At 41.9% G+C, this 72,089-nt stretch overlaps 1 protein-coding gene across 5 annotated transcripts; it reads right to left on the reverse strand.

The window, feature by feature from the left end:
• Positions 1-570: 570 nt before the first annotated feature.
• runx2b (RUNX family transcription factor 2b) lies at positions 571-43,363 on the reverse strand. Of its 5 annotated transcripts, none has more exons than XM_044169641.1 (8): positions 41,676-43,363; positions 41,340-41,463; positions 23,279-23,541; positions 21,523-21,679; positions 19,370-19,486; positions 9,874-10,041; positions 6,445-6,606; positions 571-3,864 (listed from the first exon to the last, which is right to left on the reverse strand). In XM_044169641.1, the coding sequence occupies exons 2-8, from the start codon at positions 41,395-41,397 to the stop codon at positions 3,386-3,388; spliced, it is 1,404 nt and encodes a 467-aa protein (XP_044025576.1). In that variant the 5' UTR covers positions 41,398-41,463; positions 41,676-43,363; the 3' UTR covers positions 571-3,385. The 5 variants fall into 5 exon arrangements, with proteins under 5 accessions (XP_044025576.1, XP_044025575.1, XP_044025577.1 ...); XM_044169640.1 differs by having other exon boundaries at positions 41,680-43,362; XM_044169642.1 differs by having other exon boundaries at positions 19,382-19,486; positions 41,680-43,353.
• Between the last annotated feature and the right edge of the window lie 28,726 nt (positions 43,364-72,089).

The raw sequence follows: 72,089 nt of genomic DNA on the forward strand, positions 1-72,089 counted from the left end.
AGAATTAAGGGCGTACTCAGTGGTGGCCCTTTATATTTAAATGGAAATTCAGCACACAGGGAAATCTAATCCAAATACCCAGAAAATATGAAGGGATGAGCTTTAGACACATACATAAACCCCTTTAAATTAAAAATCCTCTTCAAAAAAGTTCAATTACCTGGTTAAAAATCTTATAAGCACACTTCTTCTTCTCCCCCATTAAAAAATAAAAAAATCTATGAATATGTAAATATAAATATGTCTCCTTCTTCACTGAAAACTCAGTGCTCAGTGTTTGTGCACTGGAGACTTCACGTTTCCACATCACACTTGTGTAAGTTGCCAATTGAACCATGATTGGCTTCCAAACTAGTTGTGATGCCACAAAATCATGCTCGTACATGCACGTCTTAAATTGTTTTAAACTAAGTAAAGGAACAAAGAAACTTTCCCCCTTCAAGCAGCCTTCTGGTGTCTAACTCTGCACATACATCATTCATTAAGTTTCAAAAAGCAAAACACATTGTTGAATTTTTAAATTAAACAAAAACTGTTATTTCAGTGGAAAGAGGAGATGAAGAGGGAAAATTAAGTTACAAAATTCCTATTTTATTCTTAAAATAAACAAAATGTACAATCACAATGCCAATTTCACTCACTGTTGTCAGGTCTGTTTGTCCCTTTAAAAAAAAAACCTTGATGATCTTTATGAAACGAACCAGCAAAATCTAATAGAGTCTCCATTAGTTTCAATTTCCTGACAAGTGTTCATGAGAGAAGAAGCATAACAATAGAAATAACAAGTAAACTTTACATAAGAGCAGGGTAAGGTATGGTTCCTGGATATCATACATGTTGATCATTAAATAATACAAGGTTTTTGATGACAGTTTGTACGCAACATTTGCCAAAGCAAAGAAAAAGGATGAACCTCATGTTTTCTGAAAAAAAAAACCAAACAAAAAAAAAACCCCCACAACACAAACAAAAGCAGATGAGGACAAAATGGGATGTCAGTGCTGCATTGATGTGTAAACAGTTTTTAAAAGACCATTTCCTGTTCAAAGTTTGGAAAGAAAGAGGCAGATTAAATAAATTCCAACAGATGTGCATAGTTACTATGGAGACATTGAATAAATCTGTAATTGGAAAAAAGCTATAAAATCACAACAATCTAAAAGGTTTTTATTTGCTTTCTTATGTTACACTGTAACAGCAAAAAGACTTTTCGTTTGGGCTGAAGCAGTTGGGGAAATGTAGTGTGACATGTTCAATTCCATTAACTGGGTTCAGACCATCCTCTGCAGAGACTGGAAAAGAGGCACTGCGTGCAAACCTTCAATGAAAAGCTTGAAGTCTGATCCTTGGACAGGGCCATGTTTTTCTCAGCTTTTTCAAATTGGGTTATTATATTACCTACATGCACTGAATATCATATTGTATGAAAGCAAGAAAAATGCTTTTTTCAAACAAATACCAACTGCCTTGTGAGATCAGATTCAACTCCAATGTAAATGGCTTGTTTGGCCAAGTGTTATCCATTCTGTGTGTGTATATGTGTGTGTGTGTGTGTGACTCCAGTGGCGTTATATCTACACCAAGTACCAAAACCACGAGCCCTGCTGGCAGCCAGCCGCAAGTGCTGCTAGAAATAAAACAAGAAATAAGTGCTTTTTGAAACAAACATACACAAGTCTCCCATATTTTTTGGTTACCAGTTTGCTGCCAGCAGCTGCATCCAATCGCCTCGGTTTTTGCACTTTTTCCTTTAATTCCAACACTTTTTTAAAAATCTCACATAATAATTTGAAATTGGAAAATATCAGACCTCCCTCATGTTGGTGCCACAGAATGACTTTAGATCGTGACACTGGTTACTGAGGACCATACAAATCTATTTGGAAAACTATGTCAACAAAAGCAAAAAATGGAAAATAAATACATGTCTGAAGGAATGTCACAGTCTCTTTTGTCTTTAACTGTGATATTTCCTTTTCAATCTCAGAGATTGAAAGAGAAAAATGCAAAGAAACAAACTAAAAAAGTACCCGTGTGTGTCGCGCACTAAGACACACTTTTTCAAAGATATCTTTTGCACATGATATGAAAGCTATAATAGACTTGGCATGTTTTCCCTATAATCTTGACAGAGCATTCAGCCGGACTGGATATGAAAAAAGACATGCAGATTTACCAAATCTGTGGGACTTGAGATCATCCAGGATTATTCCAGTCCTGAGGAGTTCACGTCTCATAAAATAACTGAACCTTAAAGTCTGACCTGCTGCTTTGGAGTGCTCCACTAGGCGGGATACCGTCATAATCATCTTTGGGCTACATGTCAGTTCGTGTATAAATGTACCATTTCTTATTTGGACAAGAAAATACATATGTATCTGTGTGCATGTCAGACTAGACAAACTAAAGAAATCAAGCAGAATTTCCCCATCGGATAATTATTTTCCCCATTGAAGCTCTCTTTCATGGTATGCTGCCAAGAGGCACAATACGAGTTATTGCTCAATAAATACCAAAGGTTTAATTCCAAGCCAAATGTGTGTCAACGCCTAGCGAGGATGTTGGGCTCTTAACGTGTGGAGCAGAAACTAAACTGAAAGTTACACCAGAAGAAACATGTTGCAATACTCTTTGGAAATTACATTTCATATTTGAAAAGATTTAAATCTTTGGGTACTACAAAAAATTAAACCTCTCACTCTCTTAAATTACCTATCAAAAAAAAAAAAAAAATTTTAACTTAGTCATATAGATGCATCAAAAATATTCAGATTACACTTCTTTGACTCAAGTTTCAAATACAATACATAATTTATGGCTTTATAAGTTAAAACTAAGAAAACGCCTCAATCTACATCAACGTTTCACCCAAAATATACAAGTTAAATTAATTGGTTTAAAGCAAATTTACTGTTCATACCACTTAAGGTAACATATGTGTTACTCTCATCACTTGCTACTCAGTGCCTAACTTGCATCTTGATATTGTCGTAGTACAAAAACATGCTCTGCAAAAGCCTTATTGAAATACAAACACTATACAAAAGAGGCAGTCTTTTACAAATATTATTGAAGCATCCCTTAGCTTGTGGATTATAATAAAACTGGAATAATGTCTCATCCACTTGGGCCTAGTAAACCAAAATTGTCTTTCTCATTATTGCTGCAAGAATGACTCCCTTTGTAGTGCCTTGGTCAAAACACATTCCAGGAAGACTAGTCCGTACAAGTCTGGTCTTTTTTTATATCTCAACCTTAATTTCCAAGTAGAAGGTAGAAATAGTTGATGAGAGCTCAAAAATCCCCTTTTCAATTAAAAAAAAAGGTTTTGTGCTTTCAAACCATGACATCAGTTGACTTCCAATCTCTGCCCCCCGGGTTTTCTTCAATATGGCCTCCAGACAGCTTCATCCATGCGGCCTCCGGGGTTGAGAACAGTCGGGGAGTTACTGTGGCTCCCGTCGCCGTCCACTCCTCCCTCCGTCTGGCTGGGCAGGTTGGGGTTCACCAGGGAGGTGCCCGTGGAGGCGCTAGTGCAAGGCGGGATCATCCGGGAGGGCGAACGATCCCCGCCGGGAACCATGGAGAACTGGTACGAGCCGGACGAAGCGCCGTAGTAGAGATAGGGCGTGCTGCTGGTCTGGAAGGGTCCGCTCTGGCTCTGGGTGGAGCCCGGGTAAGGAGGGGGAAGGTAGGTGTGGTAGTGGGCGCTGCCCAGCGACATGGCAGAGGTGACGGGCGGGGTGTAGGTGAAGGTGGCCGGGTAGTGCATCCGAGGGCTGGAGAAACGACTCTCTGTGAGGGAGGAGAGGCCCGGGAACTGACGCTCAAATTGACCAGGGAACGGGCTCAGGTCGGAAGAACCTATAGAGACACACACACATAAAAACATTCATTTCTTTAGGATTCTCTGACATCAACAGTACAGCAGATATTATCATGCAAGCCTAAATATTATACTCTTTTTACCACTTTGTCAGTTTTGATTATGTGAAATGTGGCTTTGGACTCTTAAACTATTTAGCACTTTGTATTGTAGAGTAATTGAATTTAACAAAAAAGTCCCTTGAGAAATGAAACAGTAGTAAACTGAATTGTATGTAATCAAATATTTCGAGCCAGATATGTGTATTAACTAATTTAGAAAAGACTTTGGCTAATGGATTTTGTGGGCACAGTTATGGAATAGCATTTATCTGTAAATATTGTTATAGTCATCGACTTCAGAGCTGTTTTTCACTTCAGCTCTTGAGTTTTGATAAAGTTAACAAACACAGTGAAGTCTCACGCATGCAATATGTTTACGCCTCTGCATATTTATGTTTCTGTGTGTGTGTGTGTGTTGGTGCATGTTCATGTGTATCTGTGTAACTGTTTATGCATGCGAATGTGTGTGTGCAAACTGTGTGGGGGTGTATGTGTGTGAATACTGTATGCACATAAAAAAGCAGTTGGGATGAATCAGGAGCTGCACATGTGGAAACACTTTGAGCAGAAACAGTTTCCATGAGATCCATAATGAGGCAGGGCTGAGCTCTGATGTGGCTCCTCTCCTCGCCTCCCATCGGCTCCAGCGTGTGTGTGTGTGTATGTCCGTGGGCACGCGCACAAGCGAGTGAGCGAGAGAGCTGAGAAGGAGCTGCTCCATCTCACCCTTCGTTCCTCTCTTCGCTTCATCCCTTAAAAAATACCCAAAAACCACTAACTGGCTGTGGCGAGCTTCGCGCTGGGCGCAGAGTTTAAGGAGAATAGGAGGTCCTCGCACTCCCTCCCTCCCGTCTCTCAGTGGTTTAGTCCAGCCATGGCGCTCTTATCATAAATCACCAGGCGTCTTCCGTGTCACCATGTCTGCTGCGAGAGGACGGGAGGGGGGGGGGGGACACGACACGCAGTGTTTATGTGCAGGGAGCAATTGCGAAGCCGGGTTTGTTGCTAGCATCAGATAGCATATGCTACCAATTAAGGCCTTTAGACTTCCTCTTTCCACAAGATCCGTTTGATTCTAATAGAAATAGTAGGTGATTGTCTCCACTGTGGAGGAGCAGTGTGATCTCAGACATGACCGGCGCTGTTCAATGAACTCTTGCTTTTAACATTTGGACCTATTTTGGTGCTCAAAGAGGCCCTGTGATGATGAGCCAGATCGAACCTTATTAGTTTAAATGAAACCAGAGTGGAACATTGTCTAAATATTTGGAAGGGTTTTTACAAACTCTAGAGCATCACTTCCGAATTAGGTGTTTGCAACTGCTTCTTAGCAACTGTAACATTTAAACACATGAGCTGCATTGTGTGAAGGTGTGCGTGGAGGGGGGCGGGACGGTGCAGAGTTTGCACTGGAGCATCCATATCAGCTTCTGCTTGTACTTGTCGGTATGTTCTGTGGCTGGATACTGTTACAGCGCAGCCTGGCGAGGTGTCAACATGATCTCCAGAGATCTGAGAGCCTTAGTCACATCACTTAGGAGGCATTAAATGCTCGAGGTGTGCAAGTGGGTAAAGGCTGGGAGGAGAGGTTAGGGCCTGTGTTTATTCGTGTGAACGTGCTCGCACATGCACGTGTGTCACTTTGAGAACAAAGCCCTGGCGCTTGTGAGATGAAAGCTGAAGGGAAAGACCAAACTAATCAAAGTTGACAAGGCAGCTGGCTGGATTTTAAGCCTTTTCTAATGCAGAGTCACACGGCCTCGTCGCGTAATCACTCAGCCTCGCTCAGGGCACACACACACACACAGGACGGTGTAGTAAGTTAGCACAAGAAAACAGAAGGGTAAAAAAAGTAGGGTAGAAAAAAAACATCATCTGGCAGTGAGTCAAACAGGTGTACGAGGGAGAAACTTGTCTGGCGGCATGTAGGGAGTTTAAAGGAGCTTTCACATTGGGGGAAAAACAGAGACAAATTGGAACACAGATGCTGCCGTTACGGCAAACAGACTGGCTAATGCAATTACCCAGAATGCCTTGTGAGAGTGGTGTATCGCTATAAAGACACTTTATTTGTCAGTCACGAGCCTGTTATTATCCCTGGGCCTGTTATTACCCATACTCCTCTAGGATCAAAGGCTTGGAGCGAGGAAAAAAGGAAACAATCGTTTTTTCCTCCACTGCCATCCACGCCATCCAAACCGCTCTCTGGAGAGACAGTCGGACACTGACAACATACCTCATTCCTCACGTTCATTTGAGAATGAGCTAATAGCTGCTCGCTGTGCTATATTAGTCTCTGGTAAATAGTAGCACACATTTTTTTTTTGTGCAGTCTTTGTTTATGTTTCTGCTTTTGAGTGTGAGCTTGTGTGAATGCCCGTCTGTCTTTCTCTCTCCCCTTCCCTCCTTCTATAGCATAAGAAAATGTATTATCTGGATTATTTATGGAAGTTTAGGTGGTCCTGATGGGACAAGGAGACTGGGTGGTTTCACAGAGTCGCAGAGTAGTGGTTCTACCTGGCAATCGTCTAGGCACGTCACTGATGGCAGGCAGGCCCGTGCCCCGGCTGGAGGAGAGGGGGGTGGTGGAGTGGACTGAGGGGGACGCCATTGGACTCAGGTAGGACGGGTACGTCTGTTCATACGACCAGGGAGGAGAGGACTGGGACTGACGAGGGTCTGATGGGGAGAAATGGAGCGAGGGAAGGAAAGGAGGAAGGAGAAAAATAGCCCAGGAAGACATATAAAGAGAAAAAACAGACAGGAAAAAAAAGATAATTACTAATGGCCCATTGGCTGGTTCAAATGTTACATTTTTTTTGCTAAAATAGGTAGCAAACTGACAATAACATTCACAACAGCTGTAGACATTATTAGTTTCTCTGTGCTCATGTTTAGAGGTAAGTATCAGTTGGGCGCGTTATGCAACATCCGCCATAATGACACATCTAATGTTTACCTTCGAAGAGAAGATCTTCCTGTTTGCCTTATAAAACATTGTGCTTGCAGCTGAGGCACAGAGAGCCTTGCTGGCACACACCCAGGGTGTAAGCACACCAGCAGACATCCAAGAAAATAACCGACGCACACAGTCAATTGTGTGTGTATGTGCTGCATCACTTGTGTAGATGATCGATATTGCATTGTATGTGAGCTATTTTTATGTGTTACGATAAAATTTGTGAACAAATTACAAATTAGCAAGTAAGCGGAGAGATCTAAACAGATTAAAAAAAAAAATGGACAAAAGGTTGAAATAGATAGCTTAAAATAATGAATAAACTGTTCAAATAGTTAGCTAAAGTAATGGATAAATAATTGAACTAGAGAGCAAAACATAATGGATAAATGGTTGAAATAGCTAACAGTAATGATAAATAGGTTAGATGAAATAGCTAAACATAATGGATAAGTGGTTTAGCTAAAAGTTAGCTTAAAGTGCTAATGGATAAACTTTTGACATAGTTAGCTAAAAGTGCTAACGGATAAACGTTTGACATAGCTAGCTAAAAGTAATGAAGGGGTGCTTATGAAGGGGTACTTGAGTTCATCTGACAGGGCTGTGAGGGTGCATTAGACAAAAAAGTTGGGAACCAAATAAAGTTATAAAGTTCTAGCTTCACCTCAAAATATTTACACTCGAGAAGCAGTTTGCTCACATGCAATTACTGTCCAATCCAGTGTATAATACTCTCCACTCGCCACCACACTGCTATGCTGTTTAACCATCCCTCAAATGATCCCCACTACAACACAACAAAAGCCATTCCAGAGAGTAAATAAGAGCTAAATGGTGATCTGTGACGAGCCTCCAGAGGTGTGGGCGATCAGGTAGCAGCCATCCCGAACCGTGAGAGATGGTGTTACCTTCTAGGATGTAGATTGATATACCGATGGAGTAGAGAAAGACAGACGATCTTGGAGGCAATGTAACATACTGAACTGGGCGTTCTGTGGTCCCATCAGGCTGTGTCCATGGCTCTAGTTGGTGATTTGGTATTTCACCTTTCACATTTATCAGAAAAAGTGTGGTGCATGTTGTAGATGTTCCTACTTGTTGAATGAATTCTTTAATAATGCTATATTTGGATTTTCTTGGCAGTTTGGGTATAAAATACAATGTGAAAAACATTAAACATAAAATGTTAAATTTTTCTATATTAACACTTGGACGCAAACATAAAATGTAGGGCTGTGCAATCTGCATGAAATCAATGTTGCAATATTATTGAAGGTTCTTTATGTAACTTTCAGTAAACTCTTGTTAACAATGACCCCATTGGCCGTGAACTGCGGTCAGCATTCTGTTGCTCGTGCTCGCACTCTGCAGGCGCGAGCGAGCGAGCATCATCCTGGGCAAAGTGACATACACAAAGACTGAACGCTGAAATAAACACTGAATGCTGGAAAATAAATTACAATCATATTTAGAATAACATTACTTTCTGTAATGTTTCTATATTTTATTTGGACCATTGGCTCCATGATTAGCTAGCTGTTTGCAAATCACACCATCAGCCAACACCACGAAGCAACCAACACCAGACCCACACTGCGCAGCCAAGTCACATCCAGCCGGCCAACCCCAGCGTATCTTAGGTTACAGTTATCAAGTTGGCTGCCCCTGCCTTGCATCGCTCTTGGCTAGTAGAAAGCAATTGTTATACAGATCAGCCCTGGGAGTCTGGATGAATTAGCTGAATTTATCAACCCAAGACAGTGTTTTGCTACGTTAGCTAGCTAGCAATTCGTCTGCAGTCACAGCCCAGCCACGCTGCCCCGCAATGCCAGCCGACAAAGTAACCTGCAAGCTGAACCAATTTACCAGCCAGATTAGCCCCAGGAGTCTGGATGAATTAGCTGACGTTATCCACCCAAGACAATATTTTGTTACGTTAGCTAGCAAGCTAACATTAGCCAGCTGAAACCACAGTATCACAATAAATTTCATATGCTTTGCAGTAATGTTAGCTTTGACTTTGGACTTCGTATTTGATTCTGTGTTTCGGTGGGTGTCGGTCTTTTGTTAGCGGACTTCATTTCTAAGCCAAATTCAGCAAGCTTTACACACTGTGAGGAAGTGAAGAGAGAAGGCACTCGGGAGCGCGCATAAATGTTACATCTTGGATTTTCCCGGAAAAACCGACCCGAGTCCTTCACATAGAAATCAGTCCAAAGGCTGTTATAGGCAACTGAGAAAGTCAGGGAATACATGTAAAAAACTACATACAGTATTAACATACAGTAATATTAATATAAAATTACAATATGGCAAATGCATAATTACATGTAATATAATCAAACTGATGTTCAAAGCAATGAAGTGTGTTCCACTGTTGTGTATTAAATTAGACAAAACGTTTTACACATGTAACACAAAAATTCTAATGACTCATTTTCTTACTTTTTAATTATAATTTTTTTAATCGTTAATCGTGAGAACTGAATTATGTATAATCATAACACAGTATGATCATATCGTAATAGGATAATAACGAAAGTCGATATATGATATTATTGAATGATTGCCCAGCTTAATTAAATGTCTTGTACCCCTGAAACCAGGCCTAAAAGCCTAAAATGATTTTCTTTCTGGATTAAAAAGATTTAATTGTTCAGTACAGGGAAATATGGTATTGGGTATGACACCTCTGATAGATGAAATACACTTCTAATGCTAACCACCTGCAAAGGTCGTGCAGTTAAACAATTTTGTATTTTAAACTTATTTTAACGCCACAAGACACTTGAAGCACTGTCGACTCCTAACCACGTAATCCCAGAGGAAAAACATTTCTTTTCACAGTGGGGTCAAAGGTCAAGATCAGCTATAGCGCAGAAAGATCCTGCTCTACGACACCTCACAAGGGCAGGATGCTTACTGTAATAGTGCTTAAACCCAGTTTTTTCTGGGTCTACAGTAAAAGTTGAAAATCGGGTGCTCACCTGTTATCTGTGTCTGTCCCTGCGGGTTGAAGGAGTTGGCCGCTGTGTTGAGAGTTGGCCGGGGGCCTTGAGTGGGAACGGCCACCCTCACCCTCATCCTCTCCAGCTCACTAAGGCGGTCTGAGAAGAGACCAGTCTTGGGAGGGTCCTCGAGTTTCTGACGATGCCCTGCAGACACACAAAAACAGTTTCATTGGTGATTGTCATTGATAGGTTCCATGCTGCATTAAAACAGAATTTAATTTGATAACAGTGTATATTACTGCTGTGATGTTTTATGCAAACCACATTTTTTAAGATGAAACTCACTGACAGCACTCAGCTCTTGTTGTTGGTTTGTTGTTGTTATCCTTTATAATGTGCATTTAATGATGCAGTTCTTCTGTGTGCCATGCCTTACTTGGTAAACATAGTTTGTGCTCCTAAACAAAGAGGAGGTACAGAGGCTTTTGGGAATGGGATGCTACATCCTGCTCATTAACAAAGGCAATTATCTCGTATCACCTTGTATGAGAGGAAAAGAGAGAGTTAAGACAGGACGATACTACAAGTGAGAAGTGGCATGTTTTAACCTGAGGCTTCTTCCTCAGGTAAACACAAGCTCTCACGCCATTGTCCCATTATCCCCACAGGAGTCGTAATCTATGCCAAAAATTATACCCGCTCTTTTCCTGCATTGCTCTGCCAATAATTTTACACCCTTTATATCCCTCTCTTTCAGGCTGGTAACTCTAGACTCCTCCAATATACAAATACAGTTCACGTACATTGCAAACACATAGATCATGCACACAAACACAAGACAATGTGTCACTTGCCCTGTCTGAGCCAGCCCATCTCCATCCCAGCAGCCCTATCGGCCCGGTATTAGGAACCACAGCAAAACCTGCCCAGGGGCCCAGGTGTAGACTATAGTTTTGCTAAGGTGGGGTAGAAAGAGAGGCCTGTACACTGTAAAGGCGGTAAAGTAAATATCAAACAGAGGAGAGTAGAAACTCCTGCTGTGCTTGGCAGAGCTCCATTTGGCTCAGACAGAAACAGCGAGCTGCTTCAGAATCCTGCCCAACCTGCCTGCTGCCTGGAACAAAGGCCTGGCACTACACCTATAGCACTGGGTGGGTGTTACAGAGGGAGAGGAGGGGACCTTCAAAATATCATCATGTGTGTTACTGAATCACCATTACAAAGATCAAAGACCACAAAAAAACTGCCTTGCAGGGGGTCCTTGTGGATGTAATAATAGTCCAATATGTGTACTAATGACCCCCCCGGCTGAGGAGCTTTGTTGCATGTCATCCCCACCTTTCTCTCTCTCTGCAGATTTTATATCACTTTCGCCGTCAAAAAAATGCAGAATGACGACAAAATCTTTTAAAAACTGCCTCATCCTCTGTGCAGCATTTTTTCCCACTACTGCAAGGTAGAAAAAAAAAAATATTTCAGTCTCAGAAATACTTTTATAAACCATCTGACTCTTCACAACAAATTAATATATTCTGGAACAACGGTTTGGAGTTCTGCTCTGCAATGACTTGTCAGACAGACCATGATTTTTATTACAATGACGTTACCGGACTGGCATCATACAGTTCAAAATAAACAGTCAATCTCATCACCGGCTTCTTCACATAGTTGCTTTGGAACGCAAATATCGGCTACTTGAAAACCTCAGCTTATTGAAGTTTTTTTGCTTTATAACATAATTCATGGCCATATTTCATTAATAATATTTCTTCATCGTTCCTGTGGATAATTTGTGCCTCTCGCTGGCATTCCTCATCTCTCTGTGCAAGCTGTGCCCAGTCAATCATAGCGTTTCCATTTTCAACAGACCGAATTTCTATTCTAAAAAAGCCTCGGGACACAGTGCGGCCTTTGTGCACAGCCCGTCTCCTAGTGATGGGAATAAATAGCAATGGGAGACCAAGGCAGATGAGGGGAGACAGAGAGGGACAGACGCTGGGGGGAGGAGGCACATGGAGAGGAAGAGACCCTGATGACCAGTAAATTAAGAGCTCTGGATGGGTCTGAACCAGTCAGGAGACATAGGCTCTGTGAAGAGTACAGTGAATGGTGAAATAGTTAGAGAGGGTTCACGATTTTGACATCTTTGAGGAAGAGCGCAAAACACATGCAGATATTTACATGTATATTTATGGAGATGAAGACATTTCTGATCTGCATGACAAGCTAGTTCTCTGTCATTGGTAACTTAAACTTGTTGTCACAATTTCAGCAGCTCTCAGCTTCCACCCTGGACTACCATACTGTCGAGAAACCTATGGATGCAACCCAGTTTAAAGGAAACCAACATATTTTTTCTCCTACAGGAATGCAGCATGTCAACCACCACATTAAGGTCCAATTTACACTGCAAACAGGCAGACCTCAAGTCCATTAGTTTAGCGGGCCTTGACAGTAAATACAGTTTTTCATGAGTTAATTACACCTTTTAGAGGACAACTGTTGCCAAACACAAGACGTCTCAGCTGTTTTATCGGAACCCTAGCAGGGCGGAGGAATGAGCCGGGGGTATTTAAAGGAGCGGGAAAGGCGGATGATTTCACTGCCGTAGGGAAAGTCCCTGAGATTCCCATCATCCCCGTGAAAACAGCGGAGATTTTCGATAGCGCCTGCCACTTCCCTGCCCAGCCAGCGGCCGGAAACATGGACAGATTCAGACCAGATGTGAGCAACTTCCACACACACAGAAACACACATAGAAACACACACATGCTAGAATGGACGTATGCAAACACACGTCTGCACATGCAATCATGCACATTTGCACACATGCATCATGCATACACCCTTGCACGTGCAGTACAGGCTCACACACACACACACACACACACACTAAAAAGATAAATAATGATGAGATAACACTTCTATAGATAGTATCTCTAATCACACAGTTGCACACTGATCCTAGAATAGTATTATTTCAGCCGTCCAAGAGACATACGTCTGGATTCAACTCACCCCTGCTGATCTGATAACAGTTAGTAAGAGCAAGTAGGCAAACAGAATATAAGTCCTCTGTAATTAACAGCAGCATTAGATTGGATCTGAGCCTGAGCACAGAGATCTTTGACAGATGGTTAGCTGTTCCCTCACATGTCCTGGCTGAAAATATTCCTCAAATACCAAAATACAGTGCAAAGTTTTTTTTTAGCTAGGGAATGGTTTGTAGTGGGATTTTTCATGACAAGGGTAACAATGTTCTTTTAAAAACTTAGTTCCAAAGGCTAAAAAGTTTAAAGGAATAGTTTTTGGGAAATATGCTCATTTGCTTTCTTGCTAAGAGTTAGATGAGAAGATTGATACCACTTTCATGTCTGTACGGTAAATATGAAGCTACAGCCAGCAGCCAGCTAGCTTAGCCTAGCATAAAGACTGAAAACAGAGGGAAACAGTTCGTGTGCCGTCTTTCTAAAGGTAATAACATTTGTTACAAACAAGATATAACATGTTAATTAGTGAGCTTTCAGGTGCTTGTAGGTGGATTTGTTACATTTGGACAGAGCCAGGCTAGCTGTTTCCCTGCTTCCACTCTTTATGCTAAGCTAAGCTAACGTCTCCTGGCTACAGCTTCATATTTACTGTACAGACCTGAGAGTGGAGTCAATTCTCATGTCTCAGCAAGAAAAGCAGAACCTCCTCCACCCACCAACACATCAAGTTTGAGCTATCACTACAGACACATCAGTAGGAAATTCTCCTGCCTGCTGCCTGAGTGCCAGAAAATCCTGAATAAATGGGATAATTTATAAATTTGGTGTCACGTCATGCCCTCTAAGTCCTTCAGTCTGGTTTATGATCACTGGGTGAAATTGGATGAATGTATCTTTGGGGCTGATTCAGAAAAACCCCCATGCTCGTGAAGACTGGGTTGAATCAGCCGGTCTGTGTTTGTGTGTGTGTGTGTGTGTGTGTGTGTGTGTGTGTGTGTGTGTGTACGTGTGTGTCAGTCATCTCACAGTGGAACAGCCAGTAAAGTCGATGAATGAATACACTGGGTCCATATTTCACTTTTTTATTTGGAGCCCTTACAGTGGCCATGTTGTTTTTGTGAGCGGTCAGAAACAATGAATTATTTCAGGTGGCAATCTGAAGCTGGCAGAGCGTGGCTCGAGAGGAAAAGCGCTGAGTGGGTGACAGCCAGACGCCCGTCTACCATGGGGGTCTGGGATAAAGGCAGAGGAGGGAGGGAGGAGAGAAAGAGAAGAGGGGAGATAATAAAAACAGAATTGGAAAAATAAGGAGAGAGAAGAGGAAGAAGTGAAAACGAGAGAAAAGAGAGGAGGTGTGGGAGAGGAGGCAGCGAGCGAAGGAGAGAAGGAGACGGAGAGAAAGGGGGAGCCAGGCTGTCGTGGAGCATTGCCAGCCGTCTGTGTGGTCCATGCGTTCCAGCCTGGAGGAAGCAAGCCAGGCAAGGGAAGGGCACACACATTCACACACACACACACACACATACACACACTTACGTACACACATACACAATAATTCCCTAAGGTGAAACATTTATTGAACACAAAAACACATTATATACACACTTGTATGATAGTGTACAAAGTTTAAAGAGCACACACACAGTTTGGCTTGTGTGTGGTTTTCACACAGGCTCCCTCTGCACCTCTCTGCTTGCATGAAAGTGTTTTGATTCAGAACAGGGGAGAACAAATCCCTTGGAGATGTTTTTTGCTGCAGCTCGGGGCCAACCAACTCCGGACCCTCTTTCTTAATCTTTGTCTCTTTTTATGATTCACTTTCTGCCCCCCTCAGACTCTTTATTCTGCGGTCTTCTGCTCTGTCTCTCCCTCCCACTGAATGATTTTGTGTTTTGCGTTGTAAAGGCCTTGGCACCTCTTCAAGGAACTTCATAAGACATTCAACTGACTGACTGCCTCTGGAAAAGCCTGCAGTCTTTTTTTCATCTCTTTTTTCCCCTCCTGCCTCCCTCCCTCTTTTCATTCCTTTTCCTCCTGATGTTTGGGTGAGTTTTATTTATCCGGCTCCCATTATTAAAAACTGCTTCGAGTAAGGCAGCAGCTGATAGGTGTGGGTGTGTATCTCTCTGTGAGGGAGAAAAGAGTATTGAGTCTTCTGAAATCCTCTTTAATTACCTGGGTGCTGTACAAAACTATATTCTATTTTTTGGCCACGTTGCTTGAGGCAGTCACTGACAAAGCACGCTAATCCAGAAACATAAAGGGCCTCATATTCCTGTACATAATTCAAGGAATCACATGAAAGCTGGCTGACATAATCTCAATAGTGTGATACAATGTAATTAGCATCTGTGAGGATCTTGTTGTAAGAAACAAAGCTCAGGCCTTACAGCAAGCACATGTAATGGCATGTGTGTGTGATGACACTGTTCGGAGGCCTTTTGGTGTCGTCATGACAGACATGTTAATGAAGGCATCTCACTTACTCATACTGTTTCCAGCCTAGCAGCACTGAATATGTCTTTTTTAAAGGTTTTAATAGTGTGTAGCCTAGCAACCACTCTCATAAGGTTGTTTAGGTGTGTCTGTTTGTCTGAATGCATGTGAGTGTGTATGGGTGTTAGTGCTTAGTGCTGCATTTGATACGGTGGACCACACATCATCCTTTACTGACTATCTCACTTATGGTGTGCCACAAGGCTCAGTTTTAGGTCCACTATTGTTTTCTGTTTGCATGCTTCCTTTAGGGGACATTATTCGCAAATATAAGTATAATTAAGTTTAATTTTTATGCAGATGACATCTAGCCGTATGTATCAATAACACCTGGCCATAACAGCTATCTTGTCACTCTCATTAACTGCCCTGACGAGATTAAGCGCCAGATGTCCAACAATGTACTGTGGCTAAATGACAATAATAATAACAATAAATTATCTTTGTAATGTGTATGCACATATTCTTGTTCTTTATGCTCTGTGAAGCACTTTATAACTTGTTTTGAAAAGCCGTTTAAAGCGATTATTGTGAATGTATAACATATCTGCAAGTATTGTGTATATGTATGTGTGAGTGTGAGTATGTGTGTTGCAGAAAGAGTTTGGCTTGGCAGACAGGTCTCCTGAACCACTAATATTGTCTGCAGGCCTGTAAGTAACCAAGGCCTCTTCACCAGACATGTTAACACCCTGACCAAAACCGAACCAAAACACGACCCTGTCCCCGAGCTCAGAACCCCCTAGACCCAGCGGCATCAAACACAACACCAGAGAGCAGAGACGGGCCTGACCGCTAACCTCCACCACTTACACAAAACACACACGTCACACACACTCAGTTATGCACAATAACTACTGCAATATGCCACAGCAAGACACACTATGTGTGACGCCACAATGGTTTTTGTCACCTCCTATGTTTCTCTGTCATCAATTTACTATAATGAGAACAGTGGGTTTGGACAGAGAGCCTAGTATATTGTGTTATTACGGCTCGGCTATTATCACTCAGGAAGTTTGTCTCAGCTGGCTGCAGCCACCGTCAGGAGCAGCTGAAAGGAGACAGAACCACCTATAAAAGCATATTAGTTTAAACAACCACTCCCTGTCTATTAGCTCAAAATGACTTTTAATGAGGCCTATTAGCTCTGCTCCAAATCAGCACTGTGGCAACACTAGACTAATGACACCAATAACATGCACTCTCTCTGCAAAACATGTCATGTGGGTGCACCCATGCAGACGCAGGCGCTAGAGGACAGACATGCATTTGCAATCATATCTGCATGAGCAAACAGACATGCTCATGCCTATACGAATGAACACACACAGACACATACATGTGCGTACACTTGCAGAGTTGTTGGTGCAGTGGCAAACCACAGGGTAACCAAGAGCTGTCAAGCGATTAAGCACAATGCGAGCCACAGAAACCGAGTTAGCCTCCCGCTAATAACACAGTGGCCAGAGGGACCTGACTAACCACTTACCATACCCACACGTACACACACACACACACACACACACACTGTAAACCTCTGAGGAAAATCAAACCACAGATCTTTAAACTAGGCCTCACTGATATTCGTCACTCTGACCACGCAATTAATTAGCAAAAGCTCAGTGCCATAGTTCAGAGATATGAGCCCCGTTCATTCACGGGTGGTCCAACTTTATCCCCCCACTGATATTAGATGAGGAACCGCTGGGGAAATGACATCCCTCAGGACTACTCATATGGCTACCATAAGGCTCATCAAATACGCCGACATAAAATGTCTTTCCTGAATGAGACACCCATAACCAGGCAAGCCATTAACAGGGAGCAAAAACTGCCAATAACATCAGGAAAAGTGTAGAAAATAAATAATAGCATAGAGAATGGTTATTAATTTCAGCTTTTCAGACCAATTACCAGCCCATGTTGAAATCTAGTATTATTGTCAGCTTATTTTCCAGAAACAACACTGTTTTTACAGAGAAGGGCCACAGAGTGCCAGTGTATGTCAGACAGCCCACTGTTCTTTCTCCATGTGTCTCTATGTGGACCCCTCCCTGTGTACCACAGGCCTCCTAATTACCCACTCGTTTAACACAAAATAGAGCTGTAATGGCTGGCAAAGCCCCCCCATGTGTCAATGAAGCGTTCACAGATAGAATCACAGTTTTGGAGACAGCCGGTGCTCTCAGCTTGAGTCTCTTCGTGCTGAAAACCTGGAGGAGGGGAGGCGCGGTTGAGAGGGCACATGTGTGTTTTGCCACCCTCCGACCTCAGCTTAATGACCCCTGAGACAGAGACGTGTTCTGGCTGTAGTTTCTGGGTAAATTACACCGGTGCTGCAATTCTGACCACTTAACAGCAAAGCAAAGAAGTTCAGGGGTTACGTATGATGACATACTCTCTATTGCTTAAATTACTGTCCTGAGACTGAAGTTAGAACATGCAGACTTTCACTTTAAAGCTTTGTCTCGGACCACAAATTGGTCTGAGATAAAGGGAAGAATAATGGATGAAAGTGTAGTCTCTTCACTATGCCAGAATCCTCTCACCTGATATCAGGTAGTACTGCCTTTGTTTAGTTTAGTGACTCAATCTCACTTCACATATGTCCAGGCTTCCAAGAAGTCTTTCTTGACACAAATCTAAGACTAACTTTGTTGAGACCAAACTGGGGCTTTTCTAAACAATTTCTGCTCCAGCTCCCATCTGCTCGCCACCAAATAAAAGGACTTGTTTGAAAATCATCTGACGGGGGACAGCAGATGCACAGGAAATGCTTTTGATCAAACAAGATGGCTCGAGAGTGAGGAGGAAAAAGTGGGTGTGATTGTGAGTACACGTGCGTTTGACGACAAGCATGTGCCTTTGCTTCAGGGTGCGTGTTGATGAAGGCTGAATGTTGAGTGTCTGAGGCGTTTTTTGGCACCACTGGCAGGTTTCCTACAATGGAGACTGATGGTGGTACTAATCCTACTGTCTCCCGGCTCCTCTGTGTCTCTGTGCGTCCTGGTGCCATATGTGATGGGGCAGGCGAGTGGGTGGGTTGTTTGTGATGTGATATTGTTCACTGAGACGCCCTGAGATGAGAATATATATATATATATATATATATATATATATATATATTTTTTTTTATGAATAGGGAGGAGGGTTGAGGAAACAGCTGCATGCCAGACCAGTTGGCACTGGGGGCTATAGTAAAGTTTTTTTTCCCTCCTCAGTTGTTTTTATATGGCCCATTAAAATGAGCTGATGCTAGCATTCTGCTACCCAGTGTACCCTCTCAGGAATATTCTGCCTCTCTTTTTATTTCTCTTCTCTTCAAACTGTCACATGGGAGGCTGAGCTGCTTTCCGAGAGGTCAACTTAATTTGAAGCCTGTTGATTGCTAATTAACACAATCAGAACTTTTTCCAGTAAAGCTTTTTTTTGTTGTTAATTAACTTGTTTTATTAGCCCATCACCATTTTAGCTGGGCATTTGCTGCCAATGGCAAACTGCACAGTCAGCCACACCCACAGCTTCGTTAAAGGGGCACTCCACCGATTTTGAAGTTTAGTCTACTGGTGAAGTTCTACTCAGCCTGTGAAAACAGCTTATAGTATAATGTCTTCTGTGGCTCTGGAGGGAGCTTTCTAAAGTTTGAAACGTGATCCTGATGATGTCATCAGGGTTATTTCGGCTTGGGCTTGAGTCTTCGAATTTGAGCCCGTGTTACAAAACTGGAGTGGTGGGGTTTGAATGACGTGGGCATTTAGGAAGCAGGGAGTGTCTGATGAAAGATGCCATTGCGTTGCATTATGGGAAATGTAGGATCCACTGGTTTTGGAGCTTGAGGGAGCTTAGGAACTAAAAGTCTGAATATTTTGCTGTCTGCTGCTTCAATTTTGACCATTCTTTTTAAAATCTGTCTCTTGTGAATCCCCCATATTTTTTAAGTACAATGCTAAATCAATGGTGTACCCCTTTAAAGGCAGATTAAAGGAAGTAGTATGCTGTTTGCTGCGTGTATAAGCATATTCCCATACTGTACTCTATGTGCATGCCTTTGTACTCACTCCTGGGCTCACGCGGTCCGTCCACGGTGACCTTTATGGCTCGGTGGTAAGTGGCCACTTGTGGTGGGTTGGTGAATACTGTGATTGTCAGGGTGAAGCTCTTGCCTGTGGTGACATCAAACAACATCAAATGACATACCATCGGTGGAGACAATGACTTACATTCATCACTAAACCATCCCCAAGTCACAAGTGTGGTTGTGATCACATAATAGCCAATACAAACTGGGAAAATCGACTTTAAGAGGATTAACAACAGACAACATTGGCTGTTTGAGAGGGTCTATTTAGGTTCTTTGGCAGAGCCTAAATGGAAGATTGACTGGTGGAGCCAGTGTCTTGTTATCCAGACTTTCTCCCTGTCTAACGCAGTGTGAGTGGGCGAGAGGCATTTTAATAGTCACTTCCTTTCTCGATAATCCCCAGCAGTTGCTGCCTTGGGGATGAGTGTGTGTGTGTGTGTGTGTGTGCTCCTATGAGCATGCAAAAGGAACGCTATGAATCAGAGTGCAACAGCCAATTCAGCAGCAGCACTAACGTCTGAGGTATGCAGATGCATCACGCAACCATGGCTACGCATCGGAAACAGGAAGTGGGGGGCAGGTTGCTGCAGGGACTCATTGAAGCAGCTGTCCATTCAGTCATAGCCACCTACCTGCATGTCCTCCCCTCTTATGCTCCACACTCTAGCTCACTGTAAACACGCCTTTCAAAGAAGTGATAAGATGTTTCGGGGAGATACCAGATCACAGATGCAACAGGTGTTCCACATACCTGATTTGAGGTGCATGTGGGTGAACCAGAGCTAGTGATCTATGATAAAGTGAGACACCTAGTGTGTCACCTCCCTGCTTCCCTGCCATCATCTCTGCTGTCATCTGTTATCTGAGATCTAACTCGGACTTACTGTCGAGGCAATCCTGAACACTACACTATACTATTAACTCTAATGATGTTATCACAAGTATCCAATTACTCTCTGAATTACCTAGCTCATCCATTCTTGCTGTCATCGTACTGTGGCACCATTTCAGCCCTGTAGCTATCAATTCTTATCCATCTCTGTTGGCTCTCCCCGCCTCTCTGTGCATGACTTTTATCTAACATCCTATCAGTTCGCTCTGCTTGGACTCATCTCTGTCATTGCAAGGTATTGATTTCAGACACCTCATAGTCTGATCTCCCCTGGCTCCTATGTCACTTCCTGTGACCAGATTCTGTGTCACAGAGAAGGGACACACGCACGGTCTCCGTGGCAACAGGTCCAGCCACCATGCCCCCTCTGCTCTCTATACTTTGTCACCCCTCATCCCTCCTGACTGCCTCTGCTTCCTCCCTTTTTGACAGCTACAACAGAGAAGGAAACTGAGAAGAAAAGTCACTGGTGGAGCTGCTGACAGCGCTTATCACCATCAACTTATCATAGGCGACCACTTTCTGTGAGACTTGCAGAGAATAAAAGTCTGTAATAAAATATTTCCAGTAAGTTTGGAGTGGGCGAGAGCACATCCCCGTTGCCAAATCTCAAATCGTAAATAAGACGATTTAGTAACAAGACAGTAAATGAGTCGCTTTGGCGATGCCAAATATTCAGGGAATGCCATTTGACCCAATAGGAGTGCGCCTCCGCCTGACAGCCTGAGGATATGTGCAGAGTGATCAGCTGCAGGGCTGCAGCACCACCCAACATGTTAATAAGCCTGAACTGAGCGGGGTCATGTTAGGTGAACATTAAGGAAAGGATAAAAAACAGACTTGTTTCTTGTTATCAGATCAGCACTTTCTTATGCAGCTGATGTTGGACTGACGCACATCCTATCTTTGTCCAAAGCTTTGTTTCTTAAACTAAAGGACAAAGAGTAGGAAGCAAATGGGTTTTACAAAGCTTTTTCTGTCTCACCTGGGTTAAAAGATCTAAACTAAATCAAGGACTCTCATTTGAAAGCAAAGAGAGTGGATGCAACATGATTCACAACTCAGTCTTTAGGAGACCGGCGGTGGGATTTGAGCCCGGAGTTAGAGATCATTATGTGGTTGCCACGAAGGGAATGTGACCACTAATCCACACCACTATAGCTAATAGCTCCTACTGAGTTGTAGCAGTGTACAGTGAATGCAGCATAGAGTGTTCCAGGCCTCACCTCTGCCACTGCGGCCCACGAAGCGAAGGTCGTTAAAACGAGCTACTTGGTTCTTCATCACACCTGAGGCGTTCCGCAGCTCGGCGGAGTAGTTCTCATCGTTGCCCGCCATTACTGTGACAACGGTCCCATCAGGTATGTCTCCCAGGGCAACCACCTGTCAGGGACACAAAGGTCAAAGGGCAGAAATTCAGGAACTACTTAGGACAAAGTTTTTAGTGAATTTTTACTCCCTCGTTCTGTGACTCAAAATTGGTAAAATATAACCTCTATACAGTATGCTACAACATATTCTCCTCCTCTGTTCATGGTTAAAGAAAATTAGAAAAATGATTATAGCAAAAAATGTAACAAAGGAATTCCTTCAGTTTGAAACCAAACACTGAGTTTCATTCTCAGTTTCACTGGTAAAAGAATTCATCTAGCTAATGTGACAGACTTGTTTTACATCACACCATCCTTTTCCAAATCATGTCGATAAATGGATTTAATTTCACTTCTCAAATGCAGCCTTTAAAAAACAAAAGTGGCGAGGCCTCGTGTTATCATTTAGATTCCTGGATGCAGATAAAAGAGCATGAGGAGGCCTACAGAGCAGCAATAATTACAGAGCTGCAGTAATAAGAACGGTTAAATAACACATATATTTTAAAAAGTGTCATATTTGATTTGGAGCTGAAGCTACAGCTACAAATTTCCACTTTGTTGTGTCTTTGATCCAACCTTTAAATAATATCTGTCAAGTAATTAATAAGGCCTTTCCTGTGAATTATCATGGGAGCAAAAAATTGTCCAGACTTCAAAAACGTCTAAAGAGACCTAAAATGTGTAATTAGTCTTTGCTGCGTGTTAAAATAAATCTTCTTCTGTATTTGCTTTTCTGCTCATTAGAAGTTCAGTAAAACTCAACATGTGAAGCCTAATTCAAATAATTTTATTAGAATAATTTAAGTAGTGGTTATAATAGGCCACAATGTGGTTGCAACATATATATGACATGTCGTAATATATTTTTTATAATTTTTTAACATATGAAAATAATTGCCTAATATAGAAAACTGTAATTAATCACCATGGAAACAAAGCTTTGATTGTGGAATTATTCCCTGGTTGGGAGGGCTATTTAAATGAGCCACAATTATTATAGTTTACTACATTAACTGATTATTGGCAATATATAAAGTTGAATTTGTGTTTGTTTACAAAAATGTGAAAAGAAAACAATATGAACATGTGATTCCTTTCCTTCTTTTACATCTAGATACATTTTTACCAAACCTTTAACATTTCTCCTGGCCCTTTAAACATCACGTTTGCTTAATGTTTTTTTCATTCTGAAATTATTTTCAGAATATATTTTGTTTGTGAAGTGACGTTAAAACTTCCCAGATCACATTGCAGCATCCATGCTTAACTGCCGATGTTAATAGACTACAGTTTGTTGTCCTTTATAATATCAACATACAACAATATATTTTTCAGAAACTGTGATAAATCCAGGTGATAAAAAGTAGAATGGGACATGGGGGAAGAGGATAAACACAACAAAAACACAACAAAAACCCCGGGAAAATCCGAAATTCACTGCATCCAGCGGTTTGACATTCATTTATTGTATGGAGACTGTTTTTTTAAAGAGAAATCACGCATTCACTCTTTTCTATAATCAGTCTTTGGCGTAATTTAGCGGTTGTCTTACAGCGAACACCGAATCATATTGTGGTTTAACCCTCCTTTGAATTTAGACGGGACTCACCTTAAAGGCGACAGGCAGCGTCTTGTTGCACCGCCAGTGGGAGGGCAGGACCGAGCACAGAAAGTTGGGGCTGTCGGTCCGGACCAGCTCGGCCGGGTGGTCGGCGATGATCTCGGCCATGCTGCGGTTTTCGTGGGGGCGCAGTCTTGGCACCGCCGCCGCTGCGTCCGGCTGCCCGGCTGGAGAGTTCACATCGTTCATCTTGCCTGGGACCGGCTGGAGGCTATTGGACGGCGGACTGAACCTCCGACTGGCGCTGGGATCTACGGGAATTCGCATCACAACAGCGTAGATTATCAAAAAAGGCACCAAAGGCTCTCCAGCTGCTCTCTTTCTTTCTCTCTCACACACTCAGGGAGAAACTCGGAGTGAGCGCCGCAGCTCGCTGAACCTCAGCGCGCCTGCCAATGGAAAATGGGACTTCGTGAGCGCACACCGCGTTTCAAAACCCTCTCCACTACAAACTTTAGTGGGCGCCTTCAAACGACATAAAATATACTTCTCCGGCAAGAAAAAACAACCCCTGAAAACTTGATGATGTTTTAAATGACAAGCTCTTTTTTTCCCCCCCTTCAAACTTCTCGGGGGAAGCGTGCATGCGCCATAACGCAGGCGTAGTTGCTCATGTGTGGATATAAATAACATCAAATAAATGTCCAAACGCGTAATAGGCTATACAATTACAAAAAAAAAAAAAAAGCGGGTCTAAAATGGAACAGTGGACCCAGATGCTCAAAAAAGTTTTTGTCTGTCTTCCTTTAGTGAAAAGTCAAAGCGCTGCTCCAGGTGCGTCATTGAAGTCTTTGTGGCAAACTGAAAGGATCTCTGAAAGCCCGCAGGCTATGTACACACACACAAAAAGTTTTCAAAATCAAAGTCATACGCTTTAACAATACTTAACAGAGCTATTTATAACCCCGAGACGCCTGTAAATTGTACATATGCTTCCGTAGTCTCTCGGCCGTGCCGCATGTTTTGTATATAGGGTTAAAAAGGTTGATGAAGTCGGAAAAAAATCGTCGCCGGTGAGATGAAGGAGACGGAAAATAGAATCCCGTTTTTGTAGCCGTAAATGTGGTTAGTGTTTGGAGGCCGGGGTTTCCCGTGCTCAGGCTTTTTGTGGTTTATATAGCTCAAGCGCCCAGCAATTATTGCGCTGATGCGACTCCAACACGTGGTGTCTGGAGTCAGATCCATTCCCTCTGCCATAATCTATCACGCCTATATAGACGACCGGACAGGTCTCCGTGTAATGTCTATACCTTCATGAAACAGACATGGAGTTTCACACAGCCTGCTGTACATACCGACATCTTACCGCTCCCCTGGACCGTCCGCGCGCTCCTACCTCTGAGGACGGTCATTTCCAGTCAGTAACCCGCACCAGTCCGTCAGTCCGTGTTGTGTTACCACTATGTTCTGACAATATGCGGCTCGGAATAGCGTTCAGAGAGCCGAGCCCGGGTGAGAAGCGAGTTCCACTCTAGGAGTGAGTGAGTCACCGGAGAGCGGTGAGTCAGGTAGAGGATGCAGGAGTAGAGTTTCACTCGGTCGCAGGGGAGAGCTGTTGTGCAGGTGTACAGGTATTCTACTTTACACGGGCTTTAATTTGTGTTCATCTACCCACGTGGCCGTTTCTTGTAAACCGAAGGCTCTTTGGAGAACGTCATTTATGTAAAGTCAAATTTCACAATACAATTATCATATAGCTACTATTTCATCGCATCTAAACTAAACATAACAGCGCCAAAATATGAGGCTCTGGGTGATTTCGACAATGCGTAATTACCCACAAGTGAGTGACTATTCTTGATCCTATCTCAGTGGTGGATTATAATTAAGTACATTTACTCAAGTATTTCCATTTCATGCTACTTCATACTTCTACTCCACTACATTTCAGGGGGGAAATATTGAAGTCAAAAGTGTAATTTTGACTTCACTACATTTATCTGACAACTTTAGTTACTTTGCAGATAAAGATTTTACATAGAAAACATATAATGGGCTTATATAATATGATGCATTGTTTTAGATTAGACTACATAACAGTATATAAAGTTGTTAAAATGAGCTCTTCCTCCACCAGCTTAAACAGTAAAATCATACTTACACATGAATGCATTAGTAATGATACTCCAATAACACAATATATAATAGTCTATCAGTCACAGGGGCCATTTTTCTGTATTATGAATAATTTTACTTTTGATACTTTAAGTACATTTTGCTAATAATACTTACTATTTATCATGTAATATTTTCAAAGCAGGACTTGGAGTATCTTCACAGTGTGATATTGCTACTTATACTTAGATAAAGGGATCTGAGTGCTTCTTCCACCACTGCAAAAGGAATGACGCAAAAATGTTTAACTTGCAAATCATACATTTTCCAAAGCAAGGCACAAACAAAAAAACAAAAAAACAAAACAAACAAACATATTTTGATGGAATCTTATTTTAAAAAGCATCAATGCATCCTTGATCTTCACATCCTTACATAATTACAACTTCCCACAGTGAGCAAAAAAAATCTGTTCAAATAAAAAACATTGAAATAAATGTATGCTTTTATTTTAGTGCTGAAATGTCTCACATTTTAGTGTGGATGCTGCTCTGAAAGCAGTGAGTGAGTAGGCCTGCTTCGCCTGCCCCTCCTGTGTCTACTGTAGAGGGCATCATCTACCCTCTGTGAGACTCCATATCTCAGCCGGCTCTCATCAGCCACCCCACCCTCTGCCCTGATTACCCATCAGTCTCCCAATGAGCCTTTTTTGAGTGCCACATCACACAGCAGCGTGTGTATTGCCACTCTGTGTTCCTTTTCCATTGCTCCCAAACAGGCTTTTATTGCTGAGAGTCTTTAAGACAAAGCCTTTGATACTCCGGGCCTGCCAGGGACTACTGGGAGGCACAGCTGTCAGGTTATTTGGGTCCTGTCAGGGCTTTTGCAGCTTGTTTTTATGCTGTTAAGTTATAGTCTTATACATTTTACAATAAGATTTCTGTGTTGAGAGAAAAAAAGAAGTACTACAGCCTTAATACTGAAAGTCACTTGAAATAACTTGACTTCTTGTGTTTCATAAGTATTTATGTACGTGGGAGTGCACATGCATATATGTCTGTTAGCGTGTGTGTGTGTGTGTGTGTGTGTGTGTGTGTGTGTGTGTGTGTGAGAGAGGATGTGGGAGGGATATATATACATAAAGTCTGAAAGCACTGACACGCATCTGGCACCTCGTCATGTGGACGGGGAGGAAAAAAAAAAAGAGTGATTGAGTTACACTTCCCCTCCGTGTGCCCCAAACACCAGAAATATGGTTCACATTGTCCAACATTCTCAAAGATCAACTAACAATTCATGGATGGATAAATGTGAATAGTAGTAATTAAATCTGTAATAGTGATAAACATGGCCTTGCAGGAACCGTGGAGCCGGTTATTCCAACAGAGTTAAGTTTCAGCTCCGATAATATCACTTCTTCACCACTGAATACATTTGGGGTAATGTGGAAAACATCCTTAATGTTGTGGAGGAATTTAATTGAGGAAATGTTAGGGATGAAATAATAACAACCTTTGAGTCAATTTCATGCCATCAGTTTAATCAGCTTAATTCATTTTAATGCACATGTGTTTGAACTGGAATTTAATTTTGGCGCTGTTTTTTTTTTGTATGGTTTATTTGTAAAAGACACATCAATGAATACATCGTATAAATTTCTCATTCCAATTTTATCAAGACAATCACTCACATTTTCAGGCCAACTAATCAGTCTTAAATTTGGATTTTCTGCACTCTGTTATTGTCCCATCAGAGGCAGCAGCAGGAAGAGCTTCTTGATTTTCCCAGCCTGATCCCAGGCCCCAAATGCCCCCCCCCCCAGTGTAGTCGTGACTTAAACCCTGACAAGCTCGGCTCATCAAAGACTGTTTGTCCCATCTGACTCCGCTTTGCCTCTCCACTGTAAGTCCAGCATCTGTCTTCCAGCTCCCTACAGGATACGGCCAGCATTCATACAGCAAGGCCTGCTGTCTGGCTTTCTGTCAGTCAGAGGTAGGGCGACCCCTGAGTTTAAAATCTGTCGTTTGAAGTCCCGGAGATGTGAAGGAGACACCAGAGAAGGTGTTAATGTGCCAGAATACGCTGTTCAATCAAAAAATACCACTTCCCCGCTTCAGTGTCCTGGATTTAACCCAGCCAAAAATCCACTTTTGACTAAATGTGAATGCTGGAACTTTCACGCAGTATTGGAATTACTGGACTTTTAGGATATCTGACTTATCCCGCTCAGTATTAACAGACTTAATATCATGTAGTAATGAATCTAGCATAAAGCTGTTCATTCAGTGTGGCTGCTTTTCGCCTGGTGCACAGCTGGATCGTCTCTCTCAGCTCTGGTATTATTCATCTACTGTGTTACACTGGCTTGGAGTCATTGCACAGTAGGAGAAGTCACTAACAGTGAAGAACCACAGTATACCACATTGAGCAGGATGTGCGTTATATGATTTATGGTAATATTGTATTTCTGCCGCTCAGTTTCAATTATTTGTTTTCAATAAAAATCAAACTCAGCTGACACTCTCTGACTAATTTTCCTGTCGAGATATCAAGCGCGCAATAAATGTTTCTGTTCTCATTCCCACTTGGAATGGCAAAGACTGTGTGAACCACTAATATGTACGCACACACGCTGTCTGTAATGTTGTCAGCAAACTAACCATGCAGAATCTCTCTTTTTATAACAGTGCGTCTGTCAACTTCTTTACAGCTCTCTTGCTGTTTGACACAAACAAACAAACACACGTGAGGAGGCCCACGTATCCTCACTATTAACACCTCTTTAGGAAAGATGGTAAGACAAACAAAGCACTAGCCTGATATCAGACAGAATTGGAGTGGGCGGATTCGAAGGTCTGGACCCAGGCAAACAAAGCTCAGTGTTGATGCTAAAATAAACATGACGCTAAAAAGTACATCAACAGTCTGGTGCAACAGTTTAAGCAGGGCAACAATCATATATTTGACTCCTTCACAAAGAAAAATAATAAAAACACAAGAGAGCAACACTCTCCCTCTCTCCTTTTCACAAGCGCATACTCTGATCGTTCAAGAGGAAAAGTACAGCCACTTAAGACTCAGGATTAAGGCTACATTTCACAGTGGTGCATTTTTCAAGACACTTAATTATAGCTTTCTAGAGGAGGGCTGTGACGAGGCCCAGGCTTTTTCAGCTCTAACGGGATGTTTCCATGTTTGGCAGTCTACCAGCCAACAGGCCTGCCAGCTAACCAATCAGCGAGCCCACCAGGCTAGGCGGCAAAGCAGCCAAAGATCCAGTCTACTAGCCAATCAACCAAACCAACCAGGAGAGCAGAAATGCGGCCACAAAACTAGCTTGCCAGTCAGTTAGTTAGACTCGGGCTGGTGGCCGGCCAACCAGGCAGTCAATTAGTGAACCAGCTAGCCAGCAGAGGAGGATGACGATGAGCAGAAACTTTACTCCTCGTGACCTCATCGACACAACCTCGCCGACTCACATCCACGCACTGATCCCAGATCACAGCTAAGCCCTTAATGACTGTTTGTCACCGAGCCCGTGACATCACCATGAACTGTTAGGACGAGGACGGCACGTTCTGCGGTGTGTGTGTGTGTGTTTGTGTGTGTGTGTGTGTGTGTGTGTGTGTGTGCATGCTCCTGAGAAACCATTTTCATGGAGTGTAATCCAAGTTTTCTATTCGACTTCGAATAGAAGTCTGGGGCTGTGCCTATAGAGTTTAATGTATTTATTTCTCAGCGAGGAAGTGAGATGCAGAAAGAGTTTGTCTGATATTTCACTCTGTTCTTGAAATGACAGAGAGCAGCGTGGAAAGAGACAGAGACATGGAGGGGGCAGCTGCTCACTGCTTGTGGCAGGAGTGTAGAGAAGGAGGGAGGCAGGAGGGGTATAAAGACAATTTCCTCTCTGCTCTTATTGCTCTGACTGTCTGCCGCCTACCGCCTTCATGGAGGTCCCTAATTGAGATCACTTGTACTTAAAAATAGGAACAAAAAAGGAACTTCTGTGGGCTGGGAGATGGAGAGGAGAAAATAAAGCAGTAATATGTGACGAAGGCTGCCATTAAAGAGTCCCAATGATAGATCTGAGAGACTTGGGCACAGAGCTGAGAACTCTTTCTCTGTCTGCCAGGGAACCTTCAGATGTTGACGTGTCACACACCACCTGCTGTCACAGCGCTAGAACTGTGCATGTGTAAGAGTGTATTTGTAGGTTTTCTGTGTGTGTGTGGGTGGGTGTGTAGCTCTTTGATGGGGTAGGGTGACAGTGCCCGGGGATGAGGCCAGAAACATGCTGAAAGGGGGGAGTTCAGTTTTTCCACTTTTGCATGCGTGTGTGTGTGTGTGTGTATTACAGTTTGTCTTTACAAAGCTGCAACAAAATATCTTTACAGTCATCAGGCATATTGGGCCGCCCCACTCTATGCAGCCTTTGTGTCATTAGCTATGCTATTATTAGTCCTTCACTTCAATTCAGCCGTTCCACCAATCAAACCCTCCCTCGAGCTGCCTTTCCCAGACTCAGTCCCAGAGTGTCCCTAAGGCGTGCTGGTTTCCCCTTCAAACCATCTATCACTCAATCAGGACTGATCGAGCTATTAATCAAACAATGAGCCCCCCTCCTTGGAGACCAGTTTGAAGGATTGACTTGAACGAAACGCCGTGTATCCAGGAGTGGTACCGCACCACGGCTGGGAACAGGAACCCTGTAAAGAGCGTTTTTCTTGGACTGAGACCCTCTGTAGGTGCTAAAGACAATACAGACACTCGGGCTAGGCCAACATTCCACTTTACACTTTTCCCTTCCTCTGTGTATTTCACTGGTCTACTTCCCCTCTGCAAACTAGCCGGCTAATATCAAAATATTTATAGTACATCTGCAAGACATGCTGTTCTCATGTTCATTATGCGAGGTAAAACTAATACCAGATTTATAGGGGGAGATTTCTCTCTGTTCTCCCTGTCCGTGTAGTAGGATTGGGGATGATTTATGTGAGGTAAGGAGGCACAGACGAGATAGATAGAGTGACTACACGGCGAGAGGCAAACAGGCAGCGGCCCAGACTTAGCACTCGCAGGGGGGCTATCAGCTATCACTTGCCCGTTTCCACTGCTCCTGTTTCGAGTCTGGAGGAAGGTAAGACAGGACGGACAGCGGCTGGAGACAGGGAGGGGAAAGGAAGGAGACTGGAGGTAAGGATGTATGTATGTATATGCATGGAGGCAGGGTGGAGGAATGTCCAGGTGCTCTGGGTCCAAATCGATGTAAGGAGCTGTAGAGAAGGGCCAAATGGAGGGGGAAAAAGTCTGTCATGGATGCTCAATTGCACACAGACATAAACATAGACGGTGTAAACCCACGCCTTTAAATGTACCATACACATTTTTGTCTTGGCGCATTTAAATGTATTAAATATACTATCTGTTTTGCTTGGCCATCTTCACAGACTGGGTATCATGAATTTTACTGACAGCAAGTCAACGCATATTGAAAACCTTAAGATGAAGTCCTGGCATTGCTTTGCCACTTCATGTATGGGTGTAATCAATGTCAAAACTGTCAGTCAGTATGTTCAGCACTGAGACAACAGCCAATCAGATAAACAGGAAATGAAAAAACAGTACTGGGCCGGCACCGCACGCAGCCACAGCACTGGGCGTGCATCGAGCAACGGCCCTCAGCTTCCGAGGGTTTGGATATTGCTCTCCTTTTCTTTTTCCTGATCTCTTCCTGATCACAGTCCAGCTCGGAGCCGCTCCAAAACACTGAGCCTGAACTCTGCGACCTGGAGCCATACATACTAGATCGAATTCCAAACCAGACGTCAAAATGGCCCCGGGAAGCCTTGCCTTGTGAACATTTAGAGACGCCTTACATGTAGCATCTGATGCTCTGCGAACTGAATGAGTTAACAAATTAAGCTGCGAGTGTCACCGCTGATGCAGCACACTCAGAGATGGGCCTTTGCCGAAAACCTTAGCCTGTAATTATACTGAGCCTATTAGGCTACTGGTCAGAAATGACTCACAACAAGGTGGGGGTGAAGCGGGGGAGAAAAGGAAGGGTGGATGGAGTTCACTTTCATAGCTTCCAGCCTGAGATGTCCTCAGACAAAATCAATTCCAGTCATCTTTGGAAAAGAGGGTTCAATGAAAGAAAACATCATGAAAGTTGGGGGAAAACATGATTTCACAGAAGATAAATGACTATTGTCTGATTATGTGACCCATGACCCTGTATTTTCCACACACACTCAGAACTTGCCGGTTATTCCGGGACAGGGCCTTTTCATATCGTGTCTGCTCTGCTCCTAGCTGAGACTCGGATGACGCCAGCTTTACAGCGCCTAAATCGAGTCCTGAGCAGAGCGACTCATCGACTGCTGGGTCCCACGGGGAACATCAATTACGTTGTGAAATGCTGTCCTTCAAACACAATCTATTCTGTGGTGTTGCATTATAGTAAAATTGAGAATTTGAACGTCACACACATAAAAAAATCCCTCTCTGGCAACAGGGTTGTTGGGATGTGGTCTCAGGCTGACAATTAAATTGTCCGCTTGGAATATGCTGTCACTCTGGAAGCACGAGATTTATGGCAAATCATTTCGCGAGAACTGATCATCTTACATTTTTTAACTGGATTTTATGGCGTCATAGATCACTCTGATATGTTCTCGTGTCCTCCAGAGACTGAAAACTGTCCCCAGTAGTTGCAGAACTCATTTACAGACAATTAAAGAAGCTCTAAACAATCCAGCCTCCTCTAACTGAACTATTGTTGAAAAAAGTCTTCCACCAAACTAGCGCTCTTTTAGCAACATTCCTGCAAAAGGAGCACATATTTGACACTTTGCAAACCACAGAGCATTATCACATAGCTCTCTGAACCATCTTTCAGGCTAAGCAAAGCAGCTTCTACTAGTAAAGAAAATCATCTTAAAATCATAATAGAGGTATACAGGGTTAAAAGCTGTAAACATTAAACCCATGTTTACATTACAGGAGATTCTTTTTCATCAGTAATTGCCTCATACTGTGAGCCTGATGATTGGGCAATATTTATGATAGGCCCTTAGGGCCTGCTTCCCTCTCGGTCTTTCTTATGTCTATAAAATCTTTTACCCTTGGCTCAACTGTAGAGCATACAAGGTCCCATTAGAACCTGATTGTATATGTGCTTTTAAAGTGTGTCTCTATAGTGCCTTTAATGCTCACAATGTGCTTATGTGCGCATATGCATGTGATGTGGGTGTGTATATACAGTATGTGTGTGTGTGTGTGTGTGTGTAGCAGTAAAGGGGCTGGCTCTGAGACGTTGGTTAACCGGACTATAATTTGGAGGCCCAGTGAAGACTCCCAGCAGCCTCTCACTGTTTGTTTACCAGAGAGACCAACTCTTCTGTTTCTGCTGCATCTGCAGGGTCCTGCAGGAAAAGGGCGTGTGTATCTGTCTGGCTATGTGTCCGTGTGTGTGTAGGTGTAATCGTGTGTGTAATGTAGTATTCATGTGAAAGTGACATTTTGTAGAATAGGTCAAGATGAATTTGTCTGTGTAAAGACCATTTGGATTAGATGTTTCCTTAAATTAACGTAATGTACTTCTTTTTTTTAAGGAACCAGTGCTTCCAATTAAGCTAAAGAACTCTGACATCCCCATTCTCATATTTTCCCTCATAGACCTTTAAGCTATAGTAAATCAAGGCTACAATACACATACACCACCCTTTCTTTCCTGAAATGGTAGCTTTGTCATAAATAAGAAAACAAAAAGAGCCCAACTTCACAAAAAAAAACACCCTCACATTAAAACGTGTTTGTCAGCAAAAAACGACTGCTATTTTTGTTTGTGCCGAGAGTAATTCTCCTGAGACTAAACTGCTCGCTTTCTGTCCCAATTGGGCTTTTTTTTTTTTTTTCACCAATCCTCCTCCCAAGCAGGAATAAAAAGAAAACAATGCAATTCAAAAGACCGGAGCTCCCAGCCTGTCATTTAGCTGTAACTTTGAATTGTCTTTGCTCTGTGTGAGCTGTTTTCTTTCTTTCACACACACACACACACACACACACACACACACACAACACACACACACACACAGAGACAGAAAGAATTGTTGCAGCATCCTAAAATTCCATCACGAGAGAGGAAGAAAGACAGAGGAGGAGAGGGACTCTCAAAATATCACTCTAATAAAATATTCCTGCTCCTTTGGGATCCTCCTTTGCTCATTCAGCATCAGGAGAAGTGAAGTGGAAAAGGCCTGTTATTGGTCTCCGTCCAAAAAGGAGAAAGAGAGAAAAGAGAGAGAGACCTATTTCCTTTGGGGAAAGACAGAAAATAGAATGAAGAGCGCAACAGTTAACGGAAAACTTTAAACTGCAACAACAAAATGAAATACAGACGACTGTAAGAGGGCAGCTGTCTGGGTGAGTGACAGGATTCAACTCCAGACTGAAAGCCTGTTCCGGTGTGGATCAGACAATATGTATGTATATAGACTTTGATCAGACAGGGCTGCTTGTCGCAGCAGTATGATGGGATTGAATATGTGTAAACTGGAACAGCTCAGGGAACATCAACATAAAACACACCAGCTACAAGTTCTCAAAAGATGCCAGCCTCAGTCACAGGAAGGAGCTTTGAAACAACCTGAAATGTAACGCAGGGGATTTTGCAGTTTTGTAACACTGCTGTACAAGCAGAAATTGTTCGAAACTTTTCTTTTTTTTCACAGCAAGAGTCACGAAGACTTCTGAAAATTTGCAGCAAAGTTGTAAGACAGAAAACCTAACTGGTAACACTTTATTTTAACCCCCATTTATAAGCAGTGTATTCACACTTAATGAATGATTTATAACACATTATAATGTAGTTGTAGTTTTAAACAGACATATGGACATTTGTGTCTTTTAATGTATTTATCAACAACTATAACTCCTTCTTTGAAGCATCCATAACAGTTTGACAATACAATGTAAGACAATTGTAGTATGTAATATGTTTAAGTATTTTTTTATCATATTTATTAATCATCTTAATTATATTTATCAGTGAAGTACTTATTCTTATTATCCTTATTAATAACATAATTATTTATTCAGAAATGTTCTTCGCCATCACAGCTGAGCAAATTTGTTCCACTTGATGAAGGCCATGAGATGCGGGCGAAAGGTGACAACCCCAGGAGAAGTCAGGCAAGTAAACACTGAAATAAGATTTCTTTGGTCGAACTGTTATTTCCGAGATCAAAAATGAAGCTTCCCACTCAACAGGTCTTCATTTGTGTATGTAACATATATGTGTATGTGTATAAACAGTTAATAAATGCTTTATAACACACTAATCATATATCAGGAAATACAATTGCAGCTTTGTTGTCATCATTCATTAATATTTGTTTATATACCAGTTGCAGATGCTTCATAGGAGTTGTAATTGCTCCCAAATACATTAATGAACACGTCCTAATATCTGCTTACTTATACTATAGTGTGTTATAAACTATCTATTTAAGTGTTTGTACACTACTTTTAAATGCTAAATAGGGGTAAAGTGTTACCTCTTAAACGTTTCAGTTCTTAATCCCAATTATCTGCATGCTCCCCCACTCCTTTCTTTCTTTCCTTCTTTCTCTCTATCTTTCTCTCTGGAAGCCACTTTACAAACGAGAGCTACCATTTCTAGCTTCCCTGTTCTCCCTAGAGACTTGTCAATATCAGCTACACACTCTGTTCAAAGTTCAAAGACTAGCATCCCACTACACACACGTACACACACTCTCCTGGCCCCTTTTGTGTCTCTGGGGCATATTTAATTTCAGTGTGTGTGTGTGCACACATTTGAATATATCTCCATGTGTGTGTGTGTGTGTGCCACAGGTGGTACAGTCCTGGTGACTCTGTTCTGATTATTGCGGTGACCAAACCATCGCCGCCCCATCACATTTGTCATCACCCTTTTCCTGAAAGCGTGGGTGGGAGGGGAAGGATGGACAGAAGGGGAAGGAGGAAGGAAAGGGAAGAAGGGAGAAGAGGAGGGCAGATGATGGTAAATGGCCACCCCCGCGGTGCCATATGGGAGGTGTTTTGAAAGAGTCAGTCTTGTGTTGCTCTCACTGGATGCCTCATGAGCGCAAATTGATCCTTTCCTTTGTATCATATCTCTGTCTCTGTCTCACTTACTCTTTTCCTTCCTTTTAATGTTTCTTTCTCACTCTCTAATTTTCTCACATTTTATCCCTCACTCTCACATGAAAGAATAAACATGGAACCCCTCTCTTCCACACACACAGGCCTTCAGAGTTGTCAGACCACCATAAAAGGCTTGTGTGGGCGTTGCCGAGTGGGTGTGCACTTTGATTTTCAGGTGTATTTGATCTGCTATGTTCACACCTCGGTGCTGGCAGGGGGCCCACTGTGTGGGCAGGTAATTTGAGCAAATTAGGAGATGGGACCTGTGTGTTATTAATGACACCCCATACCCTCCACTGCACGTCCACCTATTGTTCCCTCCTCTGCACGCACCTTTCTTTTCTTCCGCTCCGAGTCCCCCGGTCCCATCTGCGCCTCCTGCTCAACACCCACCCTCAGCCCCTCTGAAGGCACAGTGTATGGAATGCACACACACACACACACACATACATACGTTGCACATGGGATGGGGGCGGCAGGAGGGTGGATTGGTTCCAGGTGCCAGTTTGAGTGAGAGCATTAATCAAGCAGACAGATCGTTCTATCACAGACACCTTTAGCACAGGCACACACACAGCCAACACAATCTTTACAGTACAATGCTTGCACAGTAGTAACTACAAGCCCCACTGTCATTATTCTGTGACATTGCTACATGCCAAACTCCCATTTAAAAATACATTTCTCCACAAGTGTTTTTTAACTGTGTGTGCTGAGTGATAAATCATTATGACTTGTGAGAAAGTGAGAGCTGATACCAGCGACTGAAGACACGTTGTAACAAGGTGTACTTGTCTCCTCAGACAGCTCCTCTGACCTGCTGCCAAGCTATTGATCACAGTCAGAGCTTGATGTAACTCTCTGATTCACTCATCTTGTTTTACCTTCAAAATCCTACCTTCCTATGTTTATACTCTGGCAATTTACAGTATGTGTTACCTCACATAAATAATCAGAATTGCTTCAAAAATATGGATTACACGTCCAACCTGTGCTGCTCTTTTCATGACCTGCTGGTAAGTAGGTTTATATAGTTGGGAGTTTGGCCTGAGTCAGAGGGGATACCGCATTCCTTTAAGATTAAACTAACAAGGGGAAAAACCTGCCCTTTTCTCCGGCGTGGGGCAGAACAGGTATGGCCTTGTGTAGGTGCTGTGGCCACGCTCTCACTCACATCGTTACAGGCTGAACCTAAACATCCAGGAGGCTCGACACACTCCATATTTCCCCCTTATAGAAACACAGCGCGTGGAAGCGAAGCCGCCTCGGCCGTTTCGCAGGAAAGCGACGGGAACGCTAAACAATGCTGTTCAGGTTTCCTGTGGTTTGCTGTATCAGCTCTGCGTAAAGCCATCCTCTGACTAACTAAAATAAAACACGAATGCTTGAATGGAAAAGAGAAAAGAGAGGACATGAAACAGAAAGAGCAGAGTGAAAGAGCTATATGAATCTGGGTTATAATACTGGTATTCTGTTTCATTAGGGTGAACCGGTTCCAAGATAGACCAATTTTCAAAGTGTTAGGTAGTTACTTCCTCTCTGAGGGCTTATATCGGATAACAGTAATTCGCCCAGCATGATGCAATTGAAATGGATGAAGGGCTGCAGGATCTTGTTAAGTGTGAAAATAGCACACAGCGCTGCATTAAAAGCTTCACTGGGTAATGCAATGACATTAAGCTACCTGGTAATTATGGTGCATTCAAAAATCATAGCTATGCGTACTGTGGCGGATTTCGTAGAGCTACCCAAAAAATACACACCAATTTGGCATGTATCTGGAGTAAACAAAGCAAAGATATTAAACATTTGCATTGATTTATGGGTGGGTGTGTGTGTGTGTGTGTGTGTGTGGGGGACACAGATGTTAGCACTGATAGCATTTAACAAATAGGCTTTATCGCTCCTTTGAGAAGATTGTTTTTGAGTCTATTATCAGCACTTTAAATATGTAGAACTCTACCATAAGCACAGTCAGCTGGCAGGTTGTCTTATCATAACAGTGTAATTAGCCCCCCAGCTACTGAATATGGGGATAAAAGAAGGGATAATACACAGTGCCTTGTGAGTATTTACACTGAACTCTCTGTTTGTTGTTGCAGTCTGCATATTACAGGAGTGAATTTCACTGCAGTAAGACTCCTTTTCTCCCATGTTTCAATAACTCCTCACTGCTTGATTTGGAAGGAGGAGAAGCAGATAATGTACGTGTCTCTGCAGTTCAGAGTTGTTCTGGACGAGACCACAAACTGCGCCAGTTGACACTACAGAAAAAAATGCCCCTCAATCAGGGTTTCTCTCGTTTTCCGGTAAAAGGCTACACTCATTTTCATTGAGTCGCTGATTGAATTTGTTTTGTTTTCTTAATCACGATTTCAGATATAATGGTTATAAATGTGCTATAGGACATGCACATACCTTTACAGATTCAAAGAAAAACACAGACATCTTTCTCCTCATCTTTCACATCAACAGCGGGAAAGACGTATTACAGGCCATTCAAATCACAGGTTATAGTGTTCCCATGACACTCTCATTTAGACCTTAATAACTGCCTACAGCTTATTTAGGGCCATAATCAACCCACCTTTCACTGTGAGTACGTATGAGGGAAAATACAGACCAATTAATCTATCTTTGATTAAACACTGATCACATTAACACTCTGCACCTCCCTGATTACCCTCAGGAATTATGTAGACTAATGTGAACCTCCAGCACTAATAAGTCCTAATAGCTGGCGCAGCACACAAACACACACAGCACCGTTTTACTCCATCAATATGACCCTGCTGGGATTAAATAACATGTTTGCCTCAGAGGTACAATTAAGCATTGCTAAATAGAGTTCCTTTGAGCATGGAGTTAAGGGAAGAGTCTTCTCAGCACAGTAGCAGCCAGTGAAGAGCTCAGATTTTTCCCCCTGGCTTTTTCAAATTACCTATTGATGAGTGGGCTTCACGTCGCTCCCTGGCTGGGGATGTCTGGTTCACTTTTAAGATGTCTCCAAGAAGCAGGCCTGTGGTTAGATCTAAGGCAACACTTATGCAACAGAAACTGCCTTTCTCAAATACATATACGGTTTCCCTGCAAATTATCTGAGATTTTCTTTGGGGAAAGTTTTCCGCCTGGAGTCTTCAGATATTTACCCACATTGCCCCGCTTTTCTTTTGATCGTGTTGATTTGGGTCCGTCAGCGTAAGCTTTTTTTTTTTCTCTAGTACGACAGCACAACTTTACTGAACGATAATTGCTCCCATGACTTAATTGTCTATATGTAATTAAGTTTGTAATAGAGAAAATAGGCATTTAAATGTTCCCCAGAGAGACATGGTGGTTGAGTGGGTGCCACACATGTTGAAGATTATTCTGCCCTCCCCATCTGATCTGCCAGTCTGAGGAGTTATAAAAAATGTATTTGAGGCAATTAAATGAAAAGTGCTTGATGTAAATGCCAAGGCAAATTTTAATGAGCCCCCTTTTCTCAATTTGGAATATTTGCCCGCTCCCTCAAGTCGGTTTAATTTATCGCTGGGAATGTACGGTCAATTCTAAATTAAAAATGTCCTTAAATACAAATCTACAGACGGGATGGAGTAATGTGGCTTTCTAACTAACAAAACAATATTTTGTAACTTGTGTTCTCAGCGAACTGGCTGACGCCAGACAAAATGATCCAGGAGAAACATGGGAACAGGAGAACTTGTAGAAAATATACAAAATCAACAAAAGGCAAGACTTGAGCTCAGTTATGTCATGTTTTTGTCCACCAAACAGAGTGAAGTTGTAAGCAACAGACAACTAATCGTTATACCTCAAAATCAAGACTAACAGAAAAAAATATATGTATTAAAATCTAACATATATCTAATAAATTATATATCAAATTTCAGTTTAATGAATACTCAAACTCAGCTTCACTCAAAATCAGATCCTCTATTTGTCTGACCAAAACAAAAATGTTTACGACATCAAACCTATTTTTTGCCAGTTCTGACACAGTACAGTATACTACATTTAGTTATTTTGACTCTTAAATACAACAGAAAGCACTGGTGGTCTTGCAAAATCACATAGTGCTGTCAAGGGGACTTTTTGTGGTTGTACTGACAGATTTGCTACCCAGATGTTCATAAACAGGGGCAACATCAATGAGCCGCACAACAATATCATTCAACAATACTTTATATGAGAACCAATCAGTGATTGTCTTTCCTCTGAGTCTCTCCACCTGAACATCTGTACACATCTGTTCCTCTCTCCCTCTCTGTCTCTACTACAGCATGCTTTCAATTTCCTGCAGTGCTGCTCCTCTCCTCCCGTGCTCCCGCGCTCCGACCCCAGAGACACACCGAGAGGTTAGGGGTTAACATGGTAATAGGTGGTGGTGATTGGTAGAAGACGTTCACTCTCTCCCAGCTTTCAGAGTGTATTAGGAGCCACTCGGCTTCTGTGTGGAGCAGGAGCCCAGAACAGCTGTGTCTGACCACCGAGCGACTTCTTAAAAACATCTTTTAAACATTTGATTTGGACAGAGGAGCGGAGGCTATGGACCAGAGCGAGGGGGGTTTGGGGGCTATTAAACTGAGCCTGTCTATTTCTTGTGTCGCACAGGAATGGAAATGTTTGTTTAAATTTCAAAATTCATCTGGTAAACCCAAAACATCATTTATTTTGCTGATTAAATTAGATTGTGTAAAGAAGCTGTCACAATAGAATACAGCAAACCCAAAACAGAGGCCGCAAACTGCAAGTTGGCTTTCACAGGTAATTGAAAATCAAGTTGACACTGCTACCGTTCACAGGTCCTGAATTTTTGTGGTCTTATTTCCTATTGATCCACTTTGGAATCCAAGCAGGATCTTGAATATATGATTGGACAAATAAAAAATGCATGAATATGAAGAAAAAATGGAAATGAAAAGGGTGATTGTGCAATTCTTTGGAAAGAAATTACCACTCAGCAGTTTGTTATACATAAAACAAATCATATTTTATCTTTTTAGTAATTTGGGGAGAAGCAATTAGTCAGAGTAAATTGATTGTTTTAAGTTCATATTACTTATTTAAGCACTTACATTGCAAATTCATATTATGGAAGTTGACATGGAGGAACTGGATTTATGTCTGTCGATTAAATGCTCCCCGGGGGCTGCAGAAATCTACGCTGATTAATTAATGACAGCAGCACAACTGAACAATTTCAGGAAGTGATTACAGACCTTTCTTGGCAAACTAATCAATATGTCTTCCCTATGCACAACAGAGACACCCAACACACACAATCCAGTAATCCCCACATCTTGTTTCAATGCTCAACTGTAAACTCTCTTGTGCAGCGTCTGTTTACGTTTGTCAAAAATATCACCCATGCTTTTGTTTTTGGTTCCTTTGTAAATCTAAGGGTATGTTGCACAAACATGTCATCTGCCTCTTCCAGAAATATTTATAAACATCATGTAGAGTAAATACTGGAATCTCTAAATGCAGAGAGGTTTTTTGTAGTTTTTTTTTTTTTTTTTTTTTTTTTGTATTTGCACACCACAAAAAGCCTTGATGGTAGTTGGGTCTTTCTTCGACCACAAAAGCTTGGACCTTGATAGCAAGGTCCTCAATGACCTCAGCTGATCCCCTCCACTCATCTAGACCCAAATCCTTCAATCAGATCCAAGAAACTTACTCCCTTTACTCAAACCCCTTAATTCCTTTATCCAAACCTCAACACCTGACCCCAAGTCCTCCCCGTGACCCGAGCCCCTAACCCAACTCCAGACACAACAGCAACCAGCGAAGCAGTACTTACCCCAGAAGAAGTTTTGTTGACATGGTGCCACTGTGCTGAAAAGGCTGTTAGATGCCATAGCTGCCTCTGGTTGCAGCAAGCCCCACTTTTGTTCCTCTGTGGTTTCCGTGACCCTTGACACGTCCTAAACCAAGAGCATGCAGCGTGTCATGAAGAAAAAAAATGGAAAAAGCCATCCACATGACATGCTTTTACGTATCAACTATTTGGATGACCACAAGTAACAACCAGGTCTGGTTTTATAGAGAAAAAAAAATTGCAGAGGCAAATATCGCCTTTGCGGATAGATCAGATGGTGTCGGACTTGCTTGCTTGGCGAGTGTGGTTGGAACGTACTTACTCGCTTAGCGCCGTCCTTGTGACTGGTGCTGGCCCGCGACGATTAACCATTTACACTCCAGGTCGCCCTCAAACACCAACCCCGAGCCGCACGTCTGTGGTTCTGTGGTTGTTTGGGAGGCGAGCAGAGCCCTCACACAACCCAAAAGGCACCAGCTTTAAAACTCGTCTCTTTCCTGCCCTCCATGTGCCGTCACTGGAGAGCCTGGGTCACATGCCCTCTGACGTCATCACGGCACAGCAGTTGAGTGGGACAGCCTACCGTTGTGGCTTTCTTCCCTCTCCTCTCCTCTCCCCGGACTTTTTTCTCTCCCCTCTGGCTCCCCTCCTTCTCTCTTACGCGTGGTTCAGCAGCGTTTCCAGGCTCTCTGGGGGATCGGGGTCTGACGCTCCCATGAGTCAGGAGGCTTCAGTGGGGGCAGCTTGTTCAACCGCCCATGCCTCTTCAGCATATGGGGAACAGCGCTCTCTGCTTTGCTCTCCCTTCACTCTTTCATCCCCCCCCTCTCTCTCTCTTTCTATGTCTCTCTCTCTGACTCCGCTGCTCCTTCCCTCAACTCCTTTAACAGGCTGCTGTGCTGCTCCTGTCTCTGCCTCTGAGCAGCGAGAGCTGAGCTTGGTAAGATTTGAGGGTGTGAGTGAGGAGCGAAAGGCTGGCTGGCTGGCTCGCAGTGTGAGACTGGTTGTGTATGTGTGTGTCTGAGTGTGTGTGTGTGTGTGTGTTTGTCTGTGTATGCATGTGCAGCAGAGAGAATGGGGAACGAGAGAGACAGAGAGGCTGGGTGAGTGTGTGTGTGTGTGTGTGTGTGAAGAGAAAGCGGAGGTGGTGTGAAACTGCTTATTTACAGAGGAGTGTGTCTGAAGAGCTGCTTCAGCGTCACTTTTACAGCCTGAATTTGTAGTCTTTCTCCAAGCTTTTTCTCCCGTTTCACACTCTTTGTGTTGCTGTGTCACAGACAGCAGTCATGCTATTGTGTTATTACTGTAATAAATGTGTGTGTGCATGTGCATGTACGCATGCAAGCCTTTGCTGAGCTTTAATTGGCTCTCATAGAAGCGACAGATGGGGGGTGATTCCTGTAAGAGGCCGTAAATCATGGCCACCTGTCTTCTCTGTGAAAGAGATGCCTTCTCACAGTCTCGCTAACACTTGGAGACACACACGCTACAACGCAGACACCCTGCAAGAATGGCTTGCCAACATGCAGTGTAGTGCAGGCAACTCATGACAATCAACGGTGAATCATCACACTCCACACACACACACACACACACACACAGATTCCCTCACACGAACATGCAGTACACACCCTCACACGTATCGTAGCAGTGTCATGCCTGGTCTTTGATCAGCGATCATAGGTGTTTGTTTCAACAGATCAAAAGCACAGACAAGGTGTTAGTACCGAAAAAAAGGAATGCACGGAATGAAGCTGGGAGTTCAGTCAGGTTCAAAAGTGTTCAAGTATCACAGTCATCTTGTCACTGGCCAGTGGGCAAGTATGACTAAGCAGTAAAGAGAGGAATAGTGCCTCGGGCTCTTTTCTTATGATTTGTTATTGCCAGTGGAAACTACCTTTTAATCAGCAGTTTGCACAAATCGATCACTGTTGTTTTATTACAGCCTGTGATTTAAAGATGCGGTCCATCCAATTTACAAAAAAAAAAAACACACACACATTTTCTCACTTATATCTAGTGGTATCTAGCCATGCAGGAAGTTTTGGTTTTATGTGCAATGGGTTTTGAGATATGATTCACTGATATTCATACTTCCACTGAATTACAATGGTGTGTTGCTCACAGCACTGAAAATTATATTTAAAAAAAAATCAACAACATGTCTGTCTAGAAACAATGTCCCCATTACTATGGATAATACACAGACCTCACTGTGAACAGTTTTCGGTGGAACTACTTTCTACCGAAGAAATAAGCCCTATGAAAACTATTCACACTGTGTTATACTGATTATTCATATTGCTGTTGATTTTTTTCAAATGTGGATTTTCAGCACAACAAACTTACTTTTATCACTAATGTGTTGGGGTGGCAGCAGAAAACTCTGAGACATATCTCAAAACCTGCTCAAATATAACCAAAACGTTTTGCATGGCTAGATACTACAAGAAGTAAGTGAGAAAATGTGTTTTTTATAATTTGTTTGAACTGCTAAATGGTCAACTGTTACATAGTAAAAACAGGCAGTAGAATGACATTGTTTGTGTGTATTTTTGGACCTAAATTAAAGCATTTTCAAAAGTAACATTTGATCATTTGTCTTAAAGTATCTGAAAATGCAGTAATGTTACAGTAATTCTAATGCAAATGTTAAAAATGTTTAAGAAGCGAGTACTGTGTTTTTTACAGCTATGTAGTACATCATAGCTCTGAGATAACATATAAAATCACTGTACATCAATGAGCTAAATTTGAGCAAAAAAATATTAATAACAAAAACATTTGTCTAGTAATAAAGTGATAGCAAGCCAAGAAAAACTACTACCGCATGCATCTAATGCTAAAACTAAACATGTTGTCATTATTTGGCCATGGAGTCTTAACCCTTATTTATTTCAAATCTTAATATAGTGTAAAAAAAAAAAAGAAAAAGAAAAGTGAATAAAAATGACAAATGAAATACAAACAGTCCCCCCAAATTCCACGGCACAACAGCATTTCCACAAGTCTTTGCCACCTACCTTATTTTTGTGCAGTGAAACATTTTCCTTGGCTTGGTGCTTTGTAAATATTTGCTGTCTAAAAGGAGAACATGCGTCTTGAGTTGCAGCGCATGTTACTGAATCCTTAGGGAAGGGCTATTCAGATGCTGCAAATACACTGAATATCACAGAACGTACACAGAACCTATTTCCATTCACAGATTTAATCGATCATGTCACCCATGCAATTTACCTTCATGCTAAACATACTCTATTCACCAGTGCAATAGCAAAGACAGGCTGTACACAAGGATTAGTTTGGTACTTGATATTGAAGTCTTTCAAGAATAATATTTAAGGTCATGTATAAACATTTTTAAGGTTATTGTGAAAGTATGCTTTGCTGTCAGAAGCATTCAACTTTAGGATAGACTGCAGCACCGCTGTGAGTTCCACTGAGCCACAGTAAATTACACGCAGTGTGATGGGAATATAATTTGCACATCGTGATTGAATCTAACATATTGAATGAAAAATAAAGGATAAATGTCAAACCCAACTCATATGGCAGGAAACATAACTTCTTGGGTGGCATGGCATGTGATAAACATCCTTGATGGAGAAAATCTGAACTATGATGATGTTGTAGTCTCAGATATCTCTGCATGGATTCTTTAAGAACTGCAAAGATTGAAACTACAAGGAATGGATGATGTTTTCCCCCTGATAAAGTAACAAAGTTAGTTAAATTTGGCCAAACATTGTTTTACTTGCCCAACTTTTGGTCAGGTCAGCAGTTCAACCACCTTAAGAAAACCACAACAAACCTTTTCCATCACTGAAACCTTGCCCACAACCTCTACTCTTGTCTGTAAGCAAGTCTGAAGATTTAATTCAACTAACCCCAGATCTAATCCAGAAAATATCCAAATTAAAGGTTTAGATTTTGTTTTCAAAAGTATAATGTTTTTGGGACATATGGCAAATAAACAGTTCAGTTAAAAAAGGTATTTATTGAATTCATTCCAGCCTGATTGGAAGGATTTTAGCAATTATATTGCTAGAGGAGCCAATTATCTGGAGTTCATGTGAAACAGAGTGTTTCAATGGATTTAACATATCTAATCATACTGTGCATGTATATACGCAGTGGAGGGAGTCCTATACAACATCTCATGAAAAACAAAAAATTCACTTGAGGGAGGTACTGCCATCTTGGAAGGCTCTTCATTTTGCTGTATAGACAATTTTGTAATATATGTAGTCCTTGCTGTCAAAAAAAAGCTTTTATATGAAGGTAATAATGTTAAAGGCTGGAATATGATGTGGAATATAATATTTCATTCATTACTGGTTCTCCACTGGTGGCCGTATACTACACTTGCTATACTTGTGTGTGTGCGGAGCTGAAGAGCCTGGCCATACTCTGAGCTCTGGCCAAGGTCTGCCCTGAGGACTGTGGTCGATGGCCCACCCTGCCAGACACTTTCTCTCTCCTACCACTCAGGACCACACACCTTCAAATGGACTCGCTTTGTTATCACAAGCTCTCACAGAAACATAATAGAGGTATCATGTGTTGGAACATGCTTAAAATTACGCATGCTATTAACACTGTGTGTGTGTGTGTAACGCAGTGCTGCCGGATACGGCAGACTGTTTCCTCGCTTTGTCACAGCAGATGAACTTCGCAGTGGACTGTTTTCGTTGAAAATTATTTCTTGCAACAGAGTATTTCTGGAAAAATATTGGGGGATAATGATACCTAAGATGAGTTAAAATTAACTCAGACTGAGGCTGTGAGGCTGTCTGTATTCGTCTCTCTACGAAAGCTAAAAATGACGTGACATAATTAGCCCAGAGCAGACATTACACACGTAGAGGTATTACAGTATTAGAAAAGGAAGGGCTTATTAATAGCCCTTTTGGCTCGTGTTGTGTACTCTCTCTGGCGAGGCATCAGAACGGCCCAGTCGGGCAAACAGGCAGGTACAGTGATTCACTTTAACAGGCGACATCTGTAAAACGCTAAGGTAGTTTACACTGCGGCCGAGCCCGAATTAACGTGCTTTCATTGGAAACAAACACCACTTGCAATCAGCTTCTGCTGGCCACTGCACCGCTGGTGTGAACGTAAATATCTCCTTACAGTGCTACTGAGGCGCGATGGTGACCTGCAGCCATAGAATGAAGCAAGAGTCATTGAGGGGTTCACTTCAACACCGTCCAAAACTCATGGAAGTGCAGAAACTTAATCTACGACGCCGCGTCGCCAGGAGGATGTTGATGTTCTATGTGAATTGTTTGGTAAGGTACGGTATGGTATAATCTTAATGAAAAGTAGATATTTTTCTTTTGGAGTCCAGCAGTGGTATCTACATCTTCCAGTGACTTAAGGCCCTTTCTTGTGGTGTCTGGACAGCTGTTTTTGGAGTCACAGCTTTGAGGGAAAATAAAGTCGGCCTTTAAGTAATAAGGGGAAATGTTTAATATCGAATGGCGCGCGCACAACCTAAACACACATTAAAAATAGCTCTTGGAGTTGTGATTACATAAAATTGCAAAAAGGGGAAAGTCAGATCATTGGTGGAGGCTGCGATGAGGAGGCTGTGGCTGACCACCGAGAGACTGAGCCATTTCTTTTTTTCCTCCATTCCACATTTTAATCAAGGGCCCGGTCCAGGATAAACAGTGCCTACCTACCCTGCAGTTCAAACAGCAAGGCCCGCTGAGACCCAAGCGATGATTTCTAAATGTTCACTGACAAGTTGGTTTAATTTGTGTGCTAAGTAGATGAAGGTAGACTTATATATATCTTTCTTACTTGGCATACATACCACTCTCCCGCTATTTCTTCACCTCTGTGTAACTTTATGGTACTTCTCTGCATGAAAAGCATACTGGTCCACCACAAGTCCTGCTGTCTGGTTTATATATGCCATGCTGTGTTAAAGGTGAGGACAGGTCCAGCCGCCGAGACCTGAACTGAGACTTACAGCGGCTTATTCATACCAAAGATTTGCTGACCATGACTGAGGACCTCGTGATGCTCCTGCCTCTACTCTGATTCTCTCTACAGCCCGTGTCCAGTGAGGTCAATACAGTATAGTTGCGGCCACTCGAAACCCTGTCATTGTGTGGTCAGTTGTCAACAGCTGAGAGATTTTACAAAAGCTGCTAGGCCAAGGTCGACAGAGTTCAAGTGGCTGAACTGCTAAGTCAGCATTATAATTACATCGCGCTAATGATACAACTCCACTACAAGGTCACATGACGCCCCCAGTCACATGATGCCGTCACTCTAGGCAAATGTCAATAACAGAAATGACTGTGTGTCATGCCTACAGCAAGTGTGAGGAGGAATAAGTTAACTCTGCACTGGCCATGACTCAAATCTGGGGGTCACGACAGCCAATCGCAACCTGAATGAGCTTATACATAAGCTGCCCATTATGTGTCTCAGAAACTCAGTTTACTTGCTGTCGAGAACAAAGTATGCCTGATAAAGGCAGACGGCTCACTGGAGAAACAAGCCATTATGAGGAGGAGTTCGGCACTGTGTCACTGACAATGGGGCAAACAAAAGGCTCTGTTGTCTTCTCCAGCTTTTGGTTGCTTTTTTTTCTTTTTCTGTGGGGCTTTTGTGATGGATAATTGCCCTCCTCACATGATTTCATAATGCTGTGACTCGTCTTTCAGTCCCTGTGTAACACAATAACAAGATAAAAAAAACGAAGGGCTCTAAATTTGAATTTTTGACATTGTTTAGAAGTGGCCGCTTTTCTTCATTGTGGTGTATAATTTTAGAAAGATGTATGAGCAGGACGCTGACTTGAACCAGTCATAATACAGCCTGAAGCACAGGCAGGCAGGCCAGCTCCCAGAGTTCACTGGCTGTATTGTCTTAGGATAATCATTTAAAAGTGCTCACACAACGGTACCATAGTTTATGGCTTTATATCTTATTGCTGTCTGAATATCAAATTCAAATCAGATGGGAATACTCCAAGTCAACCCAGATTTATATTGAATAAAAAAGCACAGTCACCATAGTGTTTAACATTGTACAACTATATTACATTTGACATTTATATCTAATTTTTACTATTATTTTTAACACTAAATAGTAATACAATAAAGCATTTATGAGATGATATTTACCACCTGCACCTCTTCTAAAATTAATGTTTCTTTCTTGCTGACAGCAGTAAACTACAGTCTGCAGAAACAGAGTATAAATGAGAGTCTGTGTTGCTACCCCAAGGACTGGCTTGAACTGTAAAAATTGTTCTCCGCACAAAGCCGTCTGCACATGTACTGTACGTGCACAGAAGTAACCCCGGGGCATTGTCTATTAGATGCTTGGTAGGTATGCAATCTTTCTTCTGAGTCAGCAGAGATCAATCTGGGACAAGCCAGCCGAGGAATGTATTTACTCCTCAAGGAAAAAACACTTAACTTCAAACAGAGAGCACATATCAAATTATAATGTATGCTGGAATTTGACTAATCCAACAGCATACTGACACATAAGAATGCATATATTATAGTATGGCTGGGTAAAGGAGCACTTGTAAACACATTCTTAAAACGAACCAGCATTCCAGCGTGTGCCGTTAAAACATGCATGCAGATTAAATATGCTTGTAAAAAATTAGACGCTTACTGTGCTTCTGGGAGTAGTTTTAAAGAGAAAGCAAGTAACTCAAAAGCCCAGTTAAACAGAGGTGGGTGTTCTATGTTGTTATAAAATGTGGCACAAGAGAAAATCTGAGTTTACACCGGAAATAAATTTCATGAACTTTGTTGTTTTTCAGATCAGTGGTTACTGCATTGCCGTAAGAAGTATTCAGATCCTCTACTTAAATAAAAGCAGTAATTCCATTATGTGAAAATACTCCATTACAAGTAAAAGTCCTGAACTGCAATGTAAGTAAAGTAAAAGACAGAAGTATTATCAGCAAAATGTACTTAAAGTATCAAAAGTAAAACTACTTGCTGTGCAGAAAGATGGCCTGTGTTAGTGGTATATTATTTAATATTATAATATTGGATTATAAATATTGATGCATAAATGTGTAAGTAGCATTTTACCATTGTAGTTGGTTGAGGTAAAGTTAATTTGATCTGCTTCATATACTGTCGGATACTTTAACGCGTCATATTTTATAAGCTGATCATGTGTTTTGTATGTAAAATCTTAATTTCCAAACTAACAGTACTATTTGTCAGATAAATGTTGCGGAGTAAAAACTACAGTGATAACCTCTGAAATGTAGTGAAATAGAAGTATTCTGTAGTATAAAGTCAAGTAAAGTACCTGAAATGTGTACTTGAGTACAGTGTACAAGTACATTCCACCACTAGGTTTCTTTTTCTCATCCTCTTGTCTTTGTACCGTATTTATTTAATTTTTCTTGTTGCTATTTTCTATCTTAAATACATATGTATTATCACAAAGGACAGTAGTAACAATGCATTACAAAGTAATCCCCTGGTTAAATTACTGAATGGAATATTTTTTATGTACTCTACTTACATTCAAGGCAGAGTATATTTTAATATGTCCCGGGGGTTATATTGTTATATTGTTGCCTGTCCAGTTCCTTAAATTAAAAATTCTGAAAGTGAACATTTACAAGCGTTTTCCCAACAACTAAAGATAAGAATGAGCAGTATTATAGTATTATATTTGGTACACATCTTTAATGTGGAAAGTTGGAGCCACTTATGAATGAGAGTGTACTGAACTGTGCCTTGTGGCAGCAATACATTTAAATGTAGCAGTAAAAATCATTTATGAATCCTAAATGAGCAAAAAGTCTTGTCTGCTGGTGGCTTCCAGCAGCATGTCTCTCTGCAGTAGGAGCACAGGCTTATAATAATGAACAGAATTAGATACTTTTCTGCCTTTTTTATTCAAACAGTCCACAACTGTGTCCAAAAATGAGAAGAGTACAGCTGTATTAAAGTGAGGTGTCTCCTTTGAACAGTACACTCACATATTGTTGCCTCTCTATTTTACAGATGGTGGTTTTGGGATGTGTATTTGGGAATTACAATGACTCCTTTTTTTACTCTGAAAAACATTCCAGCAGCCTGCAAGATGAAATGCTGGAATCTGAGGCATGATGCTAATTTAAAGACAGAATAAATCTATAAATCTGACTTAGGCTCTCGCCCGGGGATATACAGCCATGATAATTACAGGTTGACTTTACAGACATGCAGACATCTCTCATCTGTATTGCTAATAGTATAACCAGCAGGCTGCTACGTGCTTACTCAATGTCTAGCTGTAGGGGTGAGCAGAGGTAAGCTGTAACAATGATATCATTATAAAGTAGAAATCGGTTAGCTCAAATTGTATGTTGTTATGACAACGATTTACTGCAGTTTAAAAAGAATTATCTGTTTGTTGTCACACTGTGTGTCAGTTGTAGGAATATCCATTCATTATCATTCATAAATAATTCTGAGATCACAAATGGAAATAACATTGGCAGACATGCAAAGCCAGATGTTCAGTCTGTGCCGTGGCATTAGCTGGCAGCCAGGATTAAAACATAATTGTGAATACATTGCGACGCTCTGATTGTCCCCTCGCGAACAAACAAACAGGCATCCCCTACCACTGGCAGCATGACTATCTGAGGAAGATCTAACACAAAGCATAACGGATGATCTGGGAGGACAGTGCTGCATCTGGTTGTAGTTAAATCCTTGTTTTGCTGTGTCCTTCAGACTTGGTGCCATAGGCCCAACTGCTCAAGCAAGTAGAGTTCATATGGACACAAAACCAACATGTGGTGCCTGGAAGACTCCCCACAGAGGTCAGCTTCAGGACTCACCGGCCCAGGAGACAATGGATCAGGACGGGGTGAATTGGATCACTGGTACAGGCCATGAAACGAACACTAGAGAGGCTTGAGACATTAAATAGACCGTTGGCCACGTAGGGACCTTTATTGGGCTAGAATTCTAGAGACTAAGCAAAATGTAGACCTGATCAGATTTAATCTACGCTGTTGAAAAATGGCTCCTTTTCCTGTTTCTCATTTTTATTTCTCTGTGAAGTTTGGAGTTTTCTCAGCTGATTGGGTGGGCTGGATGAGATCCACACTGGAGACCAATCAGAACAGGTGAGTCTCCCATCCAAACCAATCAAGCGTCTCGTTCTCTAAGACGTGACAAATTTCTAACGGTAACATGCCCTCTCTGCTGACAACGGTTCCACCCTGGATTGGTCGGCCTTTCTGCCTCTACATCTGCATTCGTAGGAGTTCATCAGAGAGAGTTATATTGTTTTTGCATGGTCAGACTTTTCCGGGTATTTTTGCGGCCTCCTGTTTGCACACCTGGCGGAATTGTGAAAGTTTGTCTTGGGTCATGTGTGTTTACCCACCCCAGGCCCCAGAGGTGACCCCATCACGCCACCGACAGGGAGGCCAGCACTTGCGTGTGGCGATTTCCAAAGTGGCCAGGCTTGGAGAAGGGCCACACTGCCTGTGCTGCCTTTCAGCAATCTGGCCCCGCTCTGGCTGCGCTTGGAGGAGAGGGTTGGGGGGGGGACTTATTGGCAGGGCCTTGCAATGTTTTCAGAAGCACAGACTTCTGGCAGCATCGCTCAATATGATGGAGAAAAATGCCTGCTGCTAATGAAAGCCAGCAGTGTCTCTCGAATTGGACTACAACCCGAAAGGCATTATGTAACTGAGATACCGTAAACATTTCAAAATTGTCTCTCAACAAATTATCAGTGTTTATTTTTTCCACATTATATCTGATATTTTTGAAACAGTTTGTAATTGAAGGAACTGCACTGAATGTAGACTAAGTTTCTTTTGAAACCAAAGACATTTTTGCCTGCAATTATTTTTCTATTTCATTATCAAATGGTCCTTTGGCCAACAGATTTCAAGGGGGCAAGTACCGGGCATAGTTTTTGGATACCTAGATGTTATTTGTCAGGACCTAATTTGTATCAGTAAATAATCAAAATACAAAGATTGACTTTGTGGCTTTAGGTCAATGTTTTATTTAAGATGTGTGATTTGAATTCAATTACTGTGACAAAATCAAGATCTCGCCTTATCTCATATATGCAAACGCTGCATCTGGTGAATGCTCCTCATTCACTCGTGTTTTGACAGTGGTGTTTTTGGCCTGAGCTCAGTGCTGCACCTACAGTATGTATTAGTCAAATATTTATCTTGTTCAGAAATACGTGGCTATATTGAGATGGGAATAGGGTAAGATGATTTAATGGGTATACCAGAGGGCCTTGGGTCTTGGGTGCCAAAGTTTCGCAATTTTGGTGGTCTTCTCTCACAGATCAGACACCCGAAGGGTCGTTTAGGAGACCACGAGATGCCATGATTCAAGACCCACTGAGGGGACATGAAAGTGTGCAGAAGATGGCAGGGTTTGCATGGCAATTACTGATCATCAAGGCAAATTTCAAAGGGTGACTAAATTCTTTGAGTCTCGCATATGATAGATTTACAGTTTTTCTTCTTGGTGTCTTCCCTAAAGAGTCGGGGTGGGGAAGCAACATTTTTATGTCTGCACAGACATCATCACTACACAAAACTATAAGCTCTTCTTCACTGCAGGAGATTTTTTTAAGTGTATGAAGTTAATCAACACTTACATTTGAAATGCAAAAGCGTTCCAGCCTGTCCAACTTACATATTTGCTGTACAGTTTACTGACTGCTGCTAACGCAAAGTACAGTGTAACCATTTTATCTCACTGAAATAACAGAAACGAGACATTAAAGACAAAATCTGCCTCAGGCTTTATTTGGTATTCTAAATCTTCCCCCCTCTGACTTTTATGCTGCAGACCAGCATAGAAAATGTGATTTTCCAGTATATTTAATGAACTAACTTTCACTCAAAATAGATTGAAGGAACATTTCATCCTTAAAGCTGTTTCCTCTGGAATATTCCTTGCTGTGTTTGAGAACTGAAGAAGTTTCTAACTTACAAATTGTACTTCATATATCACCGTTAATGTCAACTGTTATAAACTCAAAAATAACATTTGTCTTGTTGTATTTTTCTCTGTGTCGTGAAATTTGATGAAATGTTCTAAAGTGTCTTTCGTGTTGTCCTTTGGATAACCAGGGACAGGAATAGATACTTCCAGAAGGCACTACTAAAGTTACAGCATGAGGGGAATGAATCAATATACCCGAGTTCTGCTTTTTCACTTTAAAATGTAGTAACACTTAATGACTATACAATTCCTGGTTTAAAAGCATTGAAAGTACTCGGAAATTCCTTCATGAATAACAAGTTATTCATTAACTAATAACGCAGCGAGTTAATTTGTAGTAATTCAGTGCCAGAAAAATGTTTGCACTCCTTAAAACTATTTTAATCCGTGCACACACAGTATCCTTTTTTTTTAGAAAATCCAAATTTACTTTTCATCACAAGATGAGTAGGAAAAGAAAACGTGGTGTTAAAATATGTTGTCATTAACATACTGTATTTCTAGAAAAGCAACAAATATACAGCATGTTGTCCCAAGGAAGACATATAATGAGCTTTGTGTATATCCTCTATTTTGAGGGCTATTGTTATGTTCAAAATGAGTTGTATACAGTCCGGCAGTGTTTGAGGCAGGATTGTCTGAGAGGGGGTCAACTGGGCCCATAAATTATTTTCTAGGGGGTCATTTCTCCATCAATGGGGACAATATGCAATACTGTTAAAACAATACACTGTTGAGTGTTACAAAATAATATTAAAATTATATGAGAACTGATATTTGACATATTACCTTCGACGTACACTCTCTAGCCACTTAGGTACAGGTACAGCTATACAATTTAATGCAATCCAACGCAAATAGGTCTGCCACAAATTCTACATTTAGGAAGATTATAATGTTCAGTTTTTGTTGACACTGTCAGAGGTGTTGATTCAACTATATGTTTATTCCTGAGGCCGTAGTTAGTGGTGGTGTTGTACTGGACTGCATTATATTGAAATGTGTTTCTAATATTCTGCCCCCCTCATGTTTGTAAATGGGGTGAGCAAAATACTGAAACACCTCTATAATATAATCTTTATATGTCCAGTTCAACACCACTGCAAACGAAACATAAAGTTAAATTAATACCTGTCTGACAGTGTAAATCAAAATAGGACTTATCTTTGTAATAGTAGAATTTATGGCAGAGCTGTTGTGTTGGATTGCATTAGATTTTACAGATATACCTAACAAAGTGGCCACTGAGTGTATTGATTATACTAAAGAAGTAAACATTTTTAGAAAATTATGAAATCATACTGTCTAAAAAAATAGGGTGATCAATAAAGTACGCCCCTTGTTTAACTAAAGATGTTATATATGTATTTTACACCAAGTCAAATTCAAAACCAGACCAATTAGCTCTTATCATTTTGTGTCAACAGCTACATTATCAGGATACTTAAAATAACTTAATCATTATTCAAATAATCATTACATTTAAAAGTGGCATTATATTTAGTGATGACATTTTCCACTTTTGGCAGTATTGACAAACTGCTGGTAAGTCTGACAAAATCTGAGATAATCTAAATTGATCCTGTTGACAGCTCTCAGTCTTCCCTTTGGCTGCTGAGCTGACGTTACGTTAGCTAACATTGTAGTTTCACAGACTGACAGGACAAACTGCTGCTCAACTCTGGCGCTCCAAAGACACTGATTAAAGTGATGAAAATATTTCTGTGATGGGGACAGTTGGGTGCAGGGGGGTCTAAGTGATGGGACATTTGATGTTTTCAGGATGTCATTGTGGCAATGGAGCGCTCCGGCTCAAACCCTGGTCCTGTAATGTTTAATTTCATTTTCATCCAAAGTCACAACATATTATAGGATACTGGCATTCATAGTAATTAGCATGTGCAATTTCTCACACCACTTTTAATCCACGGAGATGTATTGCTGAATTTACCTGCACATGGAGTGACATTTCAGACCTGCTGTTGATATTCTGGGATTGCTTGGTTTGGAAGGGCAAAACTTGAAATACTATTAAGCCCAGTTCAAGTGTCTACTTCAAAAGAGACACTATTACTTTAGGAAATGTGTCATTTTGTCCCTTCCACTTGTACCATGTCTAGGCTTGTGTGTTTGGTCAAGAAAAGAACCTACGTAGCATTTTGATAATCCTCCGTGAACGTTCCTAAAGGTTTCATAACATGGAGAAACTTGGGTGGCCATGATAAATGCCATTTGACATTTAGAACCGCTTGCATTCATAACAGTCATTACATCAGTGTTCCCTAATGGTGGTTCTTATTTTAATGGGCAGGATTATATGAAAGGCCGTGACGTTTATATTGAATCTGTTGCACCTAATTAGAGTGGAATGGTGGATGGAAGGGTCTGCTTATTCACAGGCACAAACCACCCCTCCAGATTCACAAATATCCTTTCCTCTAAAGTAACCGCAATGCGTTCGTGTTGTTTCAGGTACAGTATCTCCTCATTTCATTAATTTCAGCAAACCTCAGAATGAATGAGGATATACATGTCGTATTATTCAAACGGAAAGTCAAATTCAGCAAGACATGAATTTCTCTCAGACTCTCTCTCAAGACTTCGGGAAGTTCAGGTTTCACAGTATCAAGGCTCTAAAAACTGACATTAACTTTTGTTGTGAGAACTAAAAAGCCACAGGGGAGCCATCTGAAGCCCAGTGTGAACTGTTACTACAAAGTCTCTTAGCAGCAGCAGTTATCTGCCCTGACCTTCTCTTATAACCAGGGCCAGGTTTCCCTAAAGCATCTCTGCACTACAGTAATTTCACTGTAAGCTAATGTGTCAACATGATCTCATTGCAAAATGCTTTTAAGAGACTTCACAGGGCCAAGTGTCCTTCTGCCATTGGTGCGATTACATCAAACAAGGCTATATGATTGACACAGAAAATATATAAACCATAACTACTGCTTCACAAAACGCCGTTTCATCAGATAGCTCACTCTCAATGCAAACAGGCCTCAAGGGAATTGGCTGAGCTGTCCCACCCACTCACTTTCTCAGCTGGAGAGAACAGAAAGACAGACCATCACAGATGCTCTCTGTGTGTAATATAACTGCATGAATGTGCCTGTATGATATACAAGTGACTCATCCCTTTCTAACAAATGCCTTCATTTTAATTTCAATTTACTGTCATGACAGCTGTGAGATATAATATCACCAATGCAGATATCACCACTTGCAGAGCCGAATCAGAAGACAGATGACTACCCAGTTATTGAAGGCATGACTGAATCTCAGGGCTGCTGCCAAGGGAGGGAGATCCCCTGCTAAACAATATGATATCACTTAATCCCGCTCCTATTCCCTGAGCAGCCAAGCCCACATAGGCTTTCCGCTCAGTAGTGATGACTGGGCTCTCTGCTGATGAAAGAGAGTAGAGGCCCATTAAACCTACGACTCATCGGCTCATCTGAGTAATCTGGAACAGACACAGAGCTGGGGGAGCAGGCGATGGAGACAGAAAAATGATAGAGACAAACAACTGACAAACAGGGTTTTTTCATTTTTTTATGGTTCTAAAAGTTGAACTGAAATTAAAATGTTTCCAAAGAAATTAGTGTATATATATATATAATGATATAGGTGCCAACTGCTCACTGAAAGAAACTAATGCTCATTCACACACACTCTACCTCCAAGCCATAGCTAACAAATTTAGCCGCCCCTAAAATTGTTTATAGTTTTTTATTATTAAAAGGAAGACAAAAAGTCTTTGGGGAAATATCAGATGCTCCTTTTGGTCTGAGCCGGCTGGAGGGGCACCATGTTTGTGTCTGTGTTTGATTGACAGCAGCTGCCAGAGTGCCGGAGTTACACCGTAGAGAGAACATAACAAACTTGCGCTTTAGCCTAAATGTCATGGGCAGACAGTGTGTTGTTAGTGGTATTGAACCACACCAGCATCTAACAGTACTGAAGTGACATTTGCAGGTACATTGGCATGCTGTTTAATGTGCTGCAGCTGAGCAGCTAATTAGCTATCTAGAAACCTAGATAGCACCTTAGCAGTGCACTTTTTCTTGTTTGCTTGATTGCTCGTTCAACAAGTTAAGGTGCAGGACAAGATGTGTAGCCCGGAGCCCACGTCCACAGATTTAAATTTGTCCCTTTTTAGTAGTTTACCAGTTCTGATTGATCAATCATGAAATCCAACAGTCTATTATTTCTGATTAGCAGACTGTGTTGCTATGGATGCCGTTCCGATCATGGATTTATGGGACTGACTTCCCACACAATCATGGGAAAAGGAGCAGCTGTAAAACGTTTTTTTGAGCGTCACAACCCCCACGAAATGATCAGAATTTGATCCATTTAGTCCGATAACATTTGGAAAGTCTAGAAGAGCCACACAGTTAAATTATTTTATCCATTCAAGTTAGCAGAGGGCTAAACTGGAAGTTAGCTGGCTCGGCTGGCGATATTCTCTGGTGTACATGCTCTAACTTGGACCCTTGAAAACCCGACTCTCTTTAGTTAGTGAGTCATAAAAACTTGAGTCAGTAAAGAGTCGAACCTCCCATCTCTATGGCTCAATGTAGCTGTCTGCTTTGTTTCTGATTTTTTCTCCAATTGAGAACACAGGACAAGTGATTTAAAGAGCAGATATGTATGCTGTAGCAGACAAAAAAAAATGCAATTCAATTTCAGTTGGACTTAAGATTTGTTTGTACATATACTGAACACCTCTGTTGTTGCTTAGTCCCATTAATGATTTCAGCACTCCCTACGTTACTCTGTGACTTCGTATGCTGCGTGTCGTGATGCAAATCCACAGGAAATGTTCAGAATGCTGAGATTACATGACTACTGATACTGTGAGTTTTGACGGTCTAGTCATATCCCATTACCACATCTGCACCCATGACAGCTAACGCTAGCTAAATCCCTTACTTGGTATAGCGTGGGATGAAGACACCACTGAGTGTGCAGTGAAAATAGCACTACACACGTGTTCAACTAAAATAAATGAAAAATTACGTCTAGTGGGAATCAGTGCTAACTTTAGCAAGCTAGGCTAACTAGCTTCCACTTTGTGAGTGGAATACAAATTTAACTGCAGGATGGGTGTTGCTAAGTTAATGTTTAATGTTGTGAAGGGTTTATAATGCTATATGGGCTCTTTTGAAAGGGAGAAAAATGCCTTGCATCAATGTTCGTAGGCTATAAAGGGCTATGACGCGCTGCAGTCAGTAGCGCGCCAGAAGTTGAAGACGTTACATCTCCTTGCAACGCCAGCTTTTAGATGTCATTCAAATGCTACCATAGGAAATGCCCACACAGAGGCTTGTAGCCTACATGTTGTTTCCCATAATATGTACATAAATGGTTTTATCCTCTTTTGACAAATTAAGGGGGAAAAGAATGCAAAATAGCTGCAGTATGGGGCGCACTGGTGGCCTAGAAGTTAGGGCACTAACCATGAATTACAATGTCCCCGGTTCTTTTATGGACATCTTTGTTGCATGTCATTTCACATCTCTCTCCCCGTTAATTTCCTGTCCTCTGTCTACTGTCATTATCAAATGCAGTAAAGGCATAAAATGGGAGAAAAAAATTGCTGCACTATCCTCAGTTAATATTTATGAGAAGTCAAATTTCAGTTTCGCTTTAAATGAAATACAACACTTACATACTGAATTAGATGGCCCCCTCCTTTAACACTGCTTGTGAAATCACACTACTTCACTGCTCACTTGTGTCAGCTTTATTAAAATTCTAACTGTGTAGTACAGAACATCTACTGTGGCTCATTTAAAAGTTGAAAGACTTGTTTCAGCCTGCAGTTTCTCCAACTTCCGGACTATATAGGTCAGGGAAACCTGCCAAAAGGCTTCCTGCATATTGGGCACATGTGTTATGCCACACATCACTGACTGAGATTTGATGTTTTCTACCTCTCCACTTCTACTCCTCTCATCCCTCCCCCCGTCTCTTTGGGCTCCTCTCACCTCTCTGTTCTGCTCTGCTCTCCTCTCCTGTTTTGAGCCTCCACTTTTCTCTCCTCTTCTCTTCCCTCGTCTTCGTCTCCTCTTACCTTGGATAGTGATTGTGATGGAGAGGTTAATCCGGCCGGCATATGGTTGCCATCGGTGGCAGATCAGCCCATTATGGTGGATGGACAGTGTAGGCTAATCACGATCTTTGATCCTCCATGAAACCCTCAATTCGCGTGGCTCTGATTTCCCCGCATCGCTGCCTTGCTGAAATGAGGAGGCCTTGCCACTCTGGAAGTCATTTTGGGCTTATTACTTAAGCCTCAGCGTATCCCCATTGTCTTTGCAAGCATTGGAAATGACTAGAGGCTGTGCTTCTGTGCAGTCAGTGGTGCGGGTATTTCCTCTAACTGTGCTGCTTTGTTGGCCAACTTTGTGCCTTCTCGCCCTCTTTCCACGGCAGCCAACTTTTGATGAGAGCTTTAATTTGATGTTGTTAAGGTTGTATGGTTTCAACTTTGCCATTTCTTTGGCTTATAATAGTCGAGGTTTTTTCCCATGCGAACTCATAGCCTGTTGGGCGACGTCCTAAAATGGCCTCCAGATTTATTGGTGAGTTTTTTCCCTATCTGAGCCAAAGCAAGAACATTACTCAGCAGCAATTACTACAGCAGTTGACAGGGTCGCTGCTCGCCACGACCTACGCACATCCAAGCGTCAAGGTGTGATTGACTAATGCAGTACTTTTGAAAATGCACAATTACAACTTACAGCCTTGGGTTTTGTGACAGTGTCATCTTGGTGGGGCTGAAACAGCACACCAACCAAGCTCAGGATTGTCACCAGGGCAATCACTGACACCTCAGCAGTAATTAGAGTAAGACTTAGGGAGGGCATCAGTCACGTCCCTGGTCCAGTTACTCATGACCTCCTTAGTGGAGCCTCTGCATACACACAGAATCACATACACACACACCTCAGTGCCGCCTGCACACACGTGGAACCAGTCAGCGGACACTGAGCCTGGGCTGGTCTTAAGTGAAATGTAAAGGCTTTGAATGGATGATCTGTTTACAGGGAGAAGAAAGGCAGGCTATCACGTTGCCAGATCTGGAACACATTGATGTTGATGCCATTCCCATTGTCAGATGAAACTGTGGATCTATTTGATACACAGCAGATGATTCAGAGGCTATATACAAATACTCTGACAGGCTACAGGCAGATTCAGATCTGTGATACACGAATGAGCGTAAGGTTGCCTCTGTGCTATACAGTGACTGCATCCACATGCTCAGTTTCATTGCTTCTGTTTATTTCAAACTGGCACAGCTAATTAAAGGACCAATTTTAAGTCAATATTTAGACCATAAATTCTGCAACAAATAAAACCTCAACAGACGTAAAACTTTTACTATAACTTGTTTTTTGTATGAGGTGAAGTTTTCCATCAAGATTAAATTAAAAGTTTTGACAGCTTTGGTCCAAGTCACTACTTCTTTTCATCCAATGGCCTCCCCAAAGGCCAACAAGTACTGGCAGATACGCTCACCCCTGAGAACTAGAAACAGGAGGGATATTTGACGCAGCCAGTGTGTTGGCGTGTGTCAGCTTTTCTATTTCTGCCTGGTTTGAAGCACACCTTTGTGTTGCTGTAAAGTAAATGGATATTTTCCTCAAGGATACCTCACAGCAGAGTTTGTGTGTTCACCAGGAGCTTTCAGTGCGTGGTTAGAAGACAGACTACGCTGCAGACAGATCTCTGGTTTAGCTCTGGGTTTGCCTTCTCCCCCTGCTCCTGGCCAAAACTATGCAGATGAAAGTTTGGAGTGTAACAAAGTGATTAACAGCGGTACAGCATGAATGGCTGAGGTTTGCCATATTTCTCCTGCTGGGTGGTAACCTAATGGCCATATTAACATTAATTCAATTTTCTCCCATCCTGTCTTTTTAGAGAGGCGCTTCATTATAGCGGGGACATGCCTGATTTTTACAACATAAGAGTGGGAAAACAGCAGACTGCACGGTTAGAGAGGAAAACATTTGAAAACGCTACGGCGACACAGCAAAGTTTCCCAGGAAATGGGCGGCTGCTCTGTGACTCTTTGTCTTTTCTTTTTTTATCAAACAGAAGCTGCGTTTTATTTTAAAGAGCTGTTTGTGCACATTTTCAAAATGAGAAATGCAGACCATATCCTGTTATTGAAGGCCCGGGTGTCTTTATTGCCTGGTAAGGCAGCGGCAGTGGCAGTGTCCCTCTCTGCATATCAGGGTAGCTTGGTGAAGGGGCAGCATGTTTAGTCATACATTAGGGTGAAGGACACTTAAGTGCTACCTGATGTTAGCGGGAGTGCATGTGGACACAGTAGGGTTTTTTAGGCGTGCCTCAGAAAGTATGCACAATAATTTTGCCATTTACTGCGGTCTTGTGATGGTGCACTGCCGCTGTTATATTGGTTTGGAATGTACCATTCTATTTTTGAGCGAGCCCACTCTGGGTTGTGGGCCACTACGGCCACTGGCCCACTCATGACTTTTACAACAAAGCCCAATGATTGGGTCTAAACCACCCGACAAAGTTGCCTTTTTGACGCAGGACATTTTTGAGGTGTTTTTGTCAACATTTCTACACTGCAACATCCTTTATAAAGAAATATGACTGACAGAACGGACACTGAATTTCACCACAGTGTTTTCCCAAATTCTATCCAACAAATTGCCCTGTTGGGATTTCCAAGGTTTCCAGTTTAATCCTTAAAAAACAAGTGGAGATTGATACAAATATGATGAGGAAAATTAACTTTTTTTTCTCTTCTGATTGCAATTTGACCACAATTTGTTATAGATCTTAGGAATGTGTACGTCTCAAGAACAATCCACGTTCTGTGGCTGTCTGTCTCATTCATCTGTGTGAATGGAGCTTGTAATTACAGAACAGAGCAGTTGTGTTTAAATGGCAATACAGTTTGCAGTTTTTCACATAACTGTCAGAAGCTTGAATCTGAAACGAAGCAAAATAAGCAATATTTCTGTGGAGAGTCTCTGCCAATAGCCCGAACAAAATAACAACTCCCCATCCAGGCCAACTGCTGTGGCTGTCCTGTTTATTTTTCTGGACAGAGTTCATCGATGGAATTTCAGAATTAACTGACAGACTTAAAAATATTTATTGAAAGGGCACCATAGCAAAAATGAACATCAGGAAAAAAAAGAATCAAAAAGCATCCATCATCGCTGTTAGGGGAGTATACGAGAGTGGTACAGCTGTCATTTCATTTCCACTCGCGCTAGATTAAATAAAGAGCGAGCTGCAAAAAATCCCTCTGTACTCTGGAGTCTCCAGCCCTCTCGCACTCGATTTGACTGACCACTTGTCAAACTGAAAATGAAAAAGGGCACACTGCAATTATTACTTGCCACAAGACTCTGAGCAGTTATTAATGAAAATAAAATATATTAGCCCACATTTTATCTTCGAACACTGGAGCCTAATTAGTTCAGAAACACAAACATATTGTTGATATTAGAGTTATTATTTGCCGTAGAATGACTGTGCCTATAATTTCTGTACACTTGGAGGCATGCATGAATATTGATCCATCATGCAGCTTTGGTAATAGAAGCTGCAGTAGTTGTACTAGTGGTATAGTTAAGCTTTAAACCTCAAAAGCATTTCATATGTGAGCTGGCTTTGATTTGGAGCTTGAATGGGAGAATAATGGGAGGCAGACAAGCTGGGGAGTGCAGCCACACAAAGGCACCGTGCCTCTCTAAGGGGTCTGGCTGCCTAGCTGTCTCAGGGCCCTGGGCTGAGGTTGAGACTGAGGCTGGGGCTATAAGGTTGGGGTTTCACGGAAGACGGGGCTGCATGGGGGTTAGTAATGAAAGGCCTGGATGGATGAGGAGAGTCAGAAGCGTGTCATCCTCTCCTGCAGCCTGACCCTCACCTCGGAGATTAGTTCATCGCAGAGAAGTATCAGAAGAGCTTAAGGAGCGCAGGGGGAGGAGGCTTGAGTGTGGGGGAGGGTTGAGCAGTGGGTAGACTGAGGTACTGTGGGGATGGGCTGGGGTGAGATGGGACACGGGCGGGGTGGGGTGACTTGAGGTTGCGGCGGCTCCTTTCTAAACAGCGCTCCTAAAAATAGATCCTTCCACTATTTGAGCATTCAGTCATGAAAGGATGAAAGGGTTTTCTTTTCAAATCAACTTAAGCAAAGCAAATCTTGAATTTGATGCTAGATTGAAGTTTGGTGAATTTATGAAAAAGGGAAACATGGAATATTCCACTTCTTTTGCAACAAAACAACATTACTAGGAACTAGCTGTTGTGCCTTCCACACGCCTGAATAGCCAAACAGGAGCTCTAATAAAGAAATAAAAGAATATCTGCAGTAGTTTGAGGGGGATGACGCAGCTTAATACAGCTGCAATAAAGTTAGAATGTCAACTATGGCTGATTTATTTGAAGTGGAAGGGAAGTGTTTAATACGAGACACATGGTTTCAATAGATAGCTAAGTTCCATGCCATGAACTGCAGAAAGATGTAAAACGGACTGTACAGGAATTGGTCAGTGATACTGTGCATGATATAAGACAGACACAATGATGCCATACGAGTTAATTCTCAAACTGACTATTCCTTTTAATTTTAGCATAGTAAAACTGTATTTCCAGTGAGATTCAACAATTCAGATGTTTTTACAGTACTGTTTGTTTTGCATGTAGAATTTTGAAGTAATATTTTTACTTCTTTGATAAACTCTTAAAAGAAACTTACTTTAGTCATTCTCCCATATGGAAGCTTGCATCTTTCTTGGTTATATCTACAAAGACAGACAGGTGCAAACAAATACACACCGCAATGTGCTCCAGGGCCTCTACTGTACACAAGCATGGATGTCAAAATATACCAAGTCCCACACCAAATCTACTTATGCAGTCTTTGTTCAGTGTCTTGCACTAACACTTGGTGCCTCCGTTGCCAGAAAAATAAACACTACCACTCAAGACTGGGACACGAATCCGAAATAGTGTGTGGCACAGAGCAGCTGGGCAGCAATGCCAATGTGAAAATCTAAACATTTTGGAGACAAATTCTGAACATTATAGTAAAACATATACTTTCAAGGGTTTATCAAATTTACTGAATATATGTGAAGAGTTTGTCAATGTCAGGACTAGTGTTAGTTACCTGTGTTAGTTTTGACACCAGATTTTAATTTAGTTTTATAAATAGATTAAGTATTTTGACAAAAATATATTCGTTTTACTCACATTTTTGCCGTTTGATTGTTGTTAGTTTTAGTTAATTAGTTTAAAAAAAAGATTTTAGTCTATTTTTTGTTTTCTCAGCATTCTGAGACTACAGTAGGTTGCCATCTTTGACAATTAAAGTTACCCTGGTTACAGGTATTGTTGCCCTGCAGTAATAGAATACACTTATTCGGTAACAGATATCATTCCCAATTCTCTTGTTTCAGAAACAAGAAATTTTCAGTAATCGTTTAATTTTCAGTGTGATTGTGGATGCATTTTTCCGTAAATGTAACAATGTTACAATTCTAATGGAGACATGATGTTACTGAAATGCAGGATGCTGCTTCAACATCCGATGAAGAGATAGTTTAGGGCGACCGAGGATACTCTTTCACCAGTCAGGGACATATAAAGTGTGATTCTGCAGATTTGTGCAGGTTGTTGAAAAAGACTTTACATTTAAATGGTGATTAGATCATTTGTTTGTTTATTTGTCTTTCACTATATCATTTAGTTTTTATTTGTTGACAAAAATTGTAATACATTTCGTCCTAGTTTTTGTTTTCAAAGCTATTTTTTGTCTCATTTCATCATGGAAAAAAGGTTATTAACGAATATTTTTGGTCATCGCTTTCGTTGATGAAATCAAGGCCGATATTAAACCTTTATTTTTCCAACAAAAGTCGACAGAGAACACATGCTCTTTTCAGCAACACCCTGCCTCACATTTATACAGTTACACACATTCACACCTGGTAGCTGCAAAAATATCCAAACTCATCAACTACTGGCCACAAAGCAGCTCTGCTGGAGTGGATGAGGGTTAAACACCTTGTACAGCCTTCCCAGCCTTTCAGCAACTTTCTGGTCACAAATCAGCTTCTCTAACCTTTGGGCTACAGTTTAAATGACCTTTAATGTCTCCTGCTACACTGTCTGCATGCAGGCCAGCTGCTAAATCAAACACTTCTTTCTTGCTGCTTAGCATTATGTTGTGGTACTGAGGCTTCATTTCACAGACTTTTAATAGATGTTTTTTTCTCTGCTTGTTTATGGGCATGTGTGTGTTTTTTGTGAGCTGAGAGAAAAGAATCCAAGAGGGAGGGAGAGACAGAGTGTGAGAGAGAGAGTGGGAGTCCTGAGATGAAACGCTGACATGGAGTTTCCTCATGGCGCAGAAACAGCCCGTGAGTTCGGAGGCGTTGTTGAGACTACAGAGAAACGCTTTCCTCGTTTTTGCTCCGGAGGAACTGACTGATCACTGGCCAGTCTGCTCGCTTTCGAAAGACAGTTGTCTCTGTAGTTTCCTGATCCGGACCAAAGCCCTTTGTGACTAAACAAATGGAATAAATTACCCAACTGGAGTGAATTATAGATTTTCCCCCTAGAAGTTGCTGGCATTTATTATATTACAAATGCCTTTATGTTAGGAACAGAAATTAAATGGGGAAGTCGTAAAAGTGCACTCCCAGACTTATGGCAACAGCCTCCATTATTCTGTTAAACAGAAACGCTCCTCTGGAAGGGTCAAGCATTTATACTTCTGTATATGTTTATATCATTTTGAAGATCTCAGTTATTAGTTCAACCTGGTGACCCCACAGACGCTTTGCATTCTGTCAGAGACAACATTTCCTACGGTGTCAAATGGGCTCCAGGCATAAGCCTTTGAGCTCGGCTGCTACATCTGCTCTACATATTCATCCCAGGGCCTCTTTAATTCTTGCCCTGCGCCCACACTCACACTCTCCCGCACACACACAAACAGAAAACACACACACCTACCTACACCCAAATGCACACACACAGACATGTGCACACGGATAGGACTGAGCACACATGTAAACATGTACTGTGATTAAGGAAGTGAAAAAAACAACAATTACTTTATTATGTCAAGCTTGAAGAGGAATGAGAGTTAGTAATCTTCATTTAAAACAAGCAAACTGTTCTGAATAACCTCTGACTAGCTTGGTGTAGAGCTAAAAATAAAACCTTATTTCAAACATCCCAAACTAAATACACAACTCACCAACAATAGAACTTGGGTGGGTGCAGTGTCCACAAATATAACTGGTGATTGATGAAAAGTTTTAATGAATGTTCAGGCTACCTGATTTATGGATACGTCTGTAATTAATCTTAATGTATATCATGTTGCAATGCAAGATTAGTGCTGAAATGAATAGCCAGTTAATTAATGAATCAATACAAAGAAAATTATGTTCAGTTCACCCAACTCACAAAAAAGTACATTTTCATTGATTCCTAGTGGTACCTAGACATTTTACCCATTACACAAAAACACAGCTCTGAGTAAATTAATTTGATCCATCACCTACCCCTGGCTTGGTGCTACTGGTTTTGTCAATCTTGGTTTGACAGCAGCAAACTCTAGCAGGTGAAGCTTGCGGCCTAACAAAAGTTTGAGCTTGACTGGTTGTTCAGACCAAAAACACGAGGGCCTGTATCAGTGGGCGTGTGTTGTTTCAGGTGCCAGCAAGATGATAAAATACGAAGGCTGGTTAGAGTAACAAATCCATGATTTTGGAGGCTCAACAGATGCCAAAACACTGTACAGTGGTTTATAATACTACGAGTCAGGATTTTTTATCTCTGGAAAGTTATTTATGGAGGAATGCTCTGGAAAGTGACAATAATTTTATCTTTAATCACAATGATTGCCAGGTTGAATTGGACATTCAAAATACAACATTCTCGTGACAAAGTAATTGATTGGCCAACACAGCACTGTGTCGGATGATATTGCATTGAATTGCGGCAAAAGTTGAGCCAGGTTAACCTTTTTTGCCGGAACGCCATATGTTTATTTGACCCTGCCCTCTGGAACCCCCAGCTGTGCCAACACAGCGGCCCTACAGCACTGCATTTTTCATGCAGTGCTGTTGCCTGTCTGAACAAAGACATGGACAAATTTCCAATGAGATGGACAATAAAGCCAATCTAATCTAATCTAAAGCCTTACAGAGTACTAAGATTTATAAAATAGATAAGCTAAATAAGCTAAACTGAGTTATCTTTAAGAGTTTATTCTTACTGGTGATTATAAGCATATGGAAAAATATATGGCAGCGTAAAGAAGAGCTAGCTCAATAATGCTACCGTACAGGAGATGAAGATGGGGTTGGACAGACAGGTGATGTAGTTTACAGATGGCTGTAAGTCTCTGTTGACAACACTTGTAAATGTCTGTGGTATGCTGGTTGAAACTGAGGTTATCATCCAGTGTAATGCCAAGGTAACTAAAAGACTCCACCACCTCTACCTTCTCTCCTTTGATGGTGAGACTGGGGGGATGGACCAGTGTTTTGGGGGGGCTGAAGAGCAGTTAAGATGGAGAAAATTATCGTTGCACCATGTGCTAAAATGGGATATGGAATGTTGATAGGCAGAGAGAGAGTCATTGTTGTCACTGAGTAGTGCAAGGATGGCCGTGTCATCTGCATATTTGAAGTAGAGGGTAGTGGCGGATGGACTTTATCAGTCATTTGTATAGATGCTGTAGAGAAATGGACTGAGGACGCACACGTGTGGAGCGCGGGTGTTGAGAATAATGGAGGTTGACAGTGAATTGTCAACTCATACTGCTTGTGGTCTGTTGGAGAGGAAGTTATGGATCCAGCGAATTAGTGGTGATGGAACTTGGAGGTTCTGTTGTTTCTTGATTACCTGATGGAGCTGGATTGTGTTGAAGGTGAGGCTAAAATCCATAAAGAGAAGTCTGGCATTGTTTCCAGGGGTGTCGAGGTGTTGTAACAGACAGTGCAGGAGAGAGGCCATTGCATCATCTGTGCCTCTCCTTTGCTTATATGCAAATTGGAGGGGATCCAGGAATGGTAAAATGTATGGAAGGATGATGTTTTGGACCTGTTTCTCGAAGCATTTCATTATAACAGAGGTTAGAGCTACAGGCCTGTAGTGGTTTAGCTCTGATGGGTGTGTTTTTTTAGGCACAGGGATGACGATTGATTTCTTCCATATAACAGGTATTGTTGAAGTACAAAGTGATCTGAGGTAGAGAGAGTGAAGGATGGGTGTTAGTTCCAGGGCGCAGTTTTTCAAAACCCGACCTGGGATTCCATCCGGCCCGGGAGCCTTATTGGGTTTGCACCTAATAAGTTGGAGGTAGACATCCTGCCTGATTAGGAGGGACTTGTAGTCCAACTCATGGAAGGGCGAAGAGTCCAAGAGGCTCTCACACATGGCTGAAAAGTCAGAGGTATCAAATCAGGCGTAGAAATTGTTGAGATTATTGGCAAAGTTGATGGGGTCTGGTGCACAGGTGGTCTGCTTGATGGCTTATCCAGTGAGAGTTCTGACTCGCGGAAAGGCTTGTTTGGTGTTCATATTTGCGAATTCCTGTTCCACGTTATTTTTATAGTTAATTTTATTTGTAATGTCTTGGTTAATAATTTTAAGTCCTTCTGCCTAAAGGTGTTTTTTGTCTTGTTGAAAAGATGTTTGATTTGTGGGGTGATCCAGGGTTTTGAGTTTGGGTATGTTCTGATAGTCCTTACTGATATGGAAGTATCCATACAGAATTTGATATAGTCTGTGATGACCAAGAACTGCTGGTCCAGCTCTCCATCAAAGACTTTCCAGTCCATGCATGCAAAGCAGCCTTGAAGCTTTGCAATAGCATCCTCCAACCATTGGGGGGTGCTGTGTGTCACAGGCCTGTGTTGTTTAGGCTGCTGCTTGTAAACAGGAAGTAGGTGGATAACATTGTGGTCCGCTGGTCCTCCAGAAATATTGACGTAGCACAGATCTATAGCTTTGTTAAATCTTGTTACATCTACATATTGGTTGAAGGCTGGCAAAGCGTGATCAAGCTGACAGCTATTAAAATCACCAAGGAGAAACACCAGGGCGTCCAGGTATTTGCTGAGCATAGTCTGTGTGTTGTGCGCTATTTGCTCGGCTGCTGCCTTGAAGTTGGCGCTTGGGGGAATATACACACAACTGAGCACCAAAGTCGAGAACTCCCTCAGGAGGTAAAAGGCTCAGGCGGCATGAGCAACTCTAGGTCCGGATTACAGACCTTCCAATGTAACTTGATGTTAGTACACCAGCAGGCGTTAATGTACATGCACACCCCACCGTCCCTCACTTTCCTTTAGTTTTTGGTTCTGTCTGCCCGTATGATCCTAAAGCCATCGAGGCTAACCTCAGTGTCCGGGACAGACTCATCAAGCCAGGTCTCAGTCAAAGCAAAGACACAAGCCTCCCTGAACGATGCCTCCGTAAGACATTTAGCACATAGCAAGTCCAGTTTATTTTTGACAGAAAGAGAAGAGAGTGTAGAGGATGGTGGAAAGGGCACCGTCTGAGTCTGCAACGCACCCCTCCTCAGGCAGGATAGAGATGCCGTAGGAGTAGAAGGTTTTCCTGGGAATAGGTGAGTCCATGCCCCTTGGTTTAAATCAGTGCTCCAAACAACGTAGTTACTGATAATCCATGTGATGATGAGAATAATCCAAGTACTATCCAAACTCAAGATGTTTCCGCCATGGTATACTTTTAACATTAAAGCAAAAAAACCAACAGAAACAAGATACACAGGACTGCTTGACAGACGTGCACACAAATGCACCGACCGCGACGCTGCAAATGTGCAAACGTAGCGCTTGTGCAGATCAACCAGTATGAGAGGGACACCTGTCACACCACCTCCAATATCTGTCTGCTGTGTCACTTCTGTTTGAGTCCAGCTAAAAAGTGTATGAGGGTTGATTGAAGACACATTTTGACAAAAGTCAGTTGCAACTTTTCTGTTTAAATTCAGTTTTAGTGATAATGTGTTAAATTGGTGAAATTGTGACTTTTGTTAACCAGCGCACAGCAAGCCCATGTTCCAGTTGAATCCCTACCAGCAGATAATTATTAACTTATGCATATTAAACTCACAAAACATCATGAAAAGAAGCAGACTTTCTCTTTTTTTATCAAATGTTACGCAGTGTTGATAAGCAGCAGGTGACCATCAGTACATGGATACAAGCTTTGGGTTGACAATGAGTGCAGCTGAGATCAGCAGCAGCATAAACTGTGAAACAGGAGGTCAGCAGTTTAGATCAAATTATGATGGTAAGAACAGTAAAGCAAACTTGCTTTGAGTTTAAATTGTCTCCAAGGCTTAGCTGAAAATGAACTGTGTGGAGGAAAGAGTTTCCCTCACAGGGAAATAATTACTGATTGCAAACTACTCCAGCCAACTTTCCTCTGCAGCTATTGATCTCTCCATAGCTCCATATTGCGCTGTATTCGCTACACATATTCCGTTTCACTTAGAAATATATGACAAAAGCTAAAGATCCTCTAACTTCTATTTCAGTGTAACTAAGTAGTCACTATGTTACCAAGCTTTCCGCAACCTATTTAGCGAGGACGTGCAACCGGTCAGACATCCATCCATCCATCCATTTTCTACCGCTTGGTCCCCGTTAGGGGGTCGCGGGTGACTGGAGCCTATCCCAGTGACTTCGGGCCTTAGGCAGGGCACACCCTGGACAGTGGCCAACTCGTTGCAGGGCGAACACAGACACAGACAAGGACAGACAACCATTCACTCACACATTCATTCATTCAACACGGGCAATTTAGAGTTATCAATTAACCTACACATGCATGTCTTTGGACGGTGGGAGGAAGCCGGAGAACCCGGCTTTCCATGAGTTGGACTACAAGTCCGGTAACACGGGGAGGACATGCAGACTCCACCCAGAGAGATTGTGTGATGTTGGTCCGGGAATCGAACCCACGAACCCACGATCTCCTTATTGGGAGGCAGGAGCTGTAGCCGCTCTGCCACCGTGCACCCCTCCGGTCAGACATGAGACTGGTAATTTAGTCAAAAGCAATATAACAATACAAGCATTACATTTTGGTCTTCGAAGCTTTATCCAAACATTTAAAGGAATAGATACCATTCTCACTTGTCTGTGTTAAGTATGTACCTGGAGCCAGGAGGTGATTAGCCCAGCTTAGCATAAAAAAAACAGGGAGAAACAGCTAGCCTGGCTCCATCCAAAGTTAAAATACACCCACCAACACCTCATAAACTCACTTATTAACACCCTGTATCTCGTTTATTTAACCCATACACAAATAGTAATGTAAAAATGTCAAGTTTTGGTTTTAAGGGGGGTTACATGCTGTAACAATTTCTTTGCCAGGCAACCAGAGGAGATTCATTGTTTTGCTGTTTTGACAAGAGGTATGTATAAACATGTATGTATGTATGTATGTATGTATGTATAAACATAGTTACTGCTCATATAACTCTTGTCAAGAAAGCAAATACCAAATACCACCAAAACTTAAATTATAAGCTGAGCCCCAATTAAATGCTGAGTCCCTTTTACTGGCCGGTTGTGGCTACACGTTTTGACAAATAAACGCAGTTCTCAATTAGATGCCGGGCAGTGTTGTGCAAGCTCACACTTCACAAGAGCTAGCTCAAAGTTCAGTTCACACAGATTAAAAT

Source organism: Siniperca chuatsi, linkage group LG16 (genome assembly GCF_020085105.1).
Source record: "Siniperca chuatsi isolate FFG_IHB_CAS linkage group LG16, ASM2008510v1, whole genome shotgun sequence".
Lineage (NCBI taxonomy): Eukaryota > Metazoa > Chordata > Actinopteri > Centrarchiformes > Sinipercidae > Siniperca > Siniperca chuatsi.

What these genes read in the sequence shown, in the direction of transcription:
- runx2b (XM_044169641.1), bottom strand. Translation starts at nt 41,397, where the DNA reads ATGGCATCTAACAGCCTTTTCAGCACAGTGGCACCATGTCAACAAAAC. An exon ending in CGCTGCCTGTCGCCTTTAAG is followed by an intron (nt 21,680 to 23,278) that starts GTGAGTCCCGTC and finishes TGTCCCTGACAG; the next exon opens with GTGGTTGCCCTGGGAGACAT. An exon ending in CGTGCCTAGACGATTGCCAG is followed by an intron (nt 3,865 to 6,444) that starts GTAGAACCACTA and finishes GTGTCTCTATAG; the next exon opens with GTTCTTCCGACCTGAGCCCG.